At 40.2% G+C, this 70224-nt stretch overlaps 1 long non-coding RNA gene and 1 pseudogene across 1 annotated transcript; both read left to right on the top strand.

Moving 5' to 3' along the window:
- Positions 1–18799: 18799 nt before the first annotated feature.
- Positions 18800–29471, top strand: LOC101414966 (pre-mRNA-splicing factor CWC22 homolog; annotated as a pseudogene).
- A 16926-nt stretch (positions 29472–46397) lies between these two features.
- On the top strand, positions 46398–59294 carry LOC131280630 (uncharacterized). The gene is made up of 2 exons (XR_009188299.2): positions 46398–46628; positions 58489–59294. It is a non-coding gene; the product is annotated as an uncharacterized lncRNA (long non-coding RNA).
- The last annotated feature ends 10930 nt before the right edge of the window (positions 59295–70224 follow it).

Below are 70224 nucleotides of genomic sequence, written 5' to 3'. Positions count from 1 at the left end.
TGATTATTACTGTACATATATGTGAAAGGTATATGCATGAAGTACTCATAAAAATTTTTTTCTGTTAGCTGCCCAAAATGACATGAAGCAGGCTTCATCTTTTTAAAAGAAATGTATTTTATATTCCTGTCAAATATAAGATCCTTAGCCTTTTAAAATAGTCTCGGTAGGTTAAGGCCACCAAATGTCTATTTTCATATAACTGTTCATGAATTTGCATACTACTTCTCATAAATTTGATTATTACAATCCAATGACCCCCCAACCTCAAGAACAGTCAATCCTCATTATTCTCAGATTCTGCATTTGTGAAATTGCGTACCCGCTAACATTTATTTGTAACCCTCAAATCAACACTCACTGCACTTTTGCAGTCTGGTCGCATCCTGCCACCAGCCTGGAATAATTCTTCCAGTCACTACCTACTGAGAGCATAGATAGACTTTAAGACATAAGCGAATGCTTCTATGACAATTCCCCAGATCCCTTGTAGTTAGAAATTATAAAAACTAAAATCCCTCACATTATCCTTCTTTTTAAAATTTTCTCACATTATCCTTCTTGTTCAGTGCTTGACTTGTCCATTAAGCTGATCCCAAAACAGCTATGAAAGTGCCTTGTATAGCGAGCAGAGGTAGCTCAGTGGCTGAGCATCTGCTTCCCATGTACAAAGTCCTAGATTCAATCCCCAGTACCTCCTGGGGGGAAAAGAGTGCCTTGTATGTATTAAGGGGGGAAATATACCAAATAATATTTTCTAAGAAATTGATGATCCAACGTCTACAAACAATTCCTTTTTTTTTTAAAGATTTATTATTTTTAAAATTTTTTTATCCCCCCCTCCCCAGTTGTCTGCTCTCTGTGTCCATTTGCTGTGTGTTCTTCTGTGACCGCTTCTGTCCTTATCAGTGGCACCGGGAATCTGTGTTTCTTTTTGTTGCATTATCTTGTTGTGTCAGCTCTCTGTGTGTGCGGTGCCATTCTTGGGCAGGCTGTACTTGCTTTTGCGCTGGGCAGTTCTCCTTATGGGGTGCACTCCTTGAGCGTGGGGTTCCCCTATGTGGGGGACACCCTTGCATGGCAGGGCACTCCTTGTGCGCATCAGCACTGCGCGTGGGCCAGCTCCACATGGGTCAAGGAGGCCTGGGGTTTGAACCGCGGACCTCCCATGTGGTAGGCGGATGCCCTGTCCACTGGGCCAAGTCCGCTTCCCTACAAGCTATTGCTTGCTTAATTGTCTGCCTCTTCCAACAACCTTAAATTCCATGAGAGCAGAAATCTTAACTGTCTTGCTCACCAGCCTGGAACTGGCACTGTAGGTGCTAAACACCTTTTGATTGAATAAATGGATTGTTGAATGGAAGGATAGATGAATGAATGAATGAGAAACCAAGTCTGAGATTATATTCATAAAGTAGGCCCTCTGGTATCTTATTTTAACTTATCTTATTCCCCTTCACATAAAGGGGGGCATGGTTTCAAAATTCTCCTACTTGCATTTGTGGGCACTCTTGGCTCCCTGGTGTGTTGGTTGACCTTCTTCACCTCCCTGTTAGCTGGCCGGGGTAAGTCCAATGAACCAGAGGGTAGGAGTTGCAAGTCTGCTGAGGTTCAGGGCCCAGCTGTCACATGGACATTCCAGAGATTCAGTCTCCTGAGTATACGCCAACCCCAGTGCCAACCACGGGTTCAGTAAAAGTGACAGAAGAGGCATGTGTAGAAAGGTCACATCTGAGTCCAACTCCGTCACACTCAGGAACACAAACTCCAAAGGAAGGCCAACTGACATGACACTGAACTCCAGGGCCATCTGCTATGACCATAGAATCTGTGGTCTCTGTAGCCCTCAGAAGAATGAGTACCTGGGGTTGCATCTACTTTGGGTGTCTCTGGGATCCTGCTGAGGCATGTGTGTGACCCTTTGATGACCTCCTGACTCTTTTTTGGAGACTCATAGCCATATAAATGCATTTGTCCTTTCCATTTCCCCCTTTTTTCAAAGTCAAAAAGCAGTTTTTAATGCTTGATCCTACATATAGGCTGAGATATACTGCTGGTCTGAGTTGACCCTTTCATTCAAGGTCTTTTTCTAATTACATCACCAGCTGGAATCTAAGCTCCCTCTTGATATAGAGGTGGAGTGGACATAACCATCCCAGGGTCCACAGGATGGAGGAATCGAGTATGGATTAGAGTTGTCTTTCTGATACTCTGCTATGGAACTATTGTGATTAGGAATGGAAGAAACTGTAGCATTGATGTGGAGAAACTGGCCATGGTAGCTGCTGAGGCTAGGGAGAGGAAAGAAGAGATATGATGTGGGGGCTTTTTCAGGACTTGGAGTTGTCCTGGGTGGTACTGCAGGGACAGATGCTGGACATTGGGTGGAAGGGGGAGAGTGTAAGCTACAATGTAAACCATTATCCATGTGGTGCAGCAGTGTTCCAAAATGTATTCACCAAATGCAATAAATGTGCCATGATGATGAAAGAGGTTGTTGATGTGGGAGGAGTGGTATGAGAGGGGTGGGGGGTATGTGGGGACCTCTATATTTTTTTAAATGTAATATTTGAAAAAAAAATAGAGAAAAAAATTTATCTTATTCCAGACCTAAATAATCAAATAGTTCTTTCCCAAGTTCAAAAACAGAATTGCATACTATGATGTCACACATGCATACCCAACATAGAGGTAATCAATTTTGAGGGTTGTTAAAAGAGTAAACCAAAAAAATTTTTTTCTTCCTTTAGATTTAAATTATCTTCTTCTAGGAACAAAGCTTCCAGTCGTCTAGGTCATATCTCTCCCAATTTTCCAATGCCATTAGAGTCATCCAAATCTATAGCATTTAAGGATTTCATCTCTTTTGGGTGACAATACTCCAGGCACAATGACCTGGGTAATAAATACTAAATGTTCAGCCTTAGACCGTAAACCCCTTGGGCTGGGGTTTTCCAAAGATTAGGAATCAACTAAACCAAGATCATGCACCAGTTTTTTTTTTTTTTTTTTACTGTCCTTCAGAGGCATAGGTGTTAACCCTTTCAGGGCCTTGAGAGAAAGGACTCCAAGAAAGTAACTTCAGGGTCACTCTGCCTCTGTCTTCACACACCTCATTTATGTACTCATAATCACTAAGGTTCCAGAAAGTCTAGACTCATATATACATCAGTGCTAGAAAGAACCAGAAAGAGAGCCTAATCCTGGGGTTGCTAACACGAAGGGCCAGGCAGAACATTTAATTCAATGAAGATAGCCAGGTGGGTAATGGGGAGAATGTCAAAGAACAGGAACATCTAAAGAGGGGAGTGGATGCTCAGGTCAGGGTGGTGTTGCCAGCTGACATATTCCAAAGGCCTAATATGCCCATTCTTTGGCTTTTTTTTTTTTTCCCCAAAAGAGGCACAATAAGTAGATTTTTATCAAGCTTCCTCTCAATTTTTAAATGATGGTCATTAATTCAAATTTAGTAAAAACAAAAACAAAACAGAACACTGTATTAACAAAGGTATGCTTGCAAGCAGGATATGGCCTGTGGCCCATTGACCTCCATTTGGTGACCTGATGTAGGCCCAGCACCCTCATCTTGCAGATGAGGAAACCAAAGCCCAAATCAAAGTGATGCACATGGCTGTCTGGTAACTGAGACAGAACTAGGAAAAAAGCCCTCTACCTCACAGGCCAGTGGGGTATTTCTTAAAACACCCATAATAGCTGAAACCTCTGATTTTTGAGGTTCCAACTTGCTGCAAATTCATGACTGGACTTGGTGACTTGTGAGGGAAAGTACAAATGGCAGCAGAGCAAGGCAGAGTCAGGCTGGAAGGCATTTCCTCTGTGATTGCCTCCTTCTTCTTTCTCTAGAGGTAGAAAGAGGGGGCTGGGGATCTATTCATTATCAGTTAACAATGGACAAAGAGAAGCCTGTGTGTCACAGTCGTCATTTCTTGGAGGTCCATGACTTCTGTCCACACAACTGCTCTCTACCCTCAAAATGACTTTTCTTTGATTCTATTTATGAAATGGAATGTGACCCTCCAGCTTGGCAGGGCCAAGGGCATGTGGGGGGCATAAGCGCAATATTAAAATTGTATTTCTGATTGGGTCTGATATGTGGATTCTCAAGAATATATATGGCCATGAGTACTTGGAAAAGCTTATTGTTTGGGGTATAGCTCTCTGGGGATGGAAAACAAGGAATATTCTTGAGAAGAAGTTTAGAGAGGGGGATTTCTCCATCTTGGCAAGTCTTATGAACTGACTTGCTTATTACCCAAGGAATGGATTTCTGTGAGACCTAGGGTGAAAATCTGTACCTCCTTCTACCCTGGTCTATTCAGAATATTGGAAAAATATGCAGTGTTCTCTGTCTTGATGACTGTGGCATTTAGTCACACTAAATTGGAATGAATCACATAGCCAAGCTATCCTGCTTGCTATACTAGGCCCTTGGCCAACTTCAGTTGCCTTCGGTGATTCAGGAATTGAGAGTTTGAGGAAACCTGTCAGTGGCATTAGCAATTTTAATAAGCTGCGGAACCTCATTGTAACACATTTTCCCCTAGAAACCATCTTGAAATTTCTGGTCACCTGGTACAAACTATCAACCAGTAACTGTAAGCTTGGACCGTATTTGGTGTTGCTGTGACAATTGCTACTCCCCACTTCCCTCATGGCTGGGGTGGTGCCGAGGAAAGTTTGAAGAGGTAGTTAACATTTGAAAACACTTGTGGGATCTTCAGATAAAACTAACTATCCTCAATGGCCTGCTGCCAGCTTTATCCACATACTAGGGTTAAGTATTTATGGTTTTATGAGAAAATCATTATTTAAGACAAGTCTGAATGATGCCTTCTTAACTCCAGGTCTGATACTCCAGTTGCTCAGTTTCCTGCTTCCTTAACCATCCGTGGAATAACCTCAGAAGTGTGTTTTTGACAAGTGATTGATGTAGCTGGTAAATGATCAAGTGTGGAGCACCACTTGTTAGAAAGGCCTGCCCAGGTTTGCAAGCCATTTAATGTACATTGTCTGATATGTTATCAGAATTCAGCCAGAATGAGATTTCATTATAAGTTCCTAATTCAGAGCAAAGGCTACATCTCACCCATCTTTGTATTCTCAGCACCTAGTGCATGGTCTGGCACAGGTTAGTGCCTCTCAGGTCCTAGTTCATGCCTAACCATCCATCCTCCAGTACATTCACTCATTTGGCAAATGCTGAATGAGCACACAATGTGTGCAAGGCATTGTCCCAGTTAAAGTGGACAGTGAAGAGCAGGAAAAGCTAGGTCCCTATCCTAGAGTGCTTTCCACCTAGAGGAGCTCTCCTCCTGTAGGAAGCTCCCCTTTCCCCACCAGCCTCTTCTCGATGCTCCTCGACAGATGCCTGTTCATAAGACTGCATTTACTACATGGCACTCTAATCATCCATGTGGATTTCTTGGTCCTCTGTAAGTGAAGACGCTCCCCAGGTACTTCTGCTAAGACATACCCATAACACTGGCAGGGTGGAATGTGCAATGTTCCTCTCTAGGTTTAGCGTACTTGCTTACCGGTTGCTTGGTAGTTCCTCATTTACTGACCTGGCTGCCCCACTAGACTGTGAATTTCCTGAAAAGAAGAACCATCCTTTATTTACAGTTATATCCCAACTCACAGCAATAGTAGGCACTCCATAAATGTGTGTTAGATTGTGGGAAAAATAATGGGTGGCTAAAATGAAAGAAGCTGGGATGTAAAAATGACACCAATTATATTCATAATAACAGTCTTAAAGGGTGATTTAGAATTGTTCTGGTATCTGTGAGTTGTTGGAGAGATGGTGGTGGCATCTTAGAGAGATAGGGAATTTAGTCAACACTTGAACCATTATGGTTTTCATGATAAAACCATGCAACAAATGATCAAAAAAAAAAAAATTAACGATGCAAAATACTTTAACCCACCTTCATTTAACCAAATCACCAGATTGTTGTAGGTTTCTGTTTCCTCTCTAAAACACACTGACTTGTCACCAGACACCCACTAAAGGGGTGCAGCTGGCAGGGCCCTCGTTTGTGGGTCTGAGTGCTTCTGCACCCACTGGCTGTACGTTTTCCAAGACTTAGCTGAGCTTGTTTCCCACCTCATTTGTGTCAGTTGTCATTATTATTGTAATTTTTGCAATTTGATTAAATATTATTCAAAGTGATGAAGTAGGGAAGTGAACCAAGAGTTATTTTTATGAAAACTAAGTTGAATGTGCTGGGGAAAGCTGATAAAATAAAAATAAATCATTAGAAATATTGTCAGATTAAGTATGGGCTAATCAACTCTAAAAGTTTGCGGAGGCAGGTGGAAATCCACTAGGTTTCTGCACCCAACATTGGACTTTGCTGGTAACGCATTATGGGGAGAGTTTGTGCAAGAGAAACAGTGCAGAACTAGCATCAGCAGATCTGTATTGAAAGAAAAAGCCTCAAGCTGAAATCAAAAATAGGCAAATGAATCTACATTATATGTTGTGAATTTTATTTAATAATATTTAAGGTTTATGGGTATTGTATCATTCTTTATAATTAACAAACTTTTACAGATGTTTTTTAATTTACCCATTACTGGTTTATGGTTTTCTGGCAGAGATCTTCTACTGTAAATTGGATTATTCAAAGGTTCCATCTGAGACCAGTATTTTACCAGGGGTGTTCCTGTAACCGCATCCTCCTGGCTGCCTTTCCAAATGACTAGCATAAAAGAGGATGGTTCATTTTCTCAAATATCCTGAAGAAGGTAGGAAGATCTATCACAGCATTTAGATCTCTGTTACCATATCTTTCTATTCTTGTCAGCAGCACCGGGCATCTGTTTCTCTTTTTGTTGTGTCATCTTGCCACATCAACTCTTGTGTGTGCGGCGCCACTCCGGGGCAGGTTGCTCATTTTTCTCGTGGGGCAGCTTTCCTTACAGGGCGCACTCCTTGTGCGTGGGGCTCCCCTACATGGGGGACACTTCTGTGTGGCACAGCACTCCTTGCTTGTGTCAGCCCTGTGCATGGGCCAGCTCACCACACGGGCCAGGAGGCCCTGGGTTTGAATCCTGGACCTCCCATGTGGTAGGTGGACACTCTGTCCGTTGAGCTAAATCCGCTTCCCCCATATCTTTTTTTTTTTTAATTTAAAAAAAAAATTTTTTTATTGACTTTGTAATAATATTACATTAAAAATATATATGTGAGGTCCCATTCAACCCCACCCCCCACCCCACCTCTCCCCCCCCCCCCCCCCAGCAACACTCGTTCCCATCATCATGACACATCCATTGGATTTGGTAAGTACATCTTTGGGCACCTCTGCACCTCATAGTCAATCATCCACATCATGGCCCATACTCTCCTCCATTCCATCCAGTGGGCCCTGTGAGGATTTACAATGTCCGGTGATTGCCTCTGAAGTACCATCCAGGGCAGCTCCATGTCCCAAAGACGCCTCCACCTCTCATCTCTTCCTGCCTTTCCCCATACCCATCAGCCACCATGTCCACTTTTCCCAATCCAATGCCACCTCTTCTATGTGGACATTGGATTGGTTGTGTCCATTGCACCTCTATATCAAGAGGAGGCTCACATTCCACCTGGATGCTGGATGCAATCCTCCCACTTTCAGTTGTAATCACTCTAGGCTCCATGGTGTGGTGGTTGTCCTTCTTCAACTCCATCTTAGCTGAGTGTGGTAAGTCCAATAAATCAGATTGTAGGTGCTGGAGTCTGTTGAGGCTCAGGACCTGGCTATCACCTTGCCAGTCCAGAGATTCAAATCCCCCCCATATCTTTCTAAAAGGAGTTTTTACTCTAATATTAAAATGAAAATGAGAAACTATTTTCTTAAACAGAAGCCCTCTCCAAAGGGCTTCTTTTCAGAAGGGAAAAACAGGAAACTGAGTTTCACTGAACGCCTTCTGAGGGCAGGTGCTTTTCAGATCTAATTTCACGTCATCTTCTCAAATCCTCCGTGAGATCCAGCTCAGCCCCATTTTATAGGCGAGGAGATGGAGGCCCAGAGAAGTTAGCCCACTACCAGTACCAGGGCAGTGCATGTGGCCCACAGTGGGCTAATATACTCTCCAAGCCACCAAATTAGCTCTGATGATTTGTGCAGCTCTCATAACCCATTTTGCAGAAATAAAGCAAGGTTGTGGCTATGTGTTATGTTTCCTTTCCAAGAAGCTCCAACCACTTCCTGGACATTTTTTTTGGTTGCATTGTTGCTATGTGTCCAAGCTGAGCAGCCCCCCTGCTTTCCTCCAAAACCAGCTGAGGCTGTCGAGACCTAGTAAAAAGCCCCCGTGCTATGTTCCAGCTATTCTAGAAATTCTCCTTGTTGTCCTCCACTTCTACCTCTTCTCTCTCTCTCTCACACACACACACCTGGTTTCCATGGTTTCCTGCCTTCCCTGGATTCTCAGTCTGTCTTGGCCAGGTTTAGCTGTCACTCAGGGATAGTGTCTCTCCTCTCCTCACCATGGATTCAAGCAATACATCCTCCTGGTGTGGGAAAGAGTTAAGTTTAATTTTCACAAAGGGGCAGCCAGAGCTGCTCTGCTGTTCCAGGAGGGAGGGAAAGGGGTTTTAGCTGCTTTGGCGCCAGGAATTTGAAAGGTGGCGCCAAAACGAGGAAGGGTCAATGGTGAGTGCTGGGGGCGTGGTCAAAGCGAGAAGGGCCAATGGTGAGAAGGAGGCGGGGCCATGGTGAAAAAGGCACCAAATTTGAAAAGCCGCCAGGAATGAAAGTGGCACAGAGTCCACCCAGCGTGCCCGAGTGCAGTAAACTGCAGGAGCAGCGAGGAGAGCCGCAACCCAGGAACTTAGTCCATTCAGATAGACTGTAACCCCTGAAGTACCCTGAGGAACAAGGGAGGGCTCTGCATATTAGATTTAGGGTATAAATGTCAGTGTTTCTTGCTGTTTGGGGCACCGGCCATTTTATCCAGGTCATGGGCCCTTTCCTGCAAGATCGTTAATAAAATTCTTTTCTCCTCCACAATCGGGTGAGCTTTTGTTTTCTTACAGGTACAGCTTTCTTTCTAACCCTGGGAAGCCATGCTCATTCCCACCACCAATCTAAGCTCTCAGCACACCAAATTCCAACCCTGGCTCAGCCACCCAGCCTCCCAGAGGAGAGATCAAGGAGAAAGAAGACTGGAGAGTACTGAAACAATCACTTTTTGTTTTGTTTTGTTTGTTTTTGTCAACTAAACAGAATTGTAATGTAAGACAAACATCTCTGCATAGAATGGCCCTTTCTTACAAATTAAGACTGCCATGGCTGTTCCTTGCTGACCTAATACTTTTCATTATGTATCCTCTATTATTATCATATGGCTGGGATCCAATAAAGCCTTTCCCTGAAATTGCCAGAAGAATCACAAAATTCATCTCAACCTGCAAAGTACTCATTAGGGTTTTTTTTGTTGTTGTTGTTTTGGTTGGTTTTTGCTTTTTTTAGGAAAAGTAAACTTTATTTCAGATTTATAAAATAAAAGAGCAAAGAAAAGGTAGCTTAACAAGTCATGGAAGCATCACTCCAAAAACTTCTGTCTGGACACATTTATCTCATATAATTCTAAAAGTAAACTCAATTGTTCTTCCAGGGTTTGGAAAACTACACAGATGAGCACAGATTGGTTAAATGATGTGCTCAAGGTCTCCTTGTTAATGGAGAAAATTAAGAAGAAAAAAATGCTTAAGCATATTCATAACTCATAAAACTAAACCCCATATTCTTTTTTTTTTTACCTTTACCATTGATATAGTATCTTCTTTGCTTTTGCTACAAAATATATTGCAGTATTATTGTTAACTATAGTCTATGGATTACATTAATTGCACTTTTCCCACGTATCACCATATTCTTAACACCTTGTACTTTAAGAACATTCTTATATTTATACTACCAACCACAATTCTCATCCACCACCAAAATAACTAGCTTATACAGTCCCTAGATTATCCTCCAGCTGTCTTTCAATTAACATTAACCTCCCTAGACCACCCCTTTCAGCCACAATCACATCCATAAATCAGCAGTGCTTGTTACACTCCTTACACGGTGCCACCATCAACTCCATCCATTACCACATATTTACAGTTGACCATGTTAACCATTCTACATACGTTTAGCATTAGCAACCCCTTCACAACCCACATTCCATCTCCTACTAACCTACACTCCATAGTCCAGCTCTGTAAATTTACTCATCGTGTTTGGTTCGTATCAGAGACCACACAACAGTCACCCCTTTGCGTCTGGCTTATTTCACTCACTGTAATATCCTCAAGGTTCCTCCATGTTGTCATGTGCTTCCCCAGTACATTTCTTCTTACAGCTGAGTAGAATTCCATCGTGTGTATATAACCACATTTTGTTAACCCCTTTATCAGTTGATGTGCATTTAGGTTGTTTCCATCTTTTAGCAATTGTGAATAATGCCACTATGAACATCAGTGTGCAAATACCAGTTCACATCCTTGCTTTCAGCTCTTCTGAATATATTCCTAGTAGGGGGATTGCTGGATCATACGGCGGTTCTATATTTAGCTTCCTGAGGAACGGCCAAATTGTCTTCTATAGAGGCTGCACCATTTTAAACTCCTCCCAACAGTGAAGCAGTGTTCCTATGTCTCCAAGTCCACATAGCACTTGTAGTTTTCTGGTTTTTTTAAACAATGGCCATTCTGTAAGGCATGAAATGGTATCTCATTGCAGTTTTGATATGAATTTCCCTTATAGCTAGTGATGTTGAACATCTTCATGTGCTTTTTGGCCATTTGTATTTCCTTTTTGGAAAAATGTCTATTCATGACTTGCCCATTTTAAAAATTGGCTTGCATGTCTTTTTGTCATTAAGTTGTGGTTCTACTTTTTATATTTAGGGCCTTGATCCCTCCCCCCCCCCCTTTTTTTTAGGAGGTACAGGGATTGAACCTGGAACTTCATAATTGGGAAAATGGGAAAAAAGTACTCAACCACTGAGCCACTGAGCTACACCCACTCCCCTCCTTGATCCATTTTGAGTTAATTTTTTAAATATAATTTTATTGATGCTTATCATTCATACATGAACATATATAAACAATAAATGCATAGTAAAAATTTCCAAAATTACAAAACAAACAAACATATCATCATACAAGGCTCCCACACATTTCCCCACCACCAACACCTTGAATTTTTGTGGAACATTTATTACAAATGATAAAAGAATGTCATCAAAATATTACTGCTGGGAAGTGGATGTGGTGCAACTGATAGACCGTCCGCCTACCATATGGGAGATCCAGGGTTCAAACCCAGGGCCTCCTGGCCCAGGTGGTGAGCTGGCTCATGCACGGTGCTGCTGTGAACGAGGAGTGCTGTACCATGCAGGGGTGTCCTCAGTGTAGGGGAGCTGCACGTGCAAGGAGCATGCCCTGAATTGAGCTGCCCTGTGCGGAAACAAAAGAAAAAGAGCACAGCCCACCCAGGAGTGGCACCACACACACAGAGCTGACGCAACAAGATGATGCAACAAAAAGAGACACAGATTCCTGGTGCTGCTGAGAATGCAAGTGGACACAGAAGAACACACAGTGAATGGACAGAGAGAGCAGACAATGGGGAAGGGGGGGAGTGGAGGAAGGGAAGAGAAATAAATAATAAAAAAATAAATTAAAACAACAGATAAAAAAATTACTGCTAACTATAGTTAATAGTTCATATTTGGTGTGTTTTTCCGACAAACCACCTAATTATTAACACTATGCACACAAATACAAATTGTGTATTTGTTGTAGTTCATGTGAGAACATTCTCATATTTGTACAGTTAATCACAGTCCATCATCCACTATGGAGTTCACTGTCTTATACAGTCCCATAACTTCTACAATCCATCCTAAGTATACACACAATGGCTCTCAGTTTTACCACAGAATTGTGCTGTCATCACATCAGTTAGTTTTAGAACATTTTCATATTCTAAGAAGAAAGGTCTCATATCCTTTGTATCCCCAACCCCCCATTATTGATCCTTTGCATTGAAAAAATATCTTCTTGCTTTTGCTGCAAAATATTACAATATTACTGTTAACTATAGGTCATAAGTTACATTGTTATAATTTTCTCATTTATCTCCATAATCTTAGCACTTTGTAAAAGAAAAGCATTCTTGTACTATTAACCACCAAAATCACTGTTATACATTCCCTAGATTATTCTCTAGTTTCCTTTTAATTGTCATTTACTTTCACAGACTGCCCCTTTCAACCACAATCACATTTGTAAATCAACAATGTTAGTTATAATCATTGTGATGTGTTACTCTCAACTCTATTCATTTCCACACTTTTACAATTAATGAGACTGCAAACTTTAAAAATCATCTTCCAGGAAACAGACTTGGCCTAGTGGTTAGGGTGTCCGTCTACCACATGGGAGGTCTGCGGTTCAAACCCCGGGCCTCCTTGACCCGTGTGGAGCTGGCACATGTGCAGTGCTGATGCACGCAAGGAGTGCCCTGCCACGTAAGGGTGTCCCCCGCTTGGGGTGTCCCCCGCGTAGGGGAGCCCCACGCGCAAGGAGTGCGCCCATGAGGAGAGCCGCCCAGCGTGAAAAGAAAGTGCAGCCTGCCCAGGAATGGTTCCGCCCACACTTCCCGTGCTGCTGACGACAACAGAAGCGGACAAAGAAACAAGACGCAGCAAAATAGACACTGAGAACAGACAACCCGGGGGGGGGAGGGGGAATTAAATAAATAAATAAATCTTTAAAAAAAAAATCACCTTCCATTCTCAACTCACCTTCCATTTCCTAGTAACCTATATTCTAGAGTTTACTTCCGTGAGTTTACTCAATGTATTTAGTTCATACTAGCAAGACCATATAATATTTGTCCTTTTGTATCTAGTTTATTTCACTCAACATAATATTCTATAGGTTCATCCATGTTGTCATATGAATCCTTATTTAATTTCTTCTTACAGCTGAATAGTATTCCATTGTGTGTATATACCATATTTTGTATCCATTCATCAGTTGATGGACACTTGGGTTGGTTCTATATTTTAGCAATTATGAATAATGATACTATGAACATCGCTGTGAAAATGTCATTTCGCATCTTTGCTCTCAATTCTTTGAATATATTCTTAGCATATGGCAGTTCTATACTCAGCTTCTTGGGGTACTGCCAAATTGTCTTCCACAGAGGCTGCACCATTCTACATTCTCATTTGCAGTTTTCTGTTTTTTTAATAATGGCCATTATGTAAGTTGTGAACTGGTGTCTCATTGTATTTTTGGTATGCACTTCCCTAATAGCTAGTTATGAATTGAGCATTTTTTCATGTATTTTTTTTTGCCATTTGTATTTCCTCTTTGGAAAAATGCCTGTTCAAGTCTTTTCCCCATTTTTAAATTGAGTTGCTTGTTTTTTTATCATTCAGTTGTATGGTCTCTTTATATAACATGGATATCAAACCCTTATCGGATATGCAGTTTCCAAATATTTTCTCCCCATGAGTAGGCTGCCTTTTCTACTTTCTTGGCAAAATCTTTTGAAGAACAAAACCGTTCAATTTTGAGGAAGTCCCATTTATCTATTTTTCCTTCTGTTGCTCATGCTTTGGATGAAAGATTTAAGAAACTGGAAATCAGATATAATTCAGTGGTTCTTCTAGGAGTTTTAAGGTTGTAGCTTTTATATTTCGGTCCTTTATCCATTTTGAGTTAATTTTTGTATAAGGTGTGAGATAGGGGTCCTCTTTTTTTCTTTTAGATATGGATATCTAGCTTTCCCAGCACCATTTGTTGAACAGGCTGTTCTCAACCAGTTGAGTGGGTTTGACAGCCTTACCAAAAATCACTTGACTGTAGATGTAAGGGTCTATTTCTGAGCACTCAGTTCAATTCCTTTGGTCAATCGGTGTATCTTTATGCCAATACCATGCTGTTTTTACCACTGTAGCTAAATAATATACTGTTTTTTTTTGGTTGATGATGTTTTAGTTACCAGGAATTGAACCCAGGACTTCGAATGTGGGAAGCTGGAATTCAACCACTGAGCCACATCAGCTCCCCTGAGCTGTTTTTTTCTTTTTTTCCCTCATTTTGTTTGCTTGTTGGTTTTTTTTTTTTTGAAACAAAAATAGGAGTTTATTGACACATGCCTTAGATGAGCCAGGTACCCTCATCTAAGGGTAGCTATGCCTTTAGGTGTTAGCTGGATCTAGGGGTTCAGATATGCTATCAGGGGTCTGTCTCTTTCTCCCCACTTTAACACTTTCTCTCCAATAGCAATCTTTTATTTTTTTATTTTAATTATTTTATTTTTTTAAATTAAAGTTAATAGCTCACAAGGAATGTTACATTAAAAAACATAAAAAAACAAAAAACATAAGAGGTTTTTTTTTTTAAGATTTATTTTATTTATTTCTCCCCCCCTCATTGTTTTGTGCTTGCTGTTTTCTTTTGTTGTTGTTGTTTTAAGAGGTACTGGGAACAGAACTCAGGATGTCCCACATGGAAAGCAGGTGCTCAACTGCTTGAGTCACATCCAGTCCCAAGGTATATGCTTTAAATTCAGGAAGTGAGAGTCCTCCATTTTATTCTTCTTCTTCTTCTTTTATTGTCTTTTTAAAAAAGATAAATAGATCACACAAAATGTTACATTAAAAAAGGTAAGAGGTTCCCATATATCCCGACCTGCTCTTCCCACATCAACACCCCCTTTCATCAGTAAGGCACATTCATTACATCTGGTGACTACAGCCTGGAGTGCTGCCACACCACATGGACCATAGTTTACATTGTAGTTCACACTCCCCCCAGTCCATCCAGTGAGTTATGGCAGGATATACAATGTCCTGCATCTGTCCCTGCAATATCATTCATGACAACTCCCAGTCCCCCAAATGCCCCATATCACACTTCTTCCTCCCTCTCCCTGTCCTTAGCAACTCCCATGGCCACCATTTCCACATCAATGATACAATTACTTCCATTGCTGGATCACAATAGTTCTATGGTAGAATACCAGCAAGTCCACTCCAATCTATATTTTATTCCTCCATCCTGTGGACCCTAGGGTGGCAATGTCCACTCCACCTCTAAATTGAGAGGGGGCTTAGATCTCATGTGGCTGATGGATGCAATTCTCCTGCTTGCAGTTGTAGACACTCTCGGTTCCCTGGTGTGGTTGTTGACCATTCTCACCTCCCAGTCAGCTGACCTGGGTAAGTCCAATGAGCCAGAGAGTAGGTGTTGCAACTCTGCTGAGGTTCAGGGTCCAGCTGGCACATGGACAGTCCAGAGATTCAAGTCTCCTGAGCATACACAAACCCCAGTGCTAACTACAGGTTCACTAACAGTGGCAGAAGAGGCATGTGTAGAGAGGTCACATCCGAGTCCAACTCCATCATATTCAGGAGCACAAATTCCAAAGTGGACCCACTGGCAAGGCACTGAACTCCAGAGCCATCTGTCATGATCATAGAACTTGTGTGTTTCCATAGCCCTCAGGAGCACCAGTACCTGAGGTTGTATCTACTTTGGCTTTCTCTGGGGTCCTGCTGAGACATGTATAAGCGTGAGCCCTGTGATGACCTCCCAACTCATTTTGAAGTCTCTTAGCCACATAAACTCATTTGTCTTTACCATTTCCCCCTTTTCAAGATCTTTTTCTAGTTGCATCAGCAGCTGGTGATGGTAGTAATCCCTTGGTGCCAGAGAGGCTCATCCCTGGGAGTCATGTCCCATGCTGGGGGAAAGTAATGCATTTACATGCTGAGTTTGGCTTAGAGAGTTGTTCTTTTTAAAGATATTTTATCTGTCCTCCTTTTAGGTATAATCTCTTTAATGACAGTGACCATGCCTGCTCAGTGCTAGCTTGTAATAAGCAGTTGATAAGAGTTATTAGATGATGTTCATAATAGCTTTATTCACATTTGCTAAAAGATGAAAACAACCCAAGTGTCTGTCAACTCATGAATGGATAAACAAGACGTGGCATATACAGATGATGGAATACTATTCAGCTGTAAGAATAAATGAAGTCAGGATGCATATGACAACATGGATGAACCTTGAGGACATCATATTGAGTTAAATAAGCCAAACACAAAAGAACATATATTATATGGTCTCACTAATATGAATTGAATGTGCTGAGTAAACTCATGGAGTTAAACTTTAGAAGACAGGTTAATAAGAGATAGAAGGTGGGTTGAGAAGGTGACACTTATACTTAATGTATGCAGAATTATAAATAAGGTTGATTGTAAATATGTGGAAATGGATAGAGTTGATGGCAATGCATTATAGTGAGTATAACTGTAGCAGTTTAATATTATTGATGAATTCCAAAAAGAAATATTGGATTATGCTTGTAATCTGATCTGTACCTGGGCATGATTCACTTAAGATTAGGGCATTGAGTTATGACTAGGGCATTATGATAAAAGGCATGGCAGGGAAACGGACTTTGGCCCAATGGTTAGGGCGTCCGTCTACCATATGGGAGGTCCGCGGTTCAAACCCCGGGCCTCCTTGACCCGTGTGGAACTGGCCATGTGCAGTGCTGATGCACGCAAGGAGTGCCGTGCCACGCAAGGGTGTCCCCCGCGTGGGGGAGCCCCACGCGCAAGGAGTGCACCCATGAGGAAAGCCGCCCAGGGTGAAAAGAAAGAGCAGCCTGCTCACAAATGGCGCCACCCACACTTCCCGTGCTGCTGACGACAACAGAAGCGGACAAAGAAACAAGACGCAGCAAACAGACACCAAGAACAGACAACCAGGGGAGGGGGGGAAATTAAATAAATAAATAAATCTTTAAAAAAAAAAAAAAAGGCATGGCAAAGAACAGAGTTGAGGGTTTTGATGTTGGAGTTTTGATGTTGGAGTTTGATGCTGAAGTCTTAAGCTGGAGCCCTGGAGAAAGAGGAAGAGCCATTCACCTGATAGTCTACAGCTGACCTTGTGGAAGAAACAGCGGAGCTGAGCCCAGAGGAGCCCAGAAAGCCTGAACCCTAGTAGATGTTAGCAGTCGTCTTGCTCCAACATGTGGAAATAGACTTTGGTGAGGGAAGTAACTTATGCTTTATGACCTGGTAACTGTAAGCTCCTACCCCAAACAAATACCCTTTATAACACCCAGCAGATTTCTGGTGTTTCGCATCAGCACCCCTTTGGCTGACTAATACAATAACTATCACTGCTAATGTCTAAAAGTGACAGTGTCTGAAAAGGGTAGTCTAGGAATGTAAATGTCAATTGAAAGAAAGCTAAAAGATAATCTAGGGACTGTATAACATAATTAATTTGGTGGTGAATGAGGATTGTGGTTAATAGTACAAATACAAGAAAGTTCTATGAACTTTAACAAATGTATGCCACTTATACAAGATGTTATGAATATGACGATACATGAGAAAAATACAACTAATGGAATTTATGGTCTGTAGTTATATAGTAATAGTGTAATATTTTTGCAGCAATAGCAAAGAAGGTACTACATCAACAAAGGTTCAGTAATGGGGGGAAGTAAAAGGGGTATGAGACCTTTCTTCTTAGAGCTATGAAAATGTTCTAAAATTGACTGATGTGATGAGAGCACAACTCTGTGGTGAAACTGAGAGCCTCTAAGTATGTACTTGGGATGGATTGTATAATTCATGGGCCCATATACCACAGTGAACTCCTGGTGGATGATAGACTGTGGTTAACAGTACAAATATGAGAATGTTCTCACATGAACTATAACAAATATACAATACTAATGCATGGTGTTAATAATTGGGTGGTTTGTGGGAAGAAATATACCAGATGTGAACTATGAACTATAGTTAGCAGTAATATTTTGATGATTTTTTTTATCATTTGTAACAAATATTCACAACAATACAAGGTGTTGGTGGTGGGGTGATTTATGAGAATCCTGTATTTTATCCATGCTTGTTTTGTAAATTCACAACTTCTTTAATAAAAAAAAAGAAGAGTATTGGATGGATGGATGAGTGGATGGAAGGATGGATGGATGAATGGATCTTAACATTCATCCTAGGCTCCTAAGAAACCATGTATATGATGGTGATGGTAGCACAACATTGTGATGTAATAAACACCACTGAATTATATATTTGAATGTGGTTAAAAGGGGAAATTTTAGGTTGTACAGATGTGATTAGAATAAAAATAAAACAAAACATAATGCTGTACAATACAAACATTGAACCTTAATGTAAATTATGGGCCATAGTTAATAGTACAATTATAATAATATTCTTTCATCAATTTTAACAAAGTTACCACACAAATTCAAAGTGTTAATAATAATGGGTGGGATATGTGGGAACTCTGCATTTTCTGCATGATTTTTCTGTAAATTTACAGGTTCTCTAATAAAAAAATTATTAAAAAAAGAGAAAACCAGAAGGAAAAAAAAAAAGCCGTGTATATTCTTCACTGAAACTTCATTGGTTGAAATATACACTAGTGAGCCCCCATTGTGTGCCAGACACATGGTAGACTTCGGGATTAGAGATGAAGAAGATAACACCTTTGCCCCTTCTGCTCAGGGAGATCACACACAGACTTCTAAAGAAACAATGCCTCTCTCTGGGAGGTGTACAGGAGACTGTGGCTCTCTGTGCTTAACTGAGGTGGGGAGGGGGGTGAAACTTGAACTGAATCTTGAAGAGATTGCCAGGTCCAGGGAAGGCATTTCAGGCAGGGGCAGAGGGAACAGAGTGGGCAAATGTGCAGAGATATGAAAGTGTAGCACCATGAAAAATGTGGCTGGTCTTTGTCACTTGTTCCCTTGGAAGGTAACCTCTGAATCTTTAGGATTAACTGTCATAGGAATGTCTTTTGTTATTCTTGGTGGGCTCAGGACATAATGTGATAGTTCTTATGCTAATGAGATGGCAGGGTGGGACCAGACACACCTGCAGGGACTGGCCGCACCAGAAACACTAACTGTGTGATTCGGGGATTGGGGCTTTGAGCCATGTCACATCAGCCCACACCAGCCTACACCAGCCCTCCTCTGGGAGGAGAGAGGGCTGCAAATTTTCAACCAGGGGGGTATTGATCCTACCAGTCATACCTAGGTGAGAAGCATCATATATATTGGGACACTCAAAGCTCTAATGAGTTCCATGAAAAGATACATCTTTGCATGGAGGGTAATGCAGTCTGACATCATGTGGAGAGGACACAAAAGCTTGCATTTGAGACCCTCCCTTTGTATCTCTTCTTTTGGATTCTTCTTACTGGTATCCTTTTTATGTAATAAAGCTATAACTATTAGTATAGCACTTTCTTTTTTATTTTATTTTTAAAGATTTATTTTATTTATCTTTCCCCACCCCCTGGTTGTTTGCACTTGCTCTGTCTATTCATCTTTTTGGTTTTTTTTGGAGTCACTGAACTGGGATCTCTGAAATGCAAGGGAAGTACCTAATCACTTAAGTCACTTCTGTTCCCTGCTTTGTTTTATTTTTCATTGTTTTTCCTCTGTGTCTCTTGGTGCATCGGCTTGCCATTCCTGCCTGTCCCACTAGCTTGCTGTCTTGCTTGTCCTTTTTAGGAGGCATCAGGAACCTCTATTCCCTGCTTTGTTGTGTTTCTCATTATGTTCTTTCTCTTGTGTCCCTTGTTGTGTCATCTTTTTGTGTCAGCTTGCCGCACCTGCCCATCACACCAGCTTGCTGTCTTCTTTAGGAGGCACCAGGAACCAAACCACATGCCTCCTGTGTGGTAGGCTGGAGCCCAATTGCTTGAGCCACATCTGCTTCCCAATATAGCACTTTCAGTGAGTTCTGTGAGCTCTAGCAAATTATTGAGCCTGAGGGGGTGATAGAAACCGCCATATGTGTAGCCATTTGTTTGGAAGTGTAAGTGGGCTGGACTGCTGATCTTGCAACTGACACTTGAAGGACAATCTCACAGAAGATTGCCCTTAAACTGTGACTGTGGAGTGTGGCCTAACTTCAGGTAGTGTCAGAATTGAATCGTGTTACTGTGGTATTTGCAGTTGGTGACAAAAGTTATAAAAATTAATAGAAATTTTTGATGATTTCTTAGGAAGTCCAGGAAAAACCAAGAATAGTATTTTGGTAGGACTGGAACAGAGAGAAGTGAAAGAGATGGGCTGGAAAGTGAGGCAGGAGACAGATGTTGATCCACCTCATCGGCAAATATCCCCTTTCATTCCAGAAATCTGATGAGCATTATCAGAGAGTATCTAAAGGTTGACAAAGCTGGATTATTAAGGACATTGAAGTAGTTAAATATGTTGTTGCCTAGAAATTTTCTTTGTCACAAAATCATCTTTTTTTTTTTTTTTTCCCTAGCTGTTGCTTTGTTTTTACCCTGGGGTATCAGATTCCATGTCCTCCTCTGACTGAGAACCACACGGCCATCCTCTGCAACCGGCACATGTAAAGTCTCTCAGTGGTCTGGTTTGTCCAGCTTCAAGTATGCTAATCCCAGATTCAAATAGACTCTGCCCCACACAGCTGCGCCTCACTGCCGCAAACCTGCTCTGCTGGTTTATGCTTGCTTCCTCCAGAAAGGAGTAACATTTAGGCAGGGTTTGGAGGGGGATGATGGGATCAGTGCTCTATATGTCTTGGGTTTCTGTATAGATAGAAATGAGACCTACATTAAGTTGCTTTGTACTTTATAATTCACAAAGGGAAGAGCCTAAATGTATTTTATTTCCTTGGGAACTGCCAAAGTTAATTGTGGCCCAGTATTTACAAATAATTTAAATTTTTCCAGTTCTAAAAGAAGTATAATTTTAAAAATTATCATTGTTATTTCATTTTCTTATTAATTGTATTTAGTTATTTTGTTGCATTCATTTCCTTAAGAAGTTTTGGATCACAGAACAGTTACAACTATAACAGGGGAGGGCCACTGCTGCAGGGTGTCAGAGATGGGGGATACATGGGAGGCGAGTCACCTGGACATACATATAAGACATATAAATGTGTTCAAATATTCATGGGGTATTGTCACAGTGGGTGGAGATTTACACAATAACCGAAAGAATATCAAATTCCTATCCTGAGGAGCTCTGTCACATTCTCTAATGAAATAGCAAGAATTCTCCAAGTACAGGGACAATGACTAGTGAGGGAAGATGGTCCACTGACAGGTCCTTGATATTGATGACTATGCTTATGATCCTTTGCTCTTGAAACTGAAACTTAGCCTAGTGCCTTGCCTAAGAGTTACCTACTGGGAACCTCTAATGCTCAAATGTGGCCTTGCTCTAAGCCAAACTCAGCAGATAAATGCAATTACCTTTCCCCCAGTGTGGGCCATGACTCCCAGGAATGAGCCTTCCTGGCACTGAGGGATTACTACCAAGCACCAGCTAGCAATACAACTGGAGAAATACCTTGACCATAATGGCGAAAATGTAAAGACAAATGAGTTTATATGGCTAAGAGACTTCAATGTGAGTCAGGGGGTCATTCCAAAGGTTCCAAAGAGGTTACTCACAAGTTATACAGAGGTTACAGAGGTTACACAGAGGTTATTGAGCAGGATCTCATTGACTGCCACAGCCAATATTGCCTCAAATGGCAGTGCTCCTGGGGGCTCTGGAGACATCCAGACACTATAGGCAGAGCAGATAGCTCAGGAGTTTGGTGCCTTGCCAGTAAGCCCTACTTGGAATTTTGTCCCCAGTGTGACAGAGTTGGACTCAGTTGTGGTTTCCTTACTGGCTCTTCTGACCCTTCTATTTGAACCTGTAATTAGTACTAGAATTGATAGGTGTACATTTGAGAGCCTTAAATCTTTGGGCTGTCCTTGTACCAGCTGGGCTCTGAATCTCAATGGAGTTGAAACACCTACTCTCCAGTCCATTGGACTCACCCAGGACAACTAACAAGGAGATGATGATGGACAATGACCATCCCAGGGAACCGAGTGAGTTTGCATCCACAAGCAAGAGAGTCCTATCCATCTGCCCTATGGGACAGAAGCCCCCTCTCAATTAGAGGTTGAGTGGATCCCAGAATCCTCAGGATTGGGGAATGAGCTATGGACTAAAGTTGATTTAGGGAAGCTGACTTGGCCCAGTGGTTAGGGAGTCTGTCTACCACATGGGAGGTCCGCGGTTCAAACCCTGGGCCTCCTTGACCCGTGTGGAGCTGGCCCATGCACAGTGCTGATGCGCGCAAGGGGTGCCCTGCCACGCAGGGGTGTCCCTCGGGTAGGGGAGCCCCATGCGCAAGGAATGCGCCCCATAAGGAGAGCTGCCCAGTGAAGAAGAAAGTACAGGCTGCCTAAGAATGGCGCCACCCACACGGAAAGCTGACATCAACAAAGATGATGCAACGAAAGAAACACAGATTCCTGTGCCACTGACAACAAGTGGATAAAGAAGAAGCCGCAGCAAATAGACACAGAGAACAGACACCTGGGGCGAGGGTGGAGGAAGGGGAGAGAAATAAAATAAATAAATCTTAAAAAAAAAAAAAGTAGATTTATTGGCATTCTATTATAGACTTACTGTGACACTAGCAATGTAAGAACTTATATCATTGATGTGGAGGCAGTGGCCACTGGAGGTTCAGAGGACAGGGCGAGGGAAAAATAGGTGTATTATGGGGGCATCTTTGAGATTTGGGAATTGTCCTGAATGACATTGCAAAGACAGATACAGGCCATTATATATCTTGCCATAACCTACAAAATTGTGTGGGAGAGAGTGTAAACTACAATGTAAACTATAATCCATGCTTAGTGCAATGCTTTAAAATGGGTTCATCAATTGTAGTAATGAATGTACCACATCAATGAAGGATATTGTTAATATGAGAAAATGGGAGGTGTAGGGAGTGGGATTTATAGGAATTCCCTTTATTTTTTATGTAACATTTATGTAATCTAAGTATCTTTAAAAAAAAATTTAAAAAATAAAATAAAAAGTTTTAAAGTATACCCCCTGCATAAAATATGGAAATTAAAGAAAGCACAAACAATAAAATTCAGGTTATATTAAATCAACCACTTAGAGAGACCCATTGTTTATAGTTTGGAGTATTTCTTTCTAGTCTGTTTTCTTTTTTTAAAAGTTTATTTATTTATTTATTGTTTATTTCTCTCCCCTCCCCCCCTCCGGTTGTCTGCTCTCTGGGTACACCCACTGTGCACTCCTCTGTGACCGCTGCCATCCCTATCAGCAGCACCAGGAGTCCGTGTCTCTCCCTGCTGCACCATCTTGCTGCGTCAGCTCTCCACGTGCGCTGCACCACTCCTGGGCAGGCTGCACTCTCTTTTGTGCTGGACGGCTCTCCTTACGGGGCGCATCCCCCCCCCCCCGTGCATGGGGCTCCCCTACGCAGGGGACACCCCTACGTGGCAGGGCACTCCTTGCGCGCATCAGCACTGCACATGGGCCAGCTCCACACGGGTCAAGGAGGCCCGGGGTTTGAATCGCGGACCTCCCATGTGGTAGACGGACGCCCCATCCATTTGGGCAAGTCCGCTTCCCTCTAGTCTGTTTTCTATGGACACACACACAATTCATGTACTTAGCACCCACCATAGTGTATGAAATATCTACATACTTAATAAACGTTTGGTGAAAAAATGAATAAAAGAATGTAATTTTTATTTTTACACATTTAGAGTTATGCATATAAGAAATGTTTAAAAATTTTACTCAATTTATTATTAGTATTTTCCATTGTTATTAAATAAATTTTTAAAAACTTTCTTATGGATACATGGAATAATGGTGACCTGAACATCCAGTTCATAAACCTGTGTTTGCATCTCTGATGATTTCCTTAAGTTTAGATTCCTTGGCATGGAATTAATAAGTGAGTGAGTATAAACTATTTAAGATTCCTGATATCATTCAATGTTTATGAACTCTCGAAAGTGAAGTGCTACTTGGCAAGGAACTTGAGCAAGCCTGAGAGCTCCCCTGCAGCCTGCAGGCAACCACTTCCGTGTCTGCTGGGGGACCCTCTTTGATGGGACTTGGCTCCATTAACCACCCAGACCTCAGGCTAACCATCCTTCCTTCTGTGTCCTTCTAAAGGCAGGACATACTGCATTAAGCTCTAGCTCAGCGCCTCTTGTCCTCCACAAAGGCTCAGAGGAGAGAGCTTATCTCTGCATTGCATTCCATTCAATTTTCACTTAAGCATTGTCTTCAGTATTTTTCTATTTTCTCCAACCCTACCTATTCTAAACAAATTCTGTGTCACAAAGCTATTTTTTTTCATACTGTGTATAGTTTAAGGGATTGCAGTTTAAATGGGTGGATTCGTGCTCTCTCTAAACGTAATTTGTACCAAAAACTACCATTTGCCTCGTATAGACTCGTATTCTCTATCTTCAGTGAGACCATTTCAATTATATTCATCAAACATACGTATGTTCTGTGCCCTAGAAGTGATTTTTTTTTTCTCAAATGGCTAAAACCTTGTCTAACAGAATTCAGATACTTTATTCAAATGTTACTTCCCTGGAAACCTTTCCTGACCATCCTATTTACATTTGCAACACCCCTCTTTTCCTGCTTAATTCTTTCCATAGAAGTTATCACCATTTTATCTACTTTGTAGTCTTCCTATTTGTCCTGTTAATTGTTTCTCTCACTGCTCTAGACAGTCATTCATTCATTCAGTAAATAGTTAATGAACACCTCCAGATGCCTAGAATGGCCCTAAGCGTGGGGGTGGGGAACTACCAAAAAGCATGACACTGCTTTCCAGAAGCTTACAATTGAATTAGAAGCATAAAATAGTTAAGCAAAGCTATAAAGCAGGGTATAATTTTTAAATAGTAAAAGAAGTGGAGCTGGATTAAGTAACTGTGCTCCAGAGGATGTGAAGAAAACAGACTATTTGAAGTAAGGATATAAACTGCTGAGTAGATGAGGTTTAAAGGCAGGTTGGAACTAGATGGAGGAATTTAAGGTTGAAACGCTTGGCTCATCTTGTAAGCAGGGCAGAATTTTTGAGCAACAGAATGGAATGAGGGTATAATGGTAGCCTGGTGGAGCTCTAAGTGCCATTTGCAGACAGAACAAGTAAACCATCAAGGAATTCAAACCATTTGGTACCTGTTATTTGCAACCACTTAAAAAGTATTTGATTCATTCCATCAGCTGGCAATAGAAAATGGAAAGTAGTGTAGCAGAGAAAAACATTCATCTGGTCATGAGACTACAATTCTTAACAGAGGACTTCATCTCCAGAGAACAGATATGCTGAGCAAGAAATAACCCCTGCTCCCTGCCCCCCCCCCCAAGGATAGAGATTACTATGAGCATTCAAGAAGAGAGCGTTCTTATGATAGCGGTGTGGAAACACGAAGGAAGGATGCAGAAAATCGCAGAGAAAGAGAAAGAGATATGGACCGAAAAAGATCACGGAAATCCCCTTCTCCTGGGGAAGCAGCCCAGAACCATCAGTAACCCAGAGTTCCTCTGCACAGGATGAACCTACTGCAAAGAAGGAAGGAAGATGAGCTGGATCCTCTCTTCACTCGCACTGCTGGGGCACATATTACACCTGCAAAGCTCAGAGTAGTGGATGCAAGAACAGAGTACAGAGAAAAACTGTTTAGGGGAGCTGACATGGCTTAAGCGGTTGAGCACCTGATTCCCACATGGGAGGTACCGGGTTCAATTTCCAGTGCACCCTAAAAACAAACAAGCAAACAAACAAATAAAAAAACAACTCAGGGGAGTCCATATGGCTCAGTGCCAGCTTCCCCCACATGAGACTGCAGATTCAATCTCCATCTTGATACCTAACAAACAAACAAGCAGAGCGTAGTGTACCAGAGGATGACCTGGGAGGTCTTAAAGAACTCAGTCAGTGGTCTTATCAACAAAGTCAGCATTTCTAATACAGGTATTATTCAAGAGCTTCTTCAAGAAAATATAGTTAGAGGAAGAGGACTACTGTCCAGATCTGTTTGGTAAGCATAGTTTTCTCCAGTCTTCACCCATGTTTATGCAGTACCAGTGGCAATTATCAACACAAAATGTCCACAAATCAGAGAATTAATCCTCAGAAGGTTAATTCTTAATTTTTGCGAAGGTTATCGAAGAAATGATAACTATCTTTGTTTGACTTCAAAATTTGTAGCACATCTTATTAACCAAAATGTGGCATATGACGTTTTATGCTTAGAGATGCTCACTTTGCTCCTGGAAAGGCCAATAGATGATAGTGTTGAAGTAGGTATTGGGGTTTTTTGTTTTTTTTTTGTGGGGTTCTTTTGGGTGTTGGTTTTTTTTGTCTTGTTTTGTTTTGTTTTTTTTGAGGAGATACTGGGGCTTGAACCCAGGACTTCATACATGGAAAGCAGGAGCTCAACCATTGAACTATACCCACTCCCCGGCTATTGGTTTTCTAAAGGAATATGTTCTCAAATTAACAGAAGTGTCACCAAGAGGGTTTAATGCTATATTTTAATGCCTTTGAAGCATTGGCCATGAGTCCAAAATTGACAAAAGAGTGTAGTGTATGATTGAAGTGATGTTTGCAGTATGTAAGGATGGATTCAAAGACCACTCTGTATGGGAAGTGGATGTGGCTCAGCTGATAGAGTATCTGGCTACCATATGGAGGGTTCAGGGTTCTATCCCCAGGGTCTCCTGACCTGTGTGGGAAGCTGGCCCACGCGCTGTGCTGCTGAGCAAAAGGGGTGTTACCCCATGTGCAAGGAGTATGCCCTGCAAGGAGAGCTGCCCTGCATGAAAAAAGCACAGCCCACCCAGGAGTGGTGTCGCACACATGGAGAGCTGACACAACAAGATGATGCAACAAAAAAGAGGCACAGTTTCCCAGTGCTGCCAGATAATGCAAACAGACGCAGAAAAACACACAGTGAATGGACACAGAGAACAGACAACAGGGGGAAGGGGAGAGAAATAAAACAAACAAAAAACAAAGACCACTCTGTTATGTTAGAGGGACTTGACCTAGTGGAAGAAGATGATCAGTTTACCCATATGCTCTTTCTGGAAGAAGATTATAATTCAGAAGATGTTCTTAATGTTTTTAAGATGTATCTAATTTTGTGGAGAATGAAAAGAAGTAAAAGCCATTAAGAAAGAAATTCTTGGGAAATGGACTTGACTCATATGGATAGAGCATCCGCCCACAACATGGGAGGTCCACAGTTCAAACCTGGGGCCTCCTTGACCCATGTGGAGCTGGCCCTTCCATGCACAGTGCTCATGCACGCAAGGAGTGTCTTGGAACCCCACGCCCAAGAAATGCACCCCGTAAGGAGAGCAGCCCAGAGCAAAAGTCCAGCCTGCCCAGGAGAGGCACCGCACACACGGAGAGCTGACGCAGCAAGATGATGCAACAACAATAAAAAAGAGACACAGATTCCTGGTGCCACTGACAAGAATGCAAGTGGACACAGAAGAACACACAGTGAATGGACACAGAGAACAGACAACTGGGGCAGGGAGGGGGAGGGGAGAGAAATAAATAGTAAAAAAAGAAAGAAAATCTTGGTGAAGGAGATAGTGACTTAAACACAGACCAGGATGTTGGAAGTAGTGACGCAGAGGAAGCAGAGGAGGTTGAGGAGGGAGAAGAAGATGAAGAAGGGAAAAAAGTAACTATGCATGACAAAACAGAAATTAATCTGTTCTCATTTCATCACACAATTTATCTTGCTATTCAGTCAAGATTTTGAATGACATGCTCACTAACTGCTGAAAACTGAGTTTCCTGAGAGTCGAACAAAAAAACTCTGCAACATGATACTTGGTGGCTGTGCCCAACAAAGAACGTATGAGAAATTTTTTGGCTTATTGGCAGGGAGTTTTCATGCGCTAAAAAAAAAGAATACATGGAATCTTTTGAAAGTATATTCAAAGAACAGTATGATACCATCTATCACCTGGAAACAAATTGAGAAATGTTGCTGAGATATTTGCTCACCTTTTACAAACTGATTCACTTCCGTGGAGTGTTCTTGAATGTATAAAGCTGAGTGAAGAAACCACTACATCATCTAATAGAATTTGTCATAAGTGTTGGAGATTTGGGCCCGAAGGGTATCGGGAATGAAAGAAAGAGAAAAAGGAGAGTGAAGGAAAGAGAAAGAAAGAACGAGAGAGGTGGGATCAGGGGGTCTGCGAGTAGAGACTCATCAGACAGTTATTGTTCACCAGGGGCTTTATGTATACCCCAGTCTACGTGGGGACAAGCATGCAGTTAACGATTAGCATTACTAAGGAACTCAAAATATCTTATCTCAAGATACAGAATCTAAGTGTTCTATTTACTACAAAGGGTCTGTGCTCATCTTTTCTTTTAGCCTTTAACAGCTTCATCCTGTTTGCCGGGAAACTCTGAATTACCGCATTCCTTAGGGTGCAAGCATAGCCGTGGAAACAGCACGTCTCTCCTTGCAAGACCACTGTGCCTCAGTTTCCAACAATAATTTTTTTCAGAAACTGTGTGATTACATGGGTCTTCTAAACTTAATGCAAGATTAAAAGATGAAACCCTATAGTCATTCTTTGAAGGATTATTATCCCACAATAATCCAGGAAATACTCGATTTTCCATCAGCTTCTTTAGATCTATAGGTCTTGAAGGTTTAGTAAATGAATTGCATGAACATTTCAAAAATACACCAGGGGAGTGGGTATAGCTCAATAGCTGAGTGCCTTCTTCCCATGTACAAGGTCATGGGTTCAATTCCCAGTATCTCCTAAAAAAAATTCACCAAGGTCATTGAGATTGAGAAACCAGATGTTGAGGAGATAAATCCTCTCTCTCCTCCTCCTCTTCCACATTGTCCTTTTTAGAGTCTTATTCTTCTGATTCTGAGTCTTACAGCAGTGACTGCAGTCTTCCAGTGAGGACAGCAATTCTTCATCTACCAGTAGTCATAGTTCTGCCACAGCTAAAGAGATAAGAGAAAAGGCACAAGGAAAAGCCAGAAGTAAAGAAGCAGATAAAGTGATCAGGAAACAACAAACAAATGATAGATAACAAGAAGAAAGAAGCCCAGCATAAAGGCACCAGGGAACAAGGAGTGAGAGAGAAAGATGGTCAGAAAAACACAGATATCCAAACTGGAGAGCTCCCACAGCAAAAGACACTTCAAACAGAAGGATGCTGTCTGAACGAAAGAGTTATAGGAGGGTTGTCCGTGGCAGAGATGAAGAAATGTCATGATTTTGAAAGTAAGCATGATGATCCCAAAAAGAAGAGAGGAGAGAGGAGAAATTCTTTTTCTGAAAATGAGAAGTACAGGCACCAAAATAAGGACCGTGAAAATTTCAGAAGAAAAGGTCGATCAAAGTCAATGGAAGAAAACAGAAAACATTCAGGCTCTAGAAGTGATGAAGTTAGGTATTCAGAATGGTGCTGAGAGGTGATGGAAAAATTTGCAGATCCTCTGATCAGTCAGAAAATCTAAGAAAAATCAAGATTGGTGAAGGGAAGTATCCTCAATAAAGCAAAAATAACCCTATAAAATAACATAAACTGAACATACCTTACATTCAGCCAAAATGAAGTGTTTTTTACACTGATTAACAAACTTTCTAGAGAATTATTGTATAAAGTACTGGTTTGAATTTGGAATTTTTAAAATGTTTTCATTTCAACATATTTTATTTTATTTTTTTTAAAGATTTATTTTTTATTCATTTCTTTCCCCTTCCCTGCCCATTTGTCTGCTCTCTGTGTCCATTCGCTGTGTGTTCTTTTGTGACCACTTCTATCCTTATCAGCGGCATCAGGAATCTGTGTTTCTTTTGGTTGCGTCATCTTGTTGTGTCAGCTCTCCGTGTGTGTGGCGCCATTCTTGGGCAGGCAGCACTTCCTTTCGAACTGGGTGGCTCTCCTTATGGGGCACACTCCTTGCGCGTGGGGCTTCCCTATGAGGGGGACACCCCTGTGTGGCATGCATCAACACTGCGCATGGGCCAGCTCCACACGGGTCAAGGAGGCCCGGGGTTTGAACCGAGGACCTACCATGTGGTAGGTGGATGCCCTATCCATTGGGCCAGATCTGCTTCCCCTCAACATATTTTATAATCGATACATCTCAAGTCCCTCGACATAAACTTATTTGAAGAGAACAGATTCACCAGAAAGGGATTTAAGTCTTTCTTATATTTTTTGAAAAATATAATCAAATGTTAAAAAAGAAAGAAAGAAAGAAAGAAAGAAAGAAAGAAAGAAAGAAAGGAAGAAAGAAAGAGTGAGAGTGGAATGATAAAAATGGCTTATAAATGTTAGTCTGGTGGGCACAGAGTGAATATGACAGGAGATGGTGATAGTCAGGATAGGTGAGAGGAAACTGTGTCCAGAAAGGTTAATTGGGCCTGGAAAGGTTAATTGTGGATTAAAAGATGAGAAATTAGAAGGAACAGAAGAATGGCGAATGACCTGGTGAGACCTAGCTAAAGAACACTGAGTCAAACGCATTAGCCATGCATGGGGCAATTCTCAAAATAAAATGGTGACAGCAAAAGCTATTAAAGACCTCATTTATAGACTGTACAAGACTCAGGTTGGCTGCCTGAATGCGGGGGGAGGGGGTGGGGGGAGTACCTAAAACACAGGATAAAGTCAGTTGGGTTGTTCTAAGAAAAGTTAAACCATTTAAAGAGCTCAAATAAAGAGGAATAAAAATGAGAAGAGGAGGGGAAAAAAATCAGAATCGCTATTTTAGATGAATCCCATATGCATTATGCTCTTAATTTACTTAAACCAGATGGCTGAGTCCAGGACTCACTGATTTATGACTGTCTTGCCATTCAGAGCCAGAGCCTTCTGTGGGTTCCTAAGCAACTCCAATGGAAAATGTCAGATTGCATGAAATTTCCGGATTAGAACATGTGATCCATGCACATCACACTGAAAATTATTTGAACACTCAGAATCATGTATCCTAGACCACAGCTGCCAGCTCTGTTCCCTCCTTGCTCATGGCAGATGGGCAGGCCTTCCCATATTGGCAAGCAGTTTGGTGGGAGTTCTAGGAATAAGAAAGACCAAAATAAAAGGGTGAGGGAGGATTTGGAAGAAAGCTGGGGGAACTGGTATTTCAGAGTGTCTCTCATTGTGCTCTGTACTTCCTAAATTTTTCTAAAAGGACGGAAAGTAGCCAGGCTACTTAAAGAAGCATTTAAACTTCCTCTGGCAATCAAACATGTCTAAAAGGACGGAAAGTAGCCAGGCTACTTAAAGAAGCATTTTAAACTTCCTCTGGCAATCAAACAGTGGCCTCTGGGTCAGCAAACGCCATCTAGTAAATGGAGTTATATTTGAGATAACATGAGAGGACTGAGAAAGTAAAGACAGAATCAAGAGCTAGGCTGCTTTATGATCTGAGGAGGAAATATAATGAAATAACAAAAGCAATAATTCACGTTTTTCGAGGAACTTCTAGGTGTTAGGCTCTTTAGGACTATTATTCTGTTTTACAGATGAGAAAACTGAGGATTCCTAGAGGACTTAAATTAGATCACACAGCTTGTAAGTAAACTGTTATGGACCAGTATGATGGCTCTGTCAGAGTATAGGAAAGTTGTTGGTCAGAGAAAGCAAAGGGCAGCAAACTACCAATGCCAGAATTAGAGGACACAAGGTGGCATTTCTTATGAGCAGAGCATAGATAGAAAGCTAACAGAAATGACTGCCTGGTGCAGAAGTGAGCATTGGCCAAATGCAGTGTGGTTTCCTGGACTGGATCCTGGAACGGAAACAGGACATTAGTGAAATCTGAATAAACTCTGGAGGCTAGTTAATAGTAACTTAGGAATGGTGGCTTCTTAGTTGTGACAAATTTCCCATTGTAATATGAGATGTGAGTAAGGGTTATATGGCTACTCTCTGTACTATCTTTGCAACTTTTCTGCAAATCTGAAATTATTCCGAAATTAAAAGTTCCTTTTAAAAAAAGAACGGAGCATTTGTGACATGTTTACTAACGTTCTTCAGAGCAGTGCCATTTAAAAGGGGAGTGGTAAGGGTAGAGATGCATTTTTGAGGCTGGTCATATTTCTTGGCAGACAAGATCATTACTAATGGCAATCACAACCACTAACATCACTGAGCACTTAGAATATTCCAGCCTCTGCGCTAAGGACATCACACACGTGCCCACGTGTCGTCTTCAAAACAAGGTTTAGGAACTAAATAGGTGCTATTATTATCCCAATTTATAGATGAGAAAAATGCTTAGAATAGTGTCTGGATTCTGGTAGGTGCTCAAAATTTAGACATTTTTGTTCAGGGAAACTGACCCAACTGTGGAGATAGGGTCTTAATCCAAATCCATGTCAGTTTGTTTCTAAATCCCCAAAGGCTTCCAGACCCAGCCTTGCCACTTACTAACTCTATGACTTTGGGCAAGTTTCAAAACCAAAAAAAAAACTTAAGGTCATAGAATGGATTTAAAAGTTTGTGGAAAGTTGCCTATATCAACTTAGATAAAAAAACCGAGATCATCGATTGTTCATTAAATATTTTTAAGTGGTTTAATGAATTTACTTCAATAATTTTTAGATGCCCAGGCTACCTAGTGCTGAATTGGGGTCAATAAAAAAGAGCTAAAAATTGGCTTTATGAAGAATCCTTGGATAGACATTCTGGATATAAGAATCAAATAAGCAGAAACAATAGGAAACACCCAGTATCTCTGGGGGCCAGGAAAAAGTGTTTTCAGATCTCCTTTGAGGGCAAATGGCTTTTCTCCTTGGAGCAGGCAGGTTCCCATAAAGAGAGGATTTCCCTAAGAGGAGAAGGTGAAAAGGGTAAATTATGAAGTTAGGCCTTCTAATGGCAAACACCTTGGAGGTGAAAATCATCCAAGTTGGCTGGCATTGCTCATCTTCATTCAGTTGACTCCAGAAACTTTTATTTAGCACTTTGTTAGTGTCAGACACACAAAGATGAAAAAGTAAAGCAATGCCTGCCTTCAGTGAGTTTACATCTAGCAGTGTATGTCACTAGAAGAAAATACTGCAAATACATGGCACAATGGGGGGAGGAGTGGAGTGAGGGGGATGGGGGCTATATAGGGACCTCATTTTTTTTAATGTAACATTAAAAAAATAAAGACAAAAAAAAAAACAACACATGGCACAGTAGAATAGCTTGCGTTTGAATCTCAACTCCATCACTCACTCTGATGAAGTTATAGGCTTTCTTTGGACTGCAGTAAGAATAATGGTAATTAATATCTGCCCGGAAAGATTGTGGTGAGGATTGATAATGATGTAAGCATGGATGTCTGTCTCAGAAAGCAAAGAGGAATTCCATCATAAACCAATTCCTTTCTTTTTTTTTTTGTTCCCAACAAAAAGAGAAAGAAATCTCTTACTCTCATCCCCATTTATCAAACTCTTCATTTCGAACTAGACATTGGCCTCAACTGTCATAGTAAAAGGAAGGTCACTGCAGAAAAGGTAAGAGAAGTCTTTTGGGCTTTAGAGCTTCCAAGAACGCAGATCCCAGCAATCTAAGGACCACTGAGAGGGTTTTCAAGAACCAACTTTAGACGCTTGCCACATTATCATCTTACCCACCCACCCTCAATGAAGGTCCCAAACATGGGGTGCTGAAATCCAGCTCTCACTCTGCTGATACAAAATTGCTTAGACTCTGAGCAAGTGGGAGACATTTTCTAATTTTTGCACCAAAGCAAGAAATATGCTAGCATCAACCATGCCCTTCCCCACCTCCACACCTGCCTAAAATGTGATACCCTTGCACTTCTACGTCCAAAACAAAAACAAATCTAAGCCTGGAGTCATGTAATTTATTCATTTCTTCAACAAATATTTATTCAGCCTCTACTGTGTGTTCTGGTACATTTTCTTCTCCTTGGATCCCTGAAGCTCACTTTAATCGCTGTAGTCCATCCTTACTGGCACCACAGACCTCTAGTTTATAATCTAACTGCTCCTTAGCTCAAGTCCCTTGTTCTGCCCTGCAGGTCTGCCACCCCTTTCCTCCAGAACAGAATATTGTTCTACACTCTCCTCTCTCCAGGCTTTACCTTTTGTTCATAGCTTAATTTAATGCTCTTCATCCCTTCATTGTTCAGCATCTGTTGATTCTCCTCCCTAGACCTTATCACTAATATCTGAGCTCAACAAACCCACAAAACAGCCCCTGCGTAGACCATTTTGCAGAAAAATGGGTCTAAAAGGATTTAACCCATTTGCGTGTGGTAATCCAACCAATAGGTGGTCCAACTCAACAAATTCTGTAAATACAATAGTAAAAGTCATAGTTAACACTTGGAATTGAGATTATGGGGAGGTTGCAGGTATCAGCAATGACCAAGTGTAAGGACTGACCATGAGAGTGAATGACATGAAATAGGAAGGGGAATCCAAAGAATAACAAGACCAGATACTGAAAGAATAATCTATGAGGATCGGTAAAGAAGTATGATGGAAGTAGATTGAACTAAAAATCTTTAAGGAGTGAGAGCCTGTGCTGGAGGGAAGAGGGAGAAGATTACAAATTGGGGTGTGGTCTGATGACGTGAGAGTCAGAGTTGGTGTGGGGAGTTGAGGAGGAGGAGGCAAAATGGGCTGGAAGCACTCATGATGAACCCACCCCACCTCGCCCAGTGGTATGAGGAATATGGGAGAGGAAACAGCCATCACCTGCAAGGAAACCAGGCTCCTCAGGGAAGAGCCAGGTCTCCACTGCAAAAAGAAGATACAGAAAATATTTAGAGAATGGGATTGGGGTCATTTGAAATTATTTTATGAATCCCAAAAAGAGAAGGATTATGCTTGTGGGCTGTCCAATCCAGTGGGCATGAGACCTTTTTCAACGGGACTACCTCAGTGAGGCGTGACTCAGGTTGAGGCTCTGCCCTCTTTCTGAGTCCAAAAAAAAACAGAGACACATGAGAAAAGAGAACTCTACATTTTGAACCTGCATTGTGACAGAAAGGAGAAGCTCAAGCAGCTGAGGCCTGATAGCTTGCAGCTGAAATTGAGAAGAAAGCTGAGCAACTGAGCCTGAGAGAAGATGTCAGTAAGAGACAAGTTGGGGAGAGGTGGAAGAAGAGAACAGGGGACAAGGCCATGTGGAAATCAGTCCTGGAAGATCTTGGGTGACATAAACTAGGAGAAAGGGCATGATGGGATTAATCTCAGGCTCCTAGGGCGATAGCAGTGACACAGCTATGAGTTTTGGGGGTGGGGGTACAGGTTTGCCAGGAATACTCAAAGTTCTTGCCCAATGCCTATTCATCATCTGTTGGAGAGACCACAATACAATGATAGAACAATGCATCACAGATAATTTTGGAATTCATAGACTATGGATGCCTATAGGAGGGCTACCCAATCCAGACTAGGAGGGTCAAGGAAAACTTCTAGAGAGAGAATGTTATTCAAATTCCAAAAAGCTATCACCACCACCAGAAAATAATTGAGAAACTTCTCCAAAGGCAATGAGTCTTTGTATAAAGAAGACCATAAAGTGAAAAATTTGTAATATTTTATACCTACATTATTTGAATAGTTTATGGTCTTCCAAGAGAAAACTTTATTGCTTTGTCTAGAGAATGTTGCAAAATTTATACAGCAAAGGGTGAGTGTAACATCTTTAACCTAAGTTGCAAAATTTTCAACAGTTCTAAGTGGTTAGGAAAAAGGTTTAGAAACCAATACATTCCTACTCTTCTTTAGCTGAAATGTTTGAAATTACCTCTGCTATTTAGGTGAAGGATGCAGAGAGAATTAAATTGGTGGGAACTTTCTGATCATCCTATCTAAATTAGTCGCACTCCCACTATATCAACATTTGTTAAGTACCTAAATCCTGTCTCATATAATCCTCAAAACAACCCCACAGAGAAATAATTCCCATTTTATGGTCATGAAATCTAGTGCTCAGAAAGATAAAATGAACTGTCAGGGTCTCACAGCTAGTCAGTGGCAGAAGCAAGATTCACAAAACTGTTAAAGTAATTGCCTTTTCCATTACACCGTGATGCGATGACATTTCATGAGTTTTAAAAATGCAAGAGAGCTATGTGTGTTGTCTGCACTAAATAGTAATCCACTCGGCTCTTCCAGTAAGTTTCTAGCTCAATGGGTTTCTAGAATTCTTCTCAGAGTACTTAAGAGGAAAGGGAATAAATTTGAACCCAGAAGCCGGGGAGTGAACCCCAGCTCACCACTTATTAGCTGTGGGGCCTTGGGCAAGTTCCCTAACCCTCTGTCCCTCTGTTTCCTTTTCTATAAACTAAGGATAATATTAGTACCTACCTAATATTATTATTCTAAGAATTAGGTGAATTAATATTGCACGTAGTAAGCCTTACATAAATGTTCCCTATTGTAACTATTCCTGCTTCTTAGACTTTTTGGATTTCAAAAAACAATTAAAAAAAAAAAAAAGATGAGGGGAAGTGGATGTGGCTCAAGTGATTGGGCTCCCCCATGTGCCATATAGGAGGTCCAGGGTTTGATTCCTGGGGCCTCCTGGTGAAGGCAAGCTGGCCTGCGCAGGGTGCTGATGGGCATGATGTGCTGGCTTGAGCAGAGAGCTGGCACAGCAGGATGACGCAACAAAAAGAGACACAGAGGAGAGACAATAAGAGATGCAGCAGATCAGGGAGCTGAGGTGGTACAAGAGATTGAGTGCCTCTCTCCCATTCCAGAAGGTCCCAGGATCAGTTTCCAGTGCCACCTAAAGAGGAGAAGACAAGCAGACACAGAAGAATGGACAGTGAATGAACCCAGAGAGCAGACAACAAGGTGGGGGAGAAATAAGTAAGTAAGTAAATACAATTTTTTTTTTTTAAGTCAGTGTTCCACTGTGATGTGTGAGTTCATGTATTAATGTGGCTAGGTTATGGTGTCCAGCTGTTTGGTCAAACAAGCACTGGCCTAATTGTTACTGTGGTTATATTTCCTGGATTTTTCCCCCCACTCTAGTCCATATTTTATTCCCTAATCCTGGGGATTCTGGGATGGTGATGTCCACTCCATCTCTAGGTGAGAGGGGCTTTGATCCCATAGGGAGGATAGATGGGACTCTCTTGTTTGTGGTTGTAGACTCTCTCAGTTCTGTCCATCCTCACCTCCTTGTTACTTGTCCTGGGTGAATCCAATGAACTGGTAAGTAGGTGTTGCAACTCCGCTGAGGTTCAGGGCCCAGCTGCCACAATTTCATGGATTAAAATCCTTAATTAGTTGTTTTTTTCTATGACTTATTAAATATATGATTAACAAAGGAGATGATCTTCAGAATGAGAAAAGTCTGATCCAGTCAGTTGAAGGACATAAAGAGAGTACCGATGATTCCAGCAGTCAGAAAGAAGAATTTCTACCTCTACTTCAGCAAGTCACCGTCTCCTGAGGAATTCACCAAAACCTTCATTGAAGTTTCCAGCTTACAGCCTGTTCTATAGGATTCAGACCTGCCAATCCCCACAGTCACATGAGTTAATTCCATAGTAATTCTCCTAATATTTACACACAAACACATATATCCTGTTGGTTCTGTTTCCCTGAAGAACCTTGACTATCCTTGTCATATTTTCTACATATCCTAATGAGCCAACATAGATTCTAGTAACAAAATCTCTGCAAAGATTACAGTACAGTGTGGAAACTGACCTGGAATATCTGCCAGAGTGAGTATCAAAGTTCTCAAGGTTCTAAATGTGCAATGTGGGCATTTATATTAAGAAGACTGTTGAATACAAAATTCTAGAGCAAAATGATTTCAATAAACAGCTTTGAGACTATTTTTTAAGCTCTGAATCTTAAAATCTAGTTTGTGTGATATTGAATCCCCATCTGCTCATTCATTAACTCTTATGAGAAATAAATGGAAAGGAAAACAAGTTTTCTCTGTTAAGACCAGTTTTCCTACAGAAAGCCAAATTTTTTCTGTTATAAAGTATATGTTTCCAGCCTGCCCACTATTTGAATGGGAAATTAGACTTGCATTTCACAATCATTATACATACTACTCTTGAAATAAGAAACTTATAAACATAATGGTCTTCTATCATAGACCAAAATTTAATAGTATATACATTTGTTCAGTTGAATAATGATGATTCTTTATTGCATTCAAATCAAGCTAAATTTTGAGCATAAAACATTCATGTTAAAAAGGAATAGAATGGGTTCTGTAAAATAGGTGTTTATTTCTGTAAAACAGGTGTTTATACTTCTGTGCTACATAGAAGTTCCTTTGACTTTAATTCCTAGGACAAGGCCTTTGATTATTGATGGGGTAAGGAATTAATGGACCCCTCTAGCTATTGTAAGACACTTGGTACTTTTAAGGTTTATCACAAGTGAACGGTCCATTTTAGTACACAATAAATAATCATTCTCACTCCAGTCTATTTCACCATTACGTTTATTAATGGAATTCAGGATTACAGCTATTCATGCATTCATTTAACTACCACAAACATTAAGCTGATGCCACCATATACTTGACAAATCCCCTTACTTGGTCTCCTTTTTTATGCAGAAACATTTAACCTTCATGCAACCCCTGGTTATTTATTCCACCACCAAAGCACTGATGTGTAAGAAGTTAATCGGAGAGAGTTTTTCTCTCTTACATACTGAAACATTCTTAGGGAAGCATTCCCTGGTATGCATTTTAGGCTGCTACACTAATGCTCTATTTTTAAAAAGGGTCCCTTTGGATATTAATTTACCTTGATCTTACCCTTGACAAAAAAAAAATGTCAGTACCACAGGGTTGATAGATAAATGTTTCATTGCTGGGAGTGGAGCCACGAAAACACTAATCACAGCTTTTCCTTGCCCTGTTTTATAATCCACCATAATCGTAACTATCTCCTCATATATTTATTTCATTGCTGCAAAATTGATGTTTGTTGACTCAGTGACTAGTCAGGACTCATTTCTACAATCAACTGAAATCAGGGTTTCTCTCTGTGTGACCTTATCTCTCAAGGGTGCGTTCTTTTCTTTGTAATCAAGAGGTTGGATTGGATGATCTGCAGTGTCCTTTCTGGAAGGCAGTTAGAGAATTCACTAAAGAGTGTTTAAGTTTCCTAGCTTTCTCAAAACAAACATCATAATGGGCTAGGTTAAACAATGGGAATTTATTTGCTCATGGTTTTTAGACTGGGAAAATGTCCAAATCAAGGCAGCATTGAGGTGATTCTCTCTTCCTAAAGTCTAGCTGCAGGTGACCCTTGGCTCCTCTGTCATATGGCAAAGCCTGTGGCTGTGTCTGCTGGTCTCTCCCTTCTCTTCCTGATTTCACTGATTTCAGCTTCTTGCTTCTGTGGCTTTCCCTCTATCTGTCTGAATTTCACTCTCTTATAAAGGACTCTAGTAAGAGAATTAAGACGCGTCCTGATTGAGGTTGGACACACCTTAGCTGATGTAAATTCATCAAAAGGGTCTACTTACAATGGGTTCACTCCCACAGGAATGGAATGACTTTAAAAACATGCTTTTTGGGGGGTACGTACAGTTGCAAACCACCACGAAAAGGTTGTACCTATCTTCTGCTATTGAAAACTATTTGGGACTATTGATGGTGGTGTCAGTGGGGAATGGGGAGAGAGCTTCTGATAGCTTCTTCTAGCTTTTGACTTCTTTGAAACTGGAGAGAGAGAGAGAGAATTGTGCTTACTGTGTAAACAGTTTTTAGCTCTATCAATTTCTACCTCATTGCCATATACTGGAGTAAGAATCCTCATTCAGAGATATGCAAATATAGCCATTCTAGTCTTTAGACACAGCTTCTTAATCACCATGCCACTCTATATAATTTGCTCTGTGAACTTGGGGCACACACAAAAAATGTCACCCTAATCACTGCCAATCATGGCACTACTGAAGACACAACAAGAATAATAGGTATTTGAAAAGGGGGCATGCTGAGGACTGCACTCTTGAAAGGAAAGAACTGGAAGCAAAACTGAATGGCATCTGATTGGCTCTGCAGAAAAATAAAGGCCAAGTTCTGAAGGTGCTTCTGAAAGAGCATCTTTGAAATTGGACTAGCAGGATTGGGATGGGGAGCTCTCTGTGGCTTTGAAGAGAGCTGTTGAATTTGGCTTTCAACTACATCATTCATTTCTACTATACCCAAACCTAGAACTTTAGGAGTTTCTTTGTTGTAGAGCTTGAGCACTTGAAATGAGGCTAGTGCAACAGAGATGAGCTGTAATTGTCAAGTATACACTGGATATCAAAGACTCTATGAAAAGAAAGAATATAAAATAGTTCATTAACAATTCTTATTGATTACATGAAAATGATAATATTTTGGAAATCATACATTAAGCAAAACGTATTATTCAAATTTATATCACCTATTTCTTTTTTAGTTTGAAATGTGGCTACTTAGAAAATTTAAAGTCACATATGTGGCTCATATTATATTTCTACTGGACAGCACTGCCCTGCAGAAATTGGATGCCTCTTTACTCTGGTTGCTAAGATACAACCTTGCTCCCTTTACAAACTCAAGTTGGTTTAAAGCTTCTTTGCATTGACACAAGGAGCCTGCTTCCTCATTGCTATTTTGGGCCCAGGATTCCTTTTATCAACCTGCTTATCATTCTGCCTGGCTCCCCTAAGCCTTGACTCACAGTGCAGACAGCTTGGGTAAAACGTGTTCCTCTAGTTGCAAAGAGGGCACTGTTTCCAAGGGTGCCTGACTCAGAGTCCTTGAGGACTATGGCCTGTGATGGCTATTGGTTGTAGTCTCTCGACATAGGTTTAATCTTTTGTTGGGGTTTGATTTTTGTCAGAAAAAAAAATGTGGGTGAAAAAACAGCAGTTTTTTCCGGACAGTTTGTGGTATAAAGAAAAGCAGGAGTCCTGGATTGAAGTCAGAAGACATGGATTCAAATCTCTGGTTTACCACTACCTAGCTGTATATCCTTGTGCATATCACTCTATTTGACCCTCAGTTTCTCTGTTAGTTGCCTGTAAATTGAACTCAGTGATGCTTATTTCAGAGCATTGCTGAAGTATCAGTTGAGATCATGTACAAGAAAGCACTTATGAATTGCAAAGCTCTGCTTCTGGTGGCACACTTATGTCCAGTGGGGCAGAGCCTGTGGGCAGATTGTTTCCTTTGTCTAGAAAAGTGTATTCTGTTTAGTGGACTCTGCATGGCTGAAGGTGGACACCCTGCACTTTGCCACAGAGCTTACACTCTTGTTATCTTACTTCTGCTGATTTGTGTCAGTTGCCTGGCTGCTGAAGTCACTTGTGTTTGTGTGCCTGGCAAAATGGGAGGGGCAACTTCGTAATGCAACCCTTGGCTGTCCCTGGCCTAGATACCAGGATCTGTGCTTGAGGCCAGCAGCCATGGTTCCTGCTCCTGGGAACTCACACTAAACATGTAAATGATAAAACAACCGAATCCAGACACACAACTGAATCCAGACACACGGACGTTTACCAAGCATCTACAGTGGGCTGGCCACCGCTCTCAGGGATAAACATTAAGAGGGACAGATCAATGATTTTGGCTACGAAAAGGAGTAGACACTAACTCTGCCTTGGGGAAGCATTTTTAAGGAGAGGTGGGGTGTGGGGGAGAGAAAAGTAGCATATTTGAGCCAGGGCAAGATTAGGCATTTGTCATGCACTTTCTCATCTCTTCCTTAAAACAGCTCTCAGAGCTGGATATTGTTATCTTCGTTTTATGGAGGAGGAACATGTCCAAGGTCACATACAATGAACAGAGCTACTGATTTGAGTCCAGGACTTCTCAATGGGCCCATGTCCACAGGTTGTGTCCCCTGTGCTTCCCCCAGGGATTAATGAAAGAATGATTCGTAGCAATTATTTTATTTCTTTGCAGAGCTGTTTCTCCCTCTGTTTCCAAGAGTTTTTGGAAGATGCTACTTGGAGTTCACAAAGTACCTTCAGAGAGATGGAACACTATGTCAAAGAAGAGTCATAAAAATTTATCAGGTGATAAATCCATCTTCCTGTGCTAGCTCACCCCCTAATGGGCCTTCTCCAGGAAGGGTCTCTGCCCTCCACCTCCTAGCTTCCTGCCTTATCTTTCTTCAGCCTATAAGGTATGTTTATTGATGTTCCAAGCTCGTTGCCAGGGGGTTCTGAACAGCGAGGCCTGCAGTGCACTCTGATCCCTGCAGTGGCTGGGCTGTTTATAAAAGCCGGGGAGCTCTGGTTTTCCTGTAGTAGCCTTTAGCATTGATTCCCTCGTAATAAACCACCCTGCCCCACCCCCGCGGTGAATTTGTTTGACCCCAGTCCTGTTGCTGTATCAACCAAAAGGCCTTTCCCTGCCCTTCACCCCAGGCTGCCTTGGGGTTGGTTCTTCAAGGGGACAAAGGACAGGAGAGCGTGCTCTGGGACGATGGCCTCTTGTCTCTGAACTTCCTGAGTACTTCAAGGACAACAGACTTCATCAGCCTGTGTTTGACTTTTTCTCTGCTACAAGTTCGGGTAAAGACCCTGGCAGGCTCATTTAGAGTTCGGGCTCTGGAATCTGACACACCTAGGTTTGACTCCTACCCCTGCCCAGTTGGGTCCTGTTTTGGTCTGCTTGGCTGCCAAAAGCAATATACCAGAAATGGGTCAGCTTTTACAATGGGGATTTATTCACTTACAAGCTTACAGTTCTGGGGCTGAGAAAATGTCCAAATCAAGCCTTCATCAGGTGATGCTGTCTTCCAGAAGACTGGCTGCTGGCTGTCATGAATTCCTCTGTCACATGGCTTTCTCTCTTTCTTTGTCTGAATTACATTCTTTTGTAAAGAATATCAGTGAGAGGATTAAGACCAATCTTGGGCCACACCTTACTGAAGTAACCTAATCAAAAGGTCCTTAACTGAAGTTAGGTAATCATAAAGTCCTACTAACAATAGGTTTACACCGCAGGAATGGATTACCTTAAAGAACACTATATTCTGGGGTCATATAGCTTCAAACCATCACAGGTTCCCAAGGGCAAGTGTATAGAATCAGTCTAAGCCTAAGTTTCCTCGTATGTAAAAGTGTATAATAATAATAAGGCTGAGATTTTAATAATAACAGCAAGCACTTCTATTGCTCTTACTGAGTGCTAGGTATTGTTCTAAGTGTTTTATATATACCAGCTCAATCCTTACCGCTATCCTATGAGGTTGGTACTAATGACCTGTAGTCATTAGCCTTGTCTTAACATTTGAAAGATCTCTTTCCTGCCCACTTTTGGAAATGCCTAGGAGAAGCTACCCTTGCTCCTTTCTCCCTTCCCACCTCCCACAAGGACGTACACTATACATTTTAAAGAAATATTATTTTAAGTGACCATACCATAAGGAGGCGGAAGAATGAGCTTCCTCATTTTAAGTGAAGAGTCACATGGCTTTTTAACGTTCAGTATGAGATGCAGAAGTTCTCATCTCATACTATCATCTCTCTCAGAACAGAGAGGGGTGGGTAACCAGCATGAGCTGAGCTGCTGTGGCTTTCAATTTGGGAAGGAGAAGCTGTAGTCAGTCTTGTGCTTTGCATAAGACACTGCATTGTATGGGCAGTGACATGAAGTCTTACCTCAGGTAGAAAATTCTGTGGCCCATGATTTTTTTCTCTTTTTAATAACCCACTCTTTCTTTAGGAAGTAGCCTTTATTGTCTATTGGGTCTACCTAGAGATTTTCCTGGAGAGAGTAAACTAACATGTGATTCACTCTTGTTGTAGACACTGGGATGTGTCCCTCAGGGCCCTGCTTCAGGAACAAAGCTGGGAGTATGAATGACTGACAGCTCACACCCGCATCCTCCCATTCCCCCTATCCCAGGTGATGAGAAGCCGCCTCGTATGTCTAAGGTTATGCCGCTTTCCTAGAGACAGTCAGAATGGAGTGCCTGGTTGATGTGGGGGTGTGGAAGTTTGAGATTAGATGCCCTTTGATTGCATAAAATTTGGTTGAGCAAGGGTCCTTTGGATTATTTGATAAGATATGTTTAGGGTTCTTGATTAGACTATGTCAGAGTGAGGCATTACTCAGGCTGAGTCTTCACCTGCTTCCTTGATATGATATAAATCCAGTGACTCAGAAACACAGACACAAGAAAAGGAAGCTGCCATATTTGATCCTGCCATGTGAGAGAGGTTTTGCCCACAGCTGAACTGCAAAGGGAGAAGCCCCTGAGAGTCTCAAAGAGCTGAGGCCCAGAGAGAGAGAGAGGAGGCCTGGTAAGAGACAAGCCCTATGCCAGATTTGCCTACAGCTGAAGAAGGGCAGAGGCCTTGGCCGAGATCAGGGGCCATTTTGCTTTGCCGTGGGTCAGCTGACTTTGGTCACCTCTTCTGGTGCCCAATTTGGACTACTCATGGCCTGGAAACTATAAGCTTTTACTTGAAATAAACCCTTTTTGTCAAAGCCAACCCATTTCTGGTAATTTACCTTGGCAGCCTTTTGGCAAACTAATACAGGAGGTATAAAGATCTAACCCCCTTGCCTCAATTCCAGAGCTGCCTATGGGATTGGCTGAGGCCTTTGCTGTGACTTCACTGCAGCCCAACTTCTCCCTTTGCCTGAATTGACTTCTTCTGCTCTCCCACAGGTGATCCAAGATCATTCCCTAACATACCTCTAGCATGCAAATCTCTATTTCAATCTTTTCCCAGGGAACTAGATCTACGACAATACTTTTCCTTAAATTCAGTTGTCCTATTTCTCATATGGATTATCATTAAGGGATAAAGAAGTATGCATTTTCATCCCAGGAACTGACATATGTTGTTTTTTCAGATATTTTATTTGCATGGAAAATTTTCTGTTATGCAAAAGGGTAAATAAATGAGAACAGAAAATAGTTTGAACTCCGTTGGAACAAAACAGCAGTGAGAAAGCTCTATTGGTTAATGTTGTAGTTTTGGCCTTCATGTTTAAATTAACTGCCAAACCACACAGCCATGGCCGTGTGGCAGAGTTGAAAGTGTGAGGTCATGGGCTCTATTGAAAAAAGGCCAAGGGTTCAATCTCCTTATTGTTTGGTCTGTTTTTTGTTGTTTCCTGATCCCAACTTGTACTCTAACCTGGCCAGTTGTAGCCAAAAGCATTCTTTTGACCTGCCCTTGGAGCAAGTTAGAAAGTGTGGATGGACTGCTATAAATCTGTCAGCATGACTGGAAAAACAAACCCAGGCGCCTGCCTCACCAAGTATGGAAAGTAGCTCATTTATCATCAAGATCAACCCCTGTATAAGCCAGTTTTGGATCTTGCCCCCAAAGTGAAGAGGTTTCCACAAATTTTTTCATATGTAAAATATACAATTGTCCTAAATAAGTAGCTTGTTTAACCAACAAGGAGGACTAATGAGTAAAATAAATAGAAAATAAAAATAACTTTGGCTTAAATATTTTGTTAGGTTGAGAAGATGATTGTATGTTTATCAGAAACTTTGCTGCTTTTGAAAATGATTGGGACAGAGAAGAACAGAATTAGTGAAAATTCAGAATAGGTATTGAAGAAAGTGAGATTTTATAACTATTTCATTATTTTATATATATGTGTGTGTATATGTATATATGTAAATATATATATGTGTATGTATGTATAATATATGCATCATGACAAAGTTTGTAAGGAATGATTTGCTGAAAATAAAAATAATTGTATTAGGGTGGTAGAATTGGGTAATAAGAAAAAACTTGTTTTAATAAATTAATGTTTAAAAAATGAGTATCCTCAAAAAGAATGAAACAAGTTTAAAAAAACAAGAATGGAAAATGAAAGAATAGGCAGATGTTGAGAAATGAAATGCTGTAATATGTTCTGAAGAAACACTCAGACAAATTTATGTGTTTAGAGTTGTTTGCAGTATTCCCTTATTATCCTTTTGATGTCTGTAGTAACTATGGTAATATTCCCTATTTTATTTCTGGTATTGGTAATTTATGGTTTTTCTCTTGTTTTCTTTATCAGCTATGCTTGAGGTTTGTAAATTTTACTGATTTTTAAAGAAAACCACATATTGGTTTCATTGTGTTTCTTTTCCTTTCTGTTTTCTGTTTTCAATTTCACCGATTTCTGCTCTTTATTATTTCCTTCCTTTACTTCCTTTGGGACTATTTTGTTTTTTCATTTTTTAGTTTCTTGAGGTCAGGACTTAGGTTATTGATTTGAGATTTCCCCCCCCTCTTTTTTACTGCTGGCAATTTGTGTTATAAAATCCCCTCTAAAAAACTGTTTTAGCTACATCCCACAGATTTTGATATGTCATATTTTAATTTTCATTCAGGTCAATGTATTTCTTAATATCCCTTGAGACTTCCTCTATGACCCATGGAGTATTTGGAAATGTGTTGTCTAGTTTTCAAGTGTTTGGCAATTTTCCTGTTATCTTTCTGTTATTTATTTCTAGTCTGTCTTGTGATCAGAGAACACACTCTGTAAAATTTCAATTATTTTACATTAGTAGAGGTTTGTTTTATGGCCCAGGATATGTTCTATTAGGGTAATGTTCCACGGGTGCTTGAGAATGATGTGCATTCTGCTCTTGTTGGGTGGAGTGCTCCCTAAATGCCAACTGGATCCTGTTGGCTCCTGCCGTTCTAGCCTCCATGGTGTCTGAGAGAAATCTACTGTCCATAGAATTGTTTTTCAACCTACAGGTAAGGTGTCATTTCTCTCTTACTGATTTCAAGATTTTTTTCTTTGTCTTTAGTTTACTGCACTTTGACTATGATGTTTTTTTCACATAGATTTTTTTGGGTATTTCCAGCTTGAGTTCACTGAACTCCTTGCATTTGTAGGTTTATGTCTTTTGCCAAATTTGAGTAATTCAGCTATTATTTCTTCAAATACTTTTTCAGTCTCATCCTCTTTCTTCTCTTCTGGGATTCCAATGACTTGAATGTTAGATTTGTTACAGTCCACAGGTCTCTGTGACTCTGTTCATGTACGTGTGTATGTGTGTATATTTATATGTCTATTTTCTTTTTCTTCTTCAGATTGGATAATTTCTTGTATTCTATTTTGAAGTTAACTTTTTTATTCTGTTCCCTTCATTCCACTGTTGAGCCCATGTATTATTCTATTTCATTTATTTTGTCCTTCAGTTTTAACATTTCCGCTTGGTTTTTCTTTTATCTTCTATTTCATTGATAGACTTTCTAAATTTTCATTTATTTTAAATGTGTTCATAATTGGTCATTGAAACATTTTTATGGGGACTGCTCTTAAAATTTACATCAGATAATTCTAACTTTTCTTTCATTTCACTGTTGGCCTCTATTGTTCGTCTCTCTATATTGGAGATGAGAGTTCCCTAGTTCTTGGTACGATGAGTGATTTCTTTATTGAAATCTGGACATTTTGATATTATCTTATGAGACTCAAGGGTTATTTAAACCTTCTGCTTTATCTGTTTTCCTTTGACACTGTCCCGGGAAAGGGGGTCACCACCTCGTAAAGCAAGGCGGAGGCAGAAGCCCGGACTTCCCACTCAGACTTCCCACTCAGCCTCCACTGATCCCCGGTGGGGGCGGGGCTCCTCATCTCTGCTGGGCAGGGGTGAGAACTCCAGTTCCCCGGGTGGCCTCCACTGACATCATGGGTGGGAGTGGGGGGGGGGGGGGGGGCGGAAGGAGCGGCCCTGTTCCTGCTGGGTGGTAGAAGTCTTGCCTCTCTCCTAGGCTTCCTCTGACACCACCCCAGCTGGCTTGCTATGTCCAGGCGGAGGTGGAAGTTCAGGCTCCCTGCTTGTCCTTTGCTGGTATAGGTGAAGGGGGCACTACATCTTTTTTTTTTTCTTTCTGAGGGGTTTGGCTAGAATAGAGTGGTTATTGTTGAAAAGTTTTCTATCTTGCTAGACTTCCCTTTTCCAGGTCCTTTGGCCTGAGAGAGCAGGCTTTTGTTGGCGTGGTCCGTACCCATTGGAATTTTTATGTTGCTGGCTTTCCCAGTAAGTCTGAGAAATACGGCAGAAAGAAAGCCCAGGGAACCCACCGCCATGGCATTCCTGGGGTCCCAATTTCCCTAGCTGGTCTGCCTTCTTTTTTCCATCTTTCAGAATCTTATTATGTTCGTTTGATGTGTAATGTCCAGGGTTTTTAGTTGAACTTAATGGGCGGAGTAGGGAAAAGTACTCCATCTTTTTGGAAGCAGAAGTCCCTAATGTATTTTCACATTATTTATTTAGAAGTCACTTTAAGCTGGGTGAAAACAAAACAAAACCAAAAAATGAGTGTAAATTTAGCCTTTGAAAGAGAATTTATTTGTTTATTTATTTGAGGTTCTGGGGCTGGGATTTGAACCTGGGACCTCGTATGTGAGAAGCTGGTGCTCACCCACTGAGCCACATTGGCTCCCCGGAGTTGTTTTTTTTCCATTTGTTTCCATGTTGTTTTTGTTTCTTTGTTGTTTTTTTGTTTTGTTTTGTTTTTAGGAGGCACCAGGGACCAAACTCAGGACCTCCCATGTGGGAAGCAGGCGCTCAACTGCTTGAGCCACTTCCGCTTCCCTGAAACAGAATTTAAATAGAGGATTGCTGAGTTTGTCCTTAGTCCTTCGGGATATTGAGCACCAATATTCTTTAGGAGTAAACCTTGTGCCCTGGATTTTCCAGGGCAGTCTGCATTTCAAGTAATTTCATTGTTTTATATAGAGGCATTTCATCAACTAAAACAGATCCTTTCTCAAAAAAATAAATTTAAAAATCCGAGTTCTTAGTTTGGAAAATTAGGTCACTCTATTTGGTTATGAGATACCAGAGTCAATTCATAGGCAGCTAACATTTATTCTGATGCATTCTTTTACTAATCATGGGTGATTGCTAGAACATAATGATAAAAATAACAATAATAAAAGTGAACATTTACAAAATATTTTAGTATGAGCAGATATTGAGGCAAGCTTTTTATTCAAGTCTCATGTAAAATTCACGATAGGCCTGTTAAGAAGATAGTAATATTTTCTCCAGTTTACAGATAAGTAAACAGAGGCTTAGAGAAGTTAATTAAATTGCTTAAATTTATACAACCAGCAATGTCAGAGCTGGGAGTTGGCCGTGAGTCTTTCTGATGCCATCATCTATGCTGTATACCAGTGTCGTATGATAGAAATATAATGTGAGCCACATTTGTAATTTAAAATATTCTAGAAGCACACTAAAAGAGTTAAAAGAAACATGAAATTCATTTTGATAATATATTTCATTTAACCTACTATAGCCAAAATATTAACAATTCAGCAATATAAAAATTATTGAGACATTTTACATTCTTATTTTTCTTACTAAGCCTTAGAATTCTGGTATGTATTTCACACATACAGCACATCTCAATTTGGATACTAAATTTTCATTAGGAATAATTGATCTGTATTTAGATTTCATAAAATTTACAGTTGAATAAGTAGAGTCACATGTCCAAACTGTCCAAATTGTTCCAAACATACTCAAAAGTTCTCTAACTCAGTTAAGTATTTTTAAATTAAGATAAAAAAAACAAAGTTTCATTTTTTTTTTCTGTCATGGTACAGGCATATTGCAAGGGCTTAATAGTCACATATGGCTAATGGCTGCTGTATTGGATAGCACAGCTCTCTAGGTTATTTTGCTACCCTTCCTGAATTCAGTGTTCTGTTGAGGGTCGAACCTCAAGGGGAACAAAACCTAGGCCATCGCCAGAAAGCGTGAGAAAATTCAGGGAAGTGAAAGAAAGAGTCAGCCAAGAGTCAAGAGAAAAGACCTTCATTTGGCTGCTATTGAGGTTAGAGTAAATTCTATAGTCCTAGGTGACCAGGAAAGGAAGTTAAAAGTGGTTTCTTCCATTTCTGAGAATGACTCATTTGTGCATCCTACCAAACCTAGCTTTTCAATATAGGCTATGTCTTTTTAAAAAATTTTTTACATTAAAGATTTATTTATTCCCACACCCCCGCCTCTGTCATCTCTCTATGACCATTTGCTGTGCATTTTTCTGTGTCTGCTTGTCTTCTCTTTAAGTGGCACAGGGAACCGATCTTGGACCTTCTGGAGTGGGAGAGAGGTGATCATTCTCTTGTACCACCTTAGCTCCCTGGTCTGCTGCATCTCTCATTGTGTCTCCTCTGTGTCTCTTTTCGTTGCATCATCTTGCTATGCCAGCTCTCTGCTTGGGCCAGCTCACCACGTGGGCTAGCTTGCCTTCACCAGGAGGCCCTGGGAATTGAATCTTGGGCATCCTGTATGGTAGACAGAAGGCTGATTGCTTGAGCCACATCTGCTTCCCATAGGCTATGTCTTGATCTGTGAAGGATACAAGCCAAATAAAAACGTCACTGATGGCCTAACAGGGCAGCTCTGCATCTGAGCATGTCCAGGAGGTCACCAGCTGTGTTCCTGTCATAGTCATGTGGTAACAGGTCCAAGTCAAAGATGAACAGAACCCTCCACCTCAGAATGGAAAAGGTCTCATTTATTCCCACTGTAATTGTTCATGGAAGGTTCCAGGTTATGGAACATGTCCTGAAGTAACAGAAGTTATACTCTTGAGCTTTAGTTTCTGACCTTTTAAAACTCAAACCCGAAATTAATCTCAGGAACACTCTTAGGAATTTAAAAAAACTATTGTGTTAGTTTTACAAAGTAATTGATAAGATGGGGTTTGAAGTAAAAGGAACTCAATTTAAGAGATTTACATTAAAAAATTTACTGGAATATATTTTTGTTCCTTTTATAGAAAAGCGAGATGATGAATATAAAACTAATATCTCCTTTGGTTTGGAGGGCAGGTATCTACTGTCATGTACACTGAGAGTTAACTATATGGTACAGCACCAAGAATGACATCATTCATGATCTCAATGGTTGGAAATCTTGCATTTTTATGTGCTTAAAAAATTAAATTACCACTTTAATTTGATTATTTTTGTGTGTTTTGTTGCCACAAGAAGAGAAAGAGTGAGGACTCTGGGCTCTCACTATATGGCAGCTACATGGTGGACGTGGATAGCTGCCATTCCCAATGCATGAAAAGCCAAATGGATAGACTTTTGCACTGTATAGAAGCTCAGGGTGAAGAGAACTTGCTTTTTGGGTCCCTGATTTAGTAGGATGTGGGCTGGGGGCACTGTCACCATGTGAAGGAAGTCTATCTTCAGCAGGAGAGAATGAGACCAAGTCACAAAAAAGTAGAACTAGGAGATGGTCAGGATGACCTTGTTTGACCTCATTTAACCCTAGACTCAATTGCGTTTGACACAAGAGCTCCCCCTATGCTGCTTCCATCAGATTTCCCAGTATGTGGGCCAATATTTTTCTTAAGATAATTTGAATTGAGCTTCTGCCCAGATTGTTATCTTTGTATTAAAACAAACAAACAAACAAACATGCTAGGAAGTTATGTCAGTTTGCTAATAAGTTACTCCGGGTAATGAACTTATCAGGTAATTTTTATTTTCTTTTATTCCCTACCCCTACCCCTGCCACACTTCGAGAGTGAATATGTAATATTTACTTCTAAAAACCTATTTTTGGATCAAGTTATGACATGATTGACTTTGAGGACAGGAAACATCCCATTTGAAAAACAAAGAATCATTTTATGGACCACAGCGTTATAGGTTAAGTGCAGCTACCCATCATCCAATTTCTCTTTTCCCCTTGTCATCCAAGAGAAAATTTTCTAAGAGAGCAGGAGTTGGCTATCTCTCCACTTCCATCCTACACTCGTTATTAGACCCTGCGCACCTGCCCCATCTCTTCACTGAAACTTGCTTCCTTGAGGCCATCAGTGACCTCTGCTTTGCCAAATCCAATAGATAGTTTTCAGTCTCATTTCAGATTGTTTTGTTTCATTGAGTCTGTCCTTATTGACCCTGCCAGCTGTACCTTCTTTCTGGAAGAGTTCTCTTACTCTGCTTCTGTGACACTACTCTTTTTGGGTTCTCAAACCTCTCTGATTAGTCTGTTTTCATCAGTTCTGTTTTCACACGTTGGTGTTCTCCAAGGTTCCATCCTAATCACAGTTCTTCTGAAAGTATCCTTATCCCTGGGCAATCAGATCCCACTCCCACTATTCCAACAATGGCTACTCCCAAGTCTATACCACTATCCAGACTCTCTCCTCATTTGCATCGAGGTTAAGAGTATGGGATTTGGAGCCAGACTGACTAGATTTATTTTTCCTTTCTTGTATTTTATTTTATTTTTTAATTTTAAAATTTTGATCAGACTGACTGATTTTAAATCTGTCTCTGACACTCTGCTGTGTGATCTTGGGGGAAGTTAATAAACTCTCTGTACCTCATTTCCTTTGTCTAAAAAAATGAGGCTAATAATAGTACTTCATATGTTATGAAGATTGTATAAGGTTATATACATAGGGATCTTAGAATAGTTGCCAGCTCAGGGCTAGTTTCCACCTGAATGTTCCACAGGCTCCTCAAACTCAATATGTCTAAAGCTGAACATCTGTTTCCCTTCTAGCTTGCTTTTCATTCACTTTCTACCTAAGATGGTGTTTTAGTTTGCCAGGGTTGCTATAACAAATACCATAAACTGGTTGGCTTAAACAAGAGGTTATTGTCTGACAGTTTTGGAGGCCAGGAGTCCATGCCTACTGTGAAATCTTTAGTGTTCCGGTGGTGACTTGTCAGCAATCCTCCATCACATGGTGATCTATTTCCATGCCCAAATTGCCTTTGTTTCTAAGCACTGCAGTCATGTTGGATTAAGGCCCACCCTGATTCAATTTGGCTTCATCTAAACAGGATCTTTGAACAGCCTCCTTACAAGTGAGTTCACACTCACAGGACGGGCGGGTGGCAGTTAGACCTTTAACGTGGCTTTGTGGGGGATGTGATTCAATCTACCACAGATGGTATCATGACCAGGCACTTCAGCACCGTTAAGAGCCTGCAATTCCACTTTAATTCATTCTTCCACTTACTCCCCTATCTAATCATTCACCAATGGTGTCTGTTTCAGCTCTGATTTCTCCAAGTCATTTTTTCTTCTCCTTCTCTAGGACCATTATATCTTAACTGCTCCTTATGTTTCTTTTCTCGTTCCTCTAAATTAGTTTTCCATATAGCAGAGCATACTGCTAAAATCTAAGTCTGAGGGAACTCCTGCTCCATGGGTGGTTCTCCTTTGCCTACTAGACAGCTCCAAGTTTCTCAGCATAAAATATGTCCTCAATATTTGATTCCTGCCTATCATTCATTCAACAAACATTTGTTGAGCACTTACTACTTGTTGGCCTAAAGTCTTGCCACCCCGGTCTGACATTTTTACTGAAACAACACCATGCTACTTATAGTTTCTTGAACTCATGTCCTATTTCTTTTCCCTCGGGGATGGCTCACAAGTTATTCTCTGCTTGGAATGCCCTTTCTCAAAGTCATTTAGTGTCTGAGTCAGGCCTGGGATTCATATTTCCTGGCTCTTTACCCAGTGCTCTCTGTCTGCCACATCACAGTTCAGGATGAAGCATCAACTGTGGAATGTGTAGAAGCCTGTCAATGAAGGCTCCCTGAAACAACGAGTGGTATTTACGATAACGACCAGGCTAATTCTAGGGGATATTTACTAGTACTTACGGAAGTTGTCATATATCACTTTCTCCCTTCTCTTACCCTTTGATCTTAGAAAGCCCAAGGAGTTTCTGTCATCTTTGTTAGAAAACACAGGAGGTGAGATGCTGTCTCTTGTATTGGTCTAACACACTGCTCTGGACAAGGGGCCTAAGATACCTGGATGTGTCATCGATCCTTTTACCCAAATTTGACTGAAGGTGGAGATGCCTAAGGATAAGATTCTGGTCAGTCAGCTCCCCATCTTCTTTCTCCTGCCCCTCTGATCTAGACAACCATTCACACATTGATTAATTCCGGCAGCAAACCTTCATTCCGCGTCCATTTTGTGGGAGGTGCTCTCCAGAACCACCTTCACGGCCTGCAGGCTCAGGCTTGTAATCCTTTTCTTTTCTCCCAAGATTTCACTCAAAGCGTGGGGTTTGTTGTCCCTTCCCCCCTCGCTGTCCTGTCTAACAGTGGAGTCGGTCCTAGTCTCACTGCTTTAATCCTGGATTCTCTTCCCCTTCTGTTGTCCAGATTGATTTGCAAATTTAAAGTGGCCTCTTGACTTCTCTCCCTCCTGCTTCTTCCTTAGGTGAATCTAGGAACTTTTTGGGACATCTGTCTTGGGAGCCTGGGCACAGAAAGTGTCTGTGTTTGGGAATGGTGGTGGTGAACACATCAGGAGTAGAATTTAGGGGCTTTGCTTAGAAGTTAGTCTAAATCCTAACCTAGAACAGACTGAGAGAAACAGAAGAGAATATGTGACGTGGAGCAAACTCCAAAAGTATTTTAAAAATTCTCTAAGGATTAGCTTTCCTATGAGACAGGGGAAAAAACAACAGCATTTCTGACTTAGAGGAAGACTATGTCATCTGGTCACTCAGTGCCTCTGCAAAGATTTCGCTTAGGAAACACATACCTGCGGGGAGAGGCAGCAGATTTAAATGTGCAGAGCATCACTTCTAGATCAATGACTATCATCTCTCTCCTCATCTCCGAAAGCCACCTGTGACAGTGACTGAGCAAAGTCAAACATACAGGAAGTCTCATTATTTTAGTTGTTTTGTTTCTGAAAATGATCACTTGACAGCCAATTTCTCCTTAGTTCATAGAGGAAAACAAGACTTTAAGAAAAGATGAGCTTTTTTGGCTTTCCTCAAAAAGCTGCTCTAGCTGGGGTGGACAGATGAGGGTGCTGGTGCCTGGGCTGGTATTGAGAAATGGTGCGCAGCATCTTCTCTGGGTTGCTTCCTCTCCTGTCATGGGCCAGCTCCACACGGGTCAAGGAGGCCCTGGGTTTGAACCACGGACCTCCCATGTGGTAGGCAGACGTCCTCTCCATTGGGCCAAGTCCGCTTCCCTTTTTTCTTTTATTTTATGGTACTGGGGCTGGGGATTGAAGCCGGGACCTTGTATGTAGGAAGCCAGCACTCAACCACTGAGCCACATATTGCCCCCCCCCCGAGCTGGTTGTTTCATTTGTTTGCTTGTTTGTTTTTGTTTTTAGGAGGTACCTCCAATGTGGGAAGCAAGCGCTCAATTGCTTGAGCCACATCTGCTTCCTAGCCTTTTAATTATAATCTGGTTTTTCACGCAGATTGGCCTACAGGGAGCCAATGCAGTCATCAATTAATCTAGTATCAGGCCTGCTTTATGGGCTAGCTCTTCTTGTATTTAATTGGTCTGCATTCTGTTTTCATATGTGACTTTCAGTGAGGAATTTGGTGAGGGGAGTCTGACTCTAAGACATGGCTGTGCTCTCTGTTAAATGCCAGCTTCCGAGGCTGTCCAGCTAGAGGGCCAGAACATGGATAGCAGAGGATTAACCCTGAAAGTGACAACTATGTGTACCTGTTTGGGTTGCCCATTATACAGATTAGAAAACTGATTGCTACTGGAAAGTTGTTTTGATATAATACTTACTGCAGAACATGGCTCTCAGTTCACTCTGAGGTCTGCTCTGGATTTATGGAATGCATAAATCCTCTGGAATGCAAGAGGAAAGAGAAGACAGTATTTGACCACTCTTTTATGTTTTATATTGGAAATCTATACTTGGAAGGGACTCCAGGTTTAGTTTAGTCAAAGTACGTAAGTACTGAATAAAAAAGAGAGTGTAGTTTTCACAATCATCTGTTTGTTCACTATAGAAAAAAACAGAAAAAACAAAACAAAACAAAACACCCCACCACTTAAATACTTACAAAGGATCCAATATTATATAATAGGTTCGTTAGTTAGTTATTAATTGCCCCATCATCAGCAACCAGACTCTCAGTGCCTCAGTTTCCTACCTATAAATGACAATAAGATAAAAATCATTCATTAAGTACTTCCTTTGTGCCAAATGCTTTCCTAAGTGCTCAGCCTTAGAATTAGCTCATTAATTCTCATAACTGACCTAGGAGGCAGATACCATCGCATAATCATTGTACAGAAGAAGAACTTGCCCAAGATCATAGAGCTAGTAATTAGGAATGTTTTTAAACCCAGGCATTTTGGATCCTGAATCCATCCTTCTAGACCAGGGGTACTTAACCTTCTTTGTTCCACAAACCCCTTTGCCAGTCAGGTGAAACAAATACCACCATAATTTATTTATCGCATACATTCATAAGTGAAGGAAATGCTAGGTTTTAGTTAGAGGTCAGAGAAAATGAAGAGAAGTTGACTTTTTTCAGTTCAAGTTCATGGACTCCTGAAGTCTTTCCATGGACCCCTTGGGGGTCTGTGGACACCTAGTTAAGAACCCCTGTTCTAGACACTTCACTACCTCACAGAATTAAATGAGTTAATACATGTCAATACAATACAATACAAGCCTAGTTCCTAAGGCTGCCACAACAAATGGCCACAAATTTGGTGGCTGACAACAACAAAATTTTTTTGTCTCACTCTTCTGGAGTCCAGAAATCTGAAATCGGAGGTGTCAGCAGGTCCACACTCCCACTGGGGGAGAATCCTTGCTTGCTTTGCCCAGCTTCTGGAGGCTCCAGGCATTTCCCGGTGTGTGGTTACATAACTCCAGTCACTACCGCTGGCTTCAGATGGCCTTTCCGTTCTCCCTGTGCCTCTCCTACGGGTGTCTCTTAGAAGGACCCTTGTCAATGGATTTAGGGGCTACCCAGATAATCTGGGAATGATACCATCTCAAGATCTTTCATTTACTTATATCTGCAAAGACTCTTTTTCCAAATATGGTCACATACCCACAGGTTCCAGGGATCAGGACATGGTTATGGCCTTTTTGGGGCTACGCAAAAAGCCCACATCAACAGGTACAACACTTAGTGTCTGACACACTTTAAGCTCTAATAGCTGTTAGCCGTTATTATTATTGCCCATTTATTACTATTGCCCAAGTGGCCCTGGGAATTGAAACCCCACACCTTCTGTATCCAACCAAGCCCCTTCGCCCTTTCCAAGACCTTTATTCTGCTGTGTGTTCTTCCCTAGGGAGAATCAAACTAAGACCTCACCTTGGCTTGAATTACCCCATTTGAAACTGCCTCCATAAAAAATATCCTGTGTTTAAAACTTGTAATTTTTAAATTGATGCTTCCTATCTTACTTCTACTATTCCCTTTATTTATTTCTTCTCTAGTCCCAGCACACTTCTGGAAGTGCCTCTCCACTTTTAATCATATGAAAAAAGTCATCCGTCCATTGGGACTGCATATTTTGAATCCTGTGACAGCTTTGCCCAAACCTTAAGGACATTTACACATAGTACTTTTTTTGCTAGTATCCGAGAAACTTGAAAAGTCAAAACTATCAGAGAGAGTAAAGCTTGTAAGACTGTTTACAGTCCTGGGAATTACATTCACTGCTGTTTTGAACTCAGAGAATTCTAAAATCTGGGGAGATGCTTTTATTATTTCCTTACTCTATAAGCTAAGCAGAGGAAAATGATTCTTCAGCTTATAGTTGAAATCTAAGATGGTTTGTATTTTTAATGATAAGCCAGCCATCGAATCACATTTTGTCCTGAAGGAATTATTGTTCTGAGATCTTTAAAGTACAAACTACTTTTCATGGGAAATAATATTAGGGCTTGAAACCAGATTAGAAACCAACTTCTAATTTTGTTGGTGGGATAGAGGAAGGCTTTCTTCCTTCTGAGGATGCTGAAAAATGACTTTCTGAATATTGGCATGGAAGCATATTGAATCAGAAACTTGCTTTTTCAATAACAGTACTGTTTATTTTTCTGTCTTCAGTTAATCATTTGCTTCTCTAAAAACACTAACAGTTATTCAGTTTGTTTCAGTTTTGGTACCTACCCAGAATCATCCTTTTGCCAGGAAAACTTTTAGGCGAATTATTTCACCTTTTTAAAAATAAGTCTTTTCTGTGGAATATTAATTTCACTATATACTCAAATTATGAGTTTTTCTGGCATTTTTGTGTGGGTTCTTAGAGGTTACTAACAGATCAGAATTAAATCATCTTGATTTTGGTATAGACAAGTTCGGTAAGCAAATTTAGAAACTCATTGTTAAAAACCATTAATGAGAGCAAAGAATTAAAAAAGAAACAATACCCTAAGGACCATGGCTTGAGTGAAACAGCACTGATTGTTTGTAGGTAAACTCATCTGTCTGTGGCTCAAGCAAGTGTGCACCCACCTCCCACACAGGAGGTTCCGGGTTCAATCCCCCGGCCCCCAGTATCACAGAAATATTTGAAAAAATGCACTCTCTGTGTCTGCTGGCACTTCTTTAGTATGCCAGATAATGAAGAATTTTAACACCCAAACAAAGTGAAAGAAATGTCTCTTTTGCTCTTTGGGCTACAAACACTTCCTTCATTTACTTGCAGTGGATTATTCGAGAACCTGGATTCCAAAGCAAACGTGGGTTTGAGGGTAAGAGCCAGGAATAACTAAAATCGGGCTATTTTTAAAATTTTCCATGTGCTCTAGAGCCTTTAAAAAGGCTTTGCTTATTTATTTTTTAAATCTTACAGGAAGAACTGCTACCACAGGTTCATGATGAAAGAATGAGAAAGATCTATGAATTGTGATTCAAGTATTTCAGATAGCTGTGAGTACTGATGAGGAGAAGAAAGAGCGTGGACTTGCAATTTGGGTTTGAATCCTGGTGACATCACTCATTACCTGTGCGACCTCCGGCAAGTTCTACACCTCGATCCTCATCTGTCAAATATTCCCACCGCACATTTTTGAAAGCGAGATTTAAATGAACTTATGAATACAAAGAGCCAGACCTGTGCCAGACACTTGTGTAAATTGTATGTTGGAACACTGTTTGACTGTCCTGTAATGACTTCGTGGAATGTCTGGAGAAAAGAGGGCATGCGTTAAGATGCTGGTGACACCTCTGATTGGACTCATAGACAGACTGTTTAAAGCCTTAGATTTCTGCATCCTGGTCCTAAAAAGAAACTACAGTGCCTAAAAGATGAGTCAGGCTTTGATGTTTCCAGCCAATGGAGAAATAAACGTTTTTAAAATTAGTTATCTATCACATGCAAGAACTGCACAAATTATCAGTGAGGACATCAATGAATTTTGACAAATGATTACATGTATGTAACCTTTGCCCCATTCAAGTGATAGAACATTTCTCTCACCCTGAATGTTCCTCTGTGCCCCTTGTCAGTCAATATTTGTCCTTTGCAGAGGCTGCCATTGTTCTGGTTTCTATCACTGCAGATTGGTTTTGCCTTTTCGGGACCTTCGTATACCTAGAATTACATAGAATGTACTCTTTGTGTCTGGGTTCTTTCACTTAACATGATTTTGAGATGTATCCAGGTTGTTGTGTGTATCAGTAATTTGCTCCGTTTATTACTGAGTAATACCTGTTCTTGAATATATCACACTTTGTTTTATCCTTTCTTTTCTTGATGGACATTTGGGACATTTCCAGTTTGGGTCTGTTAGGAATAACATTCTTGTACCAGTCTTTTTGTTGACATGTATTTTCATTTTTCTTTGGTAAGGACCTAAGAATAGAATTGCTGGCTCAAGGGTAAGGATACATTTGCCTTTATTAGATGTTGCCAAGCAGTTTTCCACCAGCAATATTTGACAGTTCTGGTTGCTTCACATTATCACCAAAACTTAATTTTAGTCATTTAGGAGATCACCTGGTGTTAGGTCTAGTGATTTACAGCAGTTATTTCTAACTTGAATTTCTTGAAGTAATTGGGTCTAGATCAATTGTAAGGAATCACAAACAGTAATAGTAATTATTTAATCACCCGCATTTATAATGTGGATCCTCTTCAATATTTATACATTGTTTATACATCTCTTTAATAATATGAATCAATTATGGGCATCTTGATCTCTCTCTCTACCTATCTTTAAAAAGTATTCTAAAATAATTTCAAACTTACAGGAGAGTTGCAAAAATAATATAAAAACAACTCAGAGAACTCCAATATATCCCCTACTTAGATACCCAGATTTACCAAATTGTAATATTTTGCCACATTTGTTATGTCATTCTTTATCTATCTATCTATCTATCTATCTATCTATCTATCTATCTATCTATCTAATCTAATTTATTTCTATTAGACATTAGAGAGTAGATTGCATACATCATGCTCCTTTAACTCTTAATACCTAAATGTGTATTTCCTAAGAAAGGATATTCACCTATGTAACCACATTAAGTACAGCTATTAAGTTCAGTAATTTTAATATTGATATAAAACATATAGTCTTTATTCCATTTTTTCAATTTCGCAATTATGTCCTTTGACCATTCTTTCCTTCATTATTAGATCTAGTCTAGAATCATGTATTGCATTTGATTATCATTGTTTCTTTATACTCTCTCCTTTTACAATTATGTTAACATATATAAAACGTAAAATTCCCCATCCCAACCACTCCCAAGGATACATTTCAGTGGCATTAATCACTTTCACAATGTTGTGCTACCGTCACCACCATCCACTACCAAAATTTTTCCATCACCTCAAATAGAAACTCTGTACCCATTATGCTTTTATTCCCCATTCCCCCTACCCTACCCCTTGTAAACTGTACTCTACTTTCTGTCTCTATGAATTTGCATATTCTAGTTATTTCATATAAGTGAAATCATACAATATATGTATTTTTTAAAAAAGGCATTTATTTAGCATCATGATCAGACTTATATTTAGCAATCAGCAGCATGGGTGCAAAAAAAAGTCTATATTAAAACCCTTTGTTGCAATGCTTTATACTTTCCACAGAACAGAAACTAAAATAACCTGTTCTACAATTAGTCACAAATACAGTCTCATGAATTTTTTTGCCTATACCTGTGAGTATTGTCTAAAACATGTCTTCTTTCTAGCAGCGAGGCTCTGCCACCACTGTGCTTGGCTTAGTTCACCAATCTGTTGTAATTCAGTTTCCTGTCACTTCTCTGGCTCTCCTCTCATGCTAAGCTTTGTCTCCTTGCAGTAAGTAAAACCTTCTGCCACTACTGTAGCTATTGCTGATGCTGGAACTGCCATAGCTGCCTTGGTTTCATGGTTTGGCAAAGCATTGGCCTCCACCCCTATAAGGGCAAGAGCTTCTGCCTCTAAGGATTCCTTCCTTCATGGGTCCAAAATTTGAAGATGGATTGCTGTAACTGACAAATTGATTGTAGCTTCCGTCACCTCTAAAATTGCTTCCATTATAACCAAAGCCATTATGGCCATCCCCACTGCTACCATATCCACCACACCTTGGCTGCCACCAAAGCCAGCTCTACCACTGAAGTTTCCTCTGTGACCAAAGTTGTCATTCCCACCAAGGCCACCTCCATGACCACAGCTGAAGTTCCCTGAAACACTTCTACCTCTTTGCTGGATGAAGCACTGGCCATCCCTTGCTTAGACAGGGCTTTCTTTACTTCACAGTTGTGGTCATTCACAGTATGATATTTCTGAATGACAACCTTATCACAGAGTCATGGTCATCAAAGGTTACAAAAGCAAAGCCTCTCTTCTTGCCACTGCCTTGGCCGGTAAGGATTTTCAATTACTTCAATTTTCCCATACAGCTCAAAATAATCTCTTAGGCTGATGCTCTTCAGTGTCTTTTTTTAATATCACCAACAAAGAAGTTTTCACAGTTAAGTGGGGACCTGGTCTTTGGGAGTCTTCTCTTGAGACGGTCCTCTTTATTTCCACAACTCTTCACCCACCTTGTATGATGTCACATTCATGGCTATATCCATTTCCTCCACAGTGGCATAGGTGACAAACCCAAAGTCTCTGGAGCACTTGGTGTTTGGATCTCTTATTACCACACAGTTTGTGAGTGTTCCCCATTGCTCAAAATGGCACCTCAGAATCTCATTGATTGTTTCAAAGCTTAATCCTCTGATGAAGAGCTTCCACAGCTGTACAGGCTCTTTTGGAGAATCCAGCTTAGCCATGACGGCAGTGGGAAGAAAGACTTTAATGATGCTTCCTAAGCAGCAACCATGAGAGAATGTGTCCATTTGTGAGTGGCTTATTTCACTTGACATGATGTTCACAAGGTTGATTCATGTTGTAACATGTATCAGAACGTCATTACATTTTCAGCTGAGTAATATTCCATTGTATGTATTTACCACATTTTGTTTACCGTCCATCTATTGATGGACACTTGGGTTGCTCCCACATTTTGACAATTGTGAATAATACTGCTATGAACATTGGTATATGTGTGAGTCCCTACTTTCAGTTCTTTTGGGTCTACAATTAGAAATGGGATTGCTGGAAAATATGGTAGTTCTGTTTAACTTTGGAGGAACCGTAAAACTTTTCCACAACAGCTGCACCTTTTTTGCATTCCCACCAATAATAAGAGGGTTCCTATTCCTCCACATCCTCACTTGCACTGGATATTTTCCTTTTTTTCCCTGTAAATAGCCATTCTAGTGATAATGAAGTGGTATCTCATTGTGATTTTGGTTTGCATTTCTCTAATGGCTAATGATGTTGAGCATCTTTTCATGTATGTATTGGCCATTTGTATGCTTTTATTCCAGAGAATTGTCTGTTCAAGTCCTTTGCCCACTTTTTAATTGGGTTGCTTGTGTTGTAAGAATTCTTTATATGTTCTGGATACTAAACCACTATTGGATATATTTTCTTCTATTTAGTCTTTTCACTTTCTTGAGACTGTCTTCTGATGCCCCAAAGTTTTAATATTGATGAAATCTAAATTATCTCTTTTTAAAAGGAGGTATTGGTGATTGAACCCAGTATCTTGTACATGGGAAGCAGGCACTCAACCACGAGCAACTTTTGCTCTTATTTTTTCTTTTCTTGCTCATGATTTTGGTTAAAGGCTAAGAATTCATTGCCTAATACAATGTCTGAAGAAATTTTCTTATGTTTTCTTCTAATCATTTTATAGTTTTAGCTCTTATATGCAGGTCATTTTGAGTTAAATCCTTTTGAGTTAGTTTTTGCATATGGTATAAGGTAGGGGTTAAATTCATTTTCACATGAATATCCAGTTTCCCCAGCACCATTATTTCCAAAGATGATTCTTTCCTCATTGGAGCAGGTCACATATTTTCAAGCTGGGTGAGGCCCAGATTGTTTGCCCTGAGAGCTGGCAAGAATCTAAAGATAATTTGCCTTCTCAAGAATCCTCCCTACTGCCTTGGGCTAGCTGCTTGAGGAGGTGAGGGAGGGAGCATGCAGCAGGGCAAGGGAGGAGAATAACTTCTAAGAAAGTTTGTTTGTGAGGCTTGGTCCACCCTGAGGGCACTGCTTCTGCACTCCCCACCAGGGTAGGGTCACAGTGAACTCATTACCCTCTAGCACCTGGGGTCTAAGCTGAGTGGTCTTCCAAAGAGCACCATCTGCTGGTTGACCAGAAAAATGCACAAAAAAGAAGGGACTAAATAAATAAAAGAGACAATCAGGTGCCTTTACTGCCTCCCTTTCCGAGGCCCTTGGATTCTGGCCTGTACCTCATTACTGGGCCTTAGCCCTGATTGGAACGGTTTAGACAGGGGTAATCCTAAATATTTAGACAAATTGAACCAAAAGTCAAAGAAGAGTGGTAGCACACAGCTACTTTACAGTAAATCCCTAGGCAAGAAAGAGAAACTGAACATCAGAGTATACTCAGGATCATAAATCAGATACCTAGACATCAACAAAAAATTACAAGCCATATTCTGAAAAAGGAAGAGATGACTCAGACAAAGGAACAAACCAAAGGTGCAGAGAAGACACAGGACTTGAAACAAATAATCAATGAGGTTCATACAAGTGTCCTAAATCAAATCATGTAGTTGAAGGGTAGCATGACTAAAGAAATGAAAAACATTAAGAAGATACTGGGTGAGCACACAACAAAATTGAAACCTTGGATAGAAAAGTAACATTTTATGGGAATGAAAGACACAATAAGCAAGATTAAAAATACAATATGGGCATACAATACAAGATTTGAAATCATGGAAGAAGGAATCAGTGATGTAGAGGACAAAAAAAGCTGAAATTGAAAAGAAAAGAAGACAGAGAGAAAAGAATGGAAAAAATTGAGCAGGAGCTCAGGGAGCTGAATGATAGCATGAAGCGCACTATCATACATGTTATGGGAGTTCCAGAAGGGGAAGAGGAGGGAAAAGGGGCAGAAAGAGTATTTGAGGGTATAATGGCTGAAAATTTCCCAACTTTCATGAAAGACATAAATGTATGTGTCCAGGAAGCATAGCATACTCCAATTAGAATAAATCCAACTAGACCTACCCCAAGACACATAATATTCAGAATGTCAAATGCTGAAGATAAAGAGAAAATTCTGAAAGCAACATGGGAACCAAACCAGGTGTCCACAACTGATGAATGGATAAACACACTGTGGTATATACATATGATGGAATATTGCTCTGTAAGAAGAAATGAAGTTGTGAAGTATATGACAACATGAATATAGATGAACCTGGGGGACATTATGTTAAGTGAAGCAAGTCAGGCACAAAAAGACAAATATTATATGATTTAACTATTATGAACTAAATATAATGAGCAAACTCATGGAGTTGAAAGAATATAAGTCACCAGAGAATAAAATGTGGTAAAAGAGTGGAAAGCTGAGGTTTAATCTGTGCATATTTGATAAAAAGTTGTTTATAAATGTTTGTAAATCAATAGAAATGGTGAAAGCACATCATAAGATTTGTAATTAGTAGCATTAACTTGTGTGTAGATAATGATTTTTTTCTTGAGTAATGAAAATGTTCTAATATTTTTTGAAGTGATGAATGCAAAACTATGTGATTATATCAAATGCCATTCATTACACACTTTAAATAAATTGTATGGTTTATGAACAAAAATATGGTGGGTTGGGGGAAAATACATCAAATGTAAGAGATGGATTATAGTTAGTAGTAATATTTTGACAATGCTCTTTCATACTTTGTTACAAATGTTTCACTACAATGAAAGGTATTGGTGGTGGGATGATGTATGGAAGTCCTGTATAATGTTATGCATATTTGTTTTGTAAGTTCACAACTTTTACTACACACTTATTGTTTTGTATGTTCATGTATGAATGATATACCTCAATAAATTTTTTTCAGAAGGTACCAGGGATTGAACGTAGGTCCATGTACATGGGAAGGAGGCACAGCCATTTGAGCTACATCCATTCCCCAATAAGTTAATTTAAGACAATGAAATCAATTGTCCACGTATGTGTGGATTTCTTTTTGAACTCTCAATTTAATTCCATTAGTTTATATGTCTCTCTTTGTGCCAGTACCATGCAGTTTTGATTATTTTGGCTTTTTAACAAATTTTGTAATTAGGAAGTGTGAGTCCTCTAACTTTGTTTTTCTTTATCAAGATGATTTTGAGTATTTTGGGCACCTTAGTCTTCCACATGAAATTGATGATTGGCTTTTCCATTTCTGTAAAGAAAGCTGTGGGAATTTTGATTGGGATCACATTGAGTCTGTAAATCTTTTTGTTTTTTTTAAAGATTTATTTTTTATTTCTCTCCCCTTCCACGCACCCCCTCCCCCAGTTGTCTGCTCTCTGTGTCCATTTGCATGTGTTCTTCTGTGACCGCTTCTATCCTTATCAGCGGCACCGGGAATCTGTGTTTCTTTTTGTTGCGTCATCTTGTGTTAGCTCTCTGTGTGAGAGGCACCATTCCTGGGCAGGCTGCACTTTCTTTTTCACTGGGTGACTCTTCTTGTGGGGCACACTCCTTGTGCATGGGCTCCCCTACGTGAGGGACACCCCTGTGTGGCATGGCACTCCTTGTGCACATCAGCACTGTGCTTGGGCCAGCTCCACATGGGTCAAGGAGGCCCAGGGTTTGAACCGTGGACCTCCCATGTGGTAGGCAGACACCCTATCCTTTGGGCCAAGTCCGCTTCCCTGTAAATCAATTTGGCTAGCATTGACATCTTGACAATATTAAGTCTTCCAATCCAGTTAATTAGACTTTCTTTAATTTCTTTTAGTAATGATTTTTAATTTTCCATGTGCAAGTCCTTTACATCCTTGGTTAAATTTATGTCTAAATATTTGTTTCTTTTAGGTTGTAAATGGAATTTCTTTTTAACTTTCATTTTAAGATTTTTCATTGCTGGTATAGGGTAGAAACACCATTTATTTTTGTGTGATTATCTTATACCCTGCCACTTTTCTGAATTCATATATTAGAATTCATATATTAGATCTTTCCTGTAGATTTTTTTTAAGGATTTTAATGCATAGGCTCATACCATCTGCGAATAAGAATAGTTTTACTTCTCCATTTCCAATTTAGATGCTTGTAATTTCTTTTTCTTGTCTAATTGTTTTGGTTAGGACTTTCAGTAAAATATTCAATAGCAGTGGTGAATGCAGGCATCCTTGTTCTGTTCCTGATATTAGTGGGAAGTCTTTCAATCCTTCATTGTTGAGTATGATGCTAACTGTGAGTTTTTCAGATGCCTTTTATTGTGTTGAGGAAGTTCCCTTCTGTTCCTAGTTTTCTGATGCTTTTTCTAGCAAGGATGCTGCATTTTGTCAAATAAGTTGTCTATCAATTGAATGATCACATAGTTTATTTCCTTCATTCTATTAATGTGATGTATTACATTGATTTATTTTCTCGTGTCAAACCACCTTGTATTCTTGGGATAAATCCCACCTAATCCTGGTGTATCACCCTATAATATGCTGTTGAATTCAATTTGGTAGTTTTTTGTTGATTAAGTTTGCACATATATTCTGAGGAGATAGTGGTCTGTGATTTTCTTTTCTTGTGGTATTTTATCTGGCTTTGGTATTATAGTCATGCTGGCCTCAGAGAACAGTTAGGATGTATTCCCTCCTCTTCAATTTTCTGGAAGCATTTTAGAAGAATTGATATTAATTATTATTCAAAATTTTGGTAAAATTCACCAGTGGTCCTGAACTTTTCTTTTTTGGGAGGTTGTTGATTACTGGTTCAATCTTTTATTGTGGGTCTATTGAAATCTTCTATTTCTCCTTGAGTCAGTGTAAGTAGTTTGTGTGTTTCTAAGATTTTGTCCATTTCATCTAGGTTATCTCATTTGTTCGTATACAATTGTTCATGGTATCTTCTTATAATCCTTTTTATTTCTGTACTCTCTGTAGGAAGGTCCCTCATTTCATTTCTGATTGTAGTTATTTACATTTTTTTCTTTGCCAGTCTGTCTAAAGGTTTGCTGATTTTATGGATTTTTTTCAAAGAACCAGCTTTTGATTTTGTTAAATCTCTTTGTTGTTTTTCTGTTTTCTATTTAATTTATTTCCACTGTAATCTTTATGTGCTTCCTTCTTCTCACCTTGTGCTTAGTTTGCTTTTGTTTTTCTGGCTTTTTCTGATGTAAGGTTTGGTTACTGATTCAAGATCTATCTTTTTTCAAAATGAGCATTTACAACTATAAACTTTCCTCTGAGTACTGCCTTTGCTGTGTCTCATACATTGTGGTATGTGTGTTTTTGTATTATTCATCTCAAAATATTTCCTAATTTTCCTTGTGGTTTCTTCTTTGACCCATTGGTTTTTTTTTTTCCTGCTTTTTCATATAAATAATTTCTTACAAAATTTCTATAAAAATGCTGGTTGGGATTTTGATGGGGATTGCCTTGAATCTATAGGTTAATTGGGGAGAATTTCTATCTTAAAAATATTTAAATTTCCAATCTATGAACTTGGCATATTTCTCCATTTATTTTGATCTTTATTTACCTTCTTTCCTCAATATTTCTAGTTTTCAACATACAAAATATTGTAGATATTTTTGTACTTAAACCTAATTATTTCATGTGATTTTGTAAATGGCAGAGTTTTTAATTTTTTTTTTTTTAAGGTACTGAAGGCCAGGATTTAAACCTGGGACCTCATCTGTGGAATGCTGGAGTTCAACTACTGGGCCATATCAGCTCCCCTGAGTTGGTTTTTTTGTTTGTTTTCTTGATGTTTTTTAAAAAATTTTCAGGAGACACTGGGAACTGAACCTGAGACCTTTTGTGTGGGAGGTGGACACTCAACTGCTTGAGTCACATCTCCCTGTTTTAAAATTTTTAATTTGCAATTATTCATTGCTGGTACATAGAAATGAAATTGATTTTCATATTTTGACATTGTTTCTTGTGACCTTGTTAATACATCTATTTTATTAGAATCTTTTGAGACTGGAACCTGGGAATCTGCATGTTTAAACAACTCAGATAATCTTTATGAATAATAAAGTTGGAAAAGCACTGCTTTATATTTGTTATACAGATCACTTGTTTAGAACAGACATAAGTAGTAATGTTCCATGTCACAGAAAAATCAAAGGGAATTTGAAGACCAGAGGCACTGAACTAGAAACAACTGCTTTGTGAGACAGCAGCTGGAAATGTAACCTAAAGTTTCCTCTTGGTGATTTATTCTTGCCTTATTTCTCTGTTGGTGTCTCTTCTTTCTAGAGTAAAAGTTGGAGAAATGGTACCGACTTCTTTTCCTTTTTTATTGGTAATAGTGAATTTGCTTCTTTGGTTGCCTTCTGTGCAACTGAGTCTAGAGGCAGGTGAGGAGGAGGGCTTAGGGAGATGGTTGATGGGATTTACTATGTGAGGTAGATATTGGAGAAAGGCAAAGGAAGGAAGAGACAGGATAAAAAGTTTCAACATTATTTAATTGTTAATTTGGATGATTCTTATTTGAGGAAGAAATAGCCCATTACCTAGAAGAGATAACAAATGTAGAATGTCTGACACATACACACTTAAGGTTAAGATAGTAAAAGAAATTTGTAAAAACTCAGGTGCCAGCAAGTGAAAAATATGTGGGACCTAGTAAGTCAGTGGGTGATCTCTATTTGGGTGGTTCCACCATCTGTCCATCCATCCATCCACCCATCCATCTATCCATCCATCCATCCATCTATTTATTCAGCACATATTTATTGAGCATCTATCATATGCTAGTGACTAGGCTAGGTTCTGAGAATACAAGAGTGACAAAAGTGTAAGGAATTTTTCCTTCTAGTGGGATCAACTGATACATATGGAGACAATTACACAATAATCGTTCAGCACCTAAAACATGGGAGAGATCAAGGTTGCAAGTTTAATACCACAATTCTTTCAGACTTCACATGAGAACCCAAGAACAAACTGGGGATACCATTTATTAATCTGTTCAGCAACATTTGTTAAGCCCTTACTAGGTGTTGGGAACTTTGTTGGTCACTGAAAAACAAAAATGAGAAAAGCAGTTTCTGTCCAATGTTTTTTAAATAGCTTACACAAGAAAAATAACAACAGGGAGCCTGTTAAAAGGGCAGAATACCTGAATGTACATTGTGGTGGGGGGGGGGTTGGAGGGGCCTAGGAATCTGAATTTCTAAAAGGCATCCCAGGAAACTTTGATGCTGGTGGTTTGAGGGCAACACTTTGGAAAACATTTTATAGTCTATTGGAGAAGAAAGACATAAATACTTAATTATATGATCCCCTGGATGAGTAATGATGGAGATCTTCATGTAGGAAGATAAATCCACTCTTACTGCCAGGAAAAGAAAATCTCTAATCACCGTATGTGCCTGAAAGTGATTAAATAGCATTATTGGCAGATTTCCATTATGATTGTCAAGAAATGGTTGCTCATTGCATAGTTTGCCTGGATTAATGTATAGATGGTCAGTTTACAGTTTTCCTTGCCAAGTCTGGCTTATTTTAACAGATTTTCCACATGGATGGGTATGCCAGAACGTTCTTCCAAGGTTTAGAAAAATGGTCATCAGCCATGAAAATCGCAGAAGTGCCTAATTTGCCCTGACATTTATACTAAGGCTTACACAAAGTGAAAGAGAGAAAACTGATGCTGGAGAATGAATCAGGAATTTCTGAAGCTGGAACTTGAGCACCTGGGGTGCTCTAATTAGCTTATTCTCAAACGTCAAGGTCAGCCTCCTTGTTTCAGTAAAAATATTTGGTTGAATTTCCATTCAATACAAGGTTATATTGTTATTTTTAATTCCCGTCTTCCTAAATCTGAAAGACTAAGTACTTAGCCCCTTTTAAAACTCCCCAAATGATTTTCAGGGTGCATTATCAAATGTTTTAATATCTGTTCTGATGTTGTCTAGGAGGGAGATTTGACTGTGGCATTATTTCTAACATATGAATGAACTGATTTAAAAGAACAATGCAGGCTTAAATTCGAAGAAGTGTCAGACACTGTTGAATAGAAAAGTACCCTGCTTAGGATTG

The sequence above is a fragment of the Dasypus novemcinctus genome, chromosome 12 (genome assembly GCF_030445035.2).
Source record: "Dasypus novemcinctus isolate mDasNov1 chromosome 12, mDasNov1.1.hap2, whole genome shotgun sequence".
In the NCBI taxonomy this organism is placed as follows: domain Eukaryota; kingdom Metazoa; phylum Chordata; class Mammalia; order Cingulata; family Dasypodidae; genus Dasypus; species Dasypus novemcinctus.
The sequence above is the reverse complement of the archived record's forward strand: the minus strand, read 5'-3'. Positions and strand labels throughout refer to the sequence as shown.